Genomic DNA, 71,394 nt, shown 5'->3' on the forward strand with positions numbered 1-71,394 from the left:
CCATCAGCTTGACTTCTATACCAGGAAAAGTGTTCAAACAAATAATCAAACAGTCAGTCCTTGAGCATTTAGAAAGAACTGATCCTATCACTAAGAGCCAGCACGGGTTTCTCAAGAATAAGTCATGTCAGAGTAATCTTATCTCTTTTTTTGAGAAAGTTACTACCTTGCTGGATCAGGGGAATGCTGTAGACATAATATTGTCGAAGGCTTTCACGGTCAGAGTTCATTGGTTCTTGTAGGTTATCCGGGCTGTGTAACCGTGGTCTTGGAATTTTCTTTCCTGACGTTTCGCCAACAGCTGTGGCAGGCATCTTCAGAGTAGTAACACTGAAGGACAGTGTCTCTCAGTGTCAAGTGTGTAGGAAGAGTCAGAGAGGGGTTGGGTTTGAGCTGAGTACTGTCCTGCAGACGTAATGTGCTAATCATTGTCCTGTAAGTATCAAGATAATGTACTAATGAGAGTGTGGTATGTTAATATGGAAGCATTGTATCCTGAAATGATCTGGTAATGTGTGAAATCCAAAGCTAATCTGCATGGCTATTGTTGACTGTAGCCTTTATTAGTCTGGAGGTTTTTCAGGGCAGGAAGCCAAGCCTTATTCATTCTTAAACTCTCTTCTTTTCTGTTAAAGTTGTGCTGATGTTTATGAATTTCAATGGCTTCTCTGTGCAATCTGACAAAATAGTTTACCATGGAAAAGGAAATTGTGGGTAAACTCCCATTTCTTGATACCCTTGTCATCCGTAAAACAAACTTTAAGTTAGGTCACAAGGTCTACCGGAAACCAACTCACACAGATCGCTACTTACACAAAAACTCCAACCACCGCCCCCCCCACAAGAGCTGTAGACATAGTTTATCTAGATTTCAGTAAGGCTTTTGATAAGGTTCCACATAGTATTCTAGTTGACAAATTGGGAAAATGTGGTTTAGATCCTATTATTGTTAGGTGGATCTGTAACTGGTTGACAGATCGTACCCAAAGAGTGCTGGTTAATGGTTCCTCGTCCACTTGGAGAGAAGTGACAAGTGGAGTTCCTCAGGGATCTGTGCTGGGCCCTGTGTTGTTCAACATCTTTATAAATGATTTGGATGAAGGAATAGAGGGGATGCTTATTAAATTTGCAGATGATACTAAATTGGGAGGGGTAGCAAATACGGTAGACGACAGAGCCAATATGCAGGATGATCTTGACAGGCTGGAGAAGTGGGCTAGAACTAATAAAATGCATTTCAACAAAGACAAATGTAAAGTTCTGCATTTAGGTAGGAAAAATCAAATGCATAATTATAGGATGGGGGAGACTTGTCTGAGCAGTAGTGTGTGTGAAAAGGATCTTGGGGTCTTAGTAGACCAAACACTGAACATGAGTCAGCAGTGTGATGCAGTAGCTAAAAAGGCAAATGCAGTCTTGGGCTGCATCAACAGAAGTATAGTGTCTAGATCATGCGAAGTGATGGTATCGCAAAATATTGTCGAAGGCTTTCACGGTCAGAGTTCATTGGTTCTTGTAGGTTATCCGGGCTGTGTGGCCGTGGTCTTGGTATTTTCTTTCCTGCTGGCGAAACGTCAGGAAAGAAAATACCAAAACCACAGCCACACAGCCCGGATAACCTACAAGAACCAATGATGGTATCACTTTACTCTGGTCTGGTTAGACCTCAGCTAGAGTACTGTGTTCCGTTTTGGGCACCACAATTTAAGAAGGATGTAAACAAGCTGGAACGTGTCCAGAGAAGGGCAACAAAGATGGTGAGGGGTCTCGAGACCAAGTCCTATGAGGAAAGGTTGAAGGAGCTGGGTATGTTTAGCCTGAAGAGGAGAAGACTGAGAGGGGATATGATAACCATCTTCAAATACTTGAAGGGCTGTCATATAGAGGAGGGTGCCGAGTTGTTTTCTGTTGCCCCATAAGGTCGGACCAGAACCAACGGGTTGAAATTAAATCAAAAGAGCTTCCGTCTAGACATTAGGAAGAATTTTCTAAAAGTTAGAGCGGTTCCTCAGTGGAACAGGCTTCCTCGGGAGGTGGTAAGCTCTCCTTCCCTGGAGGTTTTTAAGAAGAGGTTAGATGGCCACCTGTCAGCCATGCTGATTCTGTGACCTTAGGCAGATGATGGGAGGGAGGGCATCTTGGCCGTCTTCTGGGCATGGAGTAGGGGTCACTGGGGCTGTGGGGGGGAGGTAGTTGTGAATTTCCTACCTTGTGCAGGGGGTTGGACTTGATGACCCTGGTGGTCCCTTCCAACTCTAGGATTCTAAAAGCCCCCCGCCCCAGCACTCAGTCAATAAAAATTCTACATACAAATACCATTGGCAACGGTCGCCAAAATAAAGCCCAGCCAATGAGAAAAAAACCGGGGGGGGGGGAAAGACATCTCTTGACATACAGGGCTTCTGATTGGTCTCCAGGAAAATGATCCCAGCTCTTGCATCGTAGAGCATTCTTTCCCCCGCCTCCTCTTCTCCGGACGGTTTCAAACGGCTCGAAGGAAAGCGATCTGTTTTCGACCAATGAAAAAGCTCTTTATAGACCGGCTCCTTTCCGTGTCCAATGGGTGCTCTTTTTTCACAGTCCGAGAACGAGCGGGAGTCAGAGGGAAAGAAGGGAGGGAGCGGAGGTAAAGAGTGCTCAATCAAAGAGAGCCTTACATTTCCTTCCACGACCGCTGGCCAATCAGGGAGGCCGGTGCATGGCGGTGAGGCCCTGGGAAGGGAGGAGGGCGAGGGCGGCCATTTTGAGCCCGGCCCGAAACGGAGGCTCGATGGCCGGGCAACCGCGACTCAACGGCGGCGACTGAGGAGGCCATGGATGTACGGAGGCTGCGCGTCAACGAGTTGAAGGAGGAGCTGGCCCGTCGCGGCCTCGACACGCGGGGGCTGAAGGCTGAGCTGGCCGAGCGGCTGCAGGCGGCGCTAGAAGCCGAGCAGGGCCGCGACGGAGCGCTGGATCCGCTGTCGGACGGACACTGTAAGCGAGAAGCCTGCGGGCCTCGGCCAGAAGCAGCCCCGACCGGGACGGGATCTGTGTTGGGACGCGGGTGGGCCTTCTGGCGCAGCTCCGGCCCGGGGACGCGGAGTTTCCGTTACTCTGTTGCCTCAGGGCAAGCGGCGGGCGTGTGGGCCTCCGGTGCAGCTCTGTAGTAGGACTTGTGAACTTTCTGGTCTAGCAGATCTGCGCGCTCTGCCGTTGGAATCCCACATAATATTGAGCAACAGCCCCATGTGGGTTCCACACATCTCACAGTGGCGGGGAGAGTGTCAGGAGAGCACTAGAGACTGTGGCAAGTTGAATGGATGCCTTTGGAGTGAGAGGAGGAGGGCCCCATTGAAGGAAAAAAAACACGACGGAATATAGTAGGGATTAATGTGTGTTTGGGAGATGGGTATGAATGGAGTAGTATAGTACCGTTAATCTGTGTTCTTGCATTTTCTATTTCAAGATGGCATCCATAGCGGGATGCATCAGGACAGCCTGCAAGGATACCACCAAACTTACGAGCACTGCAACATTAAACAGGAGAATGAGTCCAGGTTCGAGAGGAGGCCTCTCGACCACGAACATCCTGGCTTACGTTCAGGTAAGACAGAGCATTTTAAGAATTGCTCTTTCGTGTGAACAGGCTGTGGTAATGCTGTAGATCAGGAGTGTCAAACATAAGGCCTGTGGGCTAGATCCAGCCCCTTGAGCGCTCTTATCCAGCCAGCAGAGACAGCCACCCCCTCCCACTCAACATGGGTTGGCAAGGCATGACCCTGCCCAACCAAGTGGCATTTAGGTCATATCCGGCCCTCGTAACAGTTGAGTTCAACACCCCTGCTGTAGCTATTCCTGCCTTTGATCTGACCCAAATGTTCTACATTACTCCAAAGAGAGACCTTTTTATTTAAAGATGTTAACTGATTTGGGAGAAAACCAGGTACTAAATATGTAAAATTCTCCCTGCCAGTTAAATAAATAGCCCCCAAAGAAAGTGGTACACAGTTTTAAACTGCAGAACAGCTATTGAAACGATGTGCGTGCATGTGTGGAGGCCAGCCCCGTAGACTGCAGATGTTCATGTGCGCCTTCTACGGGGGTGTTACAGAGAGTCTCTGTGCAGTCATAACTTGCCACCCATACACTCCCCCTTTCAATGTGGGCACTGTTAGTGCTTCTGGGTTTTTTTAAAGCCTTTTGTTCATGTGGGAGAAAATAAGAAGCGTGCTCGAGAATACCATTTGGAGTAGGGCTGCACCTACCCCTGCTAAATACAGTGTCTAGGTAATGGAGTGCATTTTGCCCTTTTCCGGCCACATCTGAGTTTCCAGCCTATTTACTTTTGTCCCCTAAAATTTAGTGGTATTTGGGCCAGCCCTGTCTCTTTTTCCACATAGCCTGGTCTCAGGCTTAGCAGAACGTGATTAAGTTGGGGCTGTTAGCAGTGTGGCCCAGCGATGTCGATTAAATTGGTAGTCCCATTGATGGTAACCACATTTGCTTTGAACTGTATACGCGATCTCTACCAAACTCCTTCAAATACTGGATTGGAGCCAAGCTGTTTGGCAAACAAAGGCTTCAGTGGCACCTCTCAGGTTTATGTCAATGATTCCTTCTGCTCGGAAGGAAACAAGTCTGCCGTTGTGCTTTACCATGCATCTTCAGAGCGGTAGTTTTCGTGTTCAATGAAATACCGTATCTGGTGCTTAAATGCAGACATGAAGCTGGAAGTGAAGCCAGAGGAGCCGGCCTTGGGCTACAACACAGCAGCCTCGGGTTATGGGCCACCTGCCTCCAACTACAACACTTCTGGTTCTGGCTACAGTACCACTGGTGTGGGTTACAATGCCTCTGGCTTTGGCTCTTCTGACTCATCTCAGTCCTGGCAGCAGCAGCCACAGCAAGGCCGGAAGAGGCCCTTCGAAGAACAAAGGGGCCGCGGCTACTACGAACACCGAGAGGATAAAAGGTGCGTTCAGGCAAGTCTTTGGGGGACATTGGCAGCTGCCGCTTGTTCTGCCTCAACCACTTCTCCTTTACCCCCAAGTGATAGGCGGGAGGGTTTAAGAGAAATTGACAGTGGCATCTTGGAAGCACCCAAGGCAGAGAGAGGGTGGCATTTCTCAGAAATGCATTCTTAATCTCCTTGATTTAACAAGCTTTAATTTGTCGTCCATTTTTCCCAGGGAGGGACTATTGCTCAGTGGCAGAGCCTCTGCTTGGCATGTGGAAGGTCCCTGGTTCAATCCCTGGCATCTCCCAATTAAAAAGGACCAGGCAGTAGGGGATGTGAAAGACCTCTGTCTGAGAACCTGGAGAGCCAGGCTGAGTAGACAGTACTGACCTTGGTGGACCAAGGCAGCTTCACGTGTGGGTGTTCTCATTGATACAGGCCAATTACAAACTTTGAAAAGCAATTCAGTCGGACTGCAAAGATCTCTTACTACCTTGCTGGATCAGGGGAATGCTGTAAACATAGTTTACCTTGATTTCAGTAAGGCTTTTGATAAGGTTCCACATAATATTCTTGATGACAAATTGGGGAAAAGATCTGTTTACTGTTAGGTGGATCTGTAATGGGTTGACATATCTCACCCAAAGAGTGCTTGTTAATGGTTCCCCTTCCCTTTGGAGAGAAGTGACTAGTGGAGTGCCTCAGGGATCTGTCCTGGGCCCTGTGTTGTTCAACATCTTTATAAATTATTTGGATGAAGGGATAGAGGTGATGCTTATTAAATTTGCAGACGATACTAAATTGGGAGGTGTAGCAAATACGGTAGAAGACAGAGCCAGGATACCGGATGATCTTGACAGGCTGGAGAATTAATTATTAGCTAAAACTAATAAAATGCACTTCAACAAAGATAAATGTAAAGTTCTGCATTTAGGTAGGAAAAATCAAATGCATAATTATAGGATGGGGGAGACTTGTCTTAGCAGTAGTGTGTGCGAAAAGGATCTTGGGGTCTTAGTAGACCAAACACTGAACATGAGTCAGCAGTGTGTTGCGGTAGCTAAAAACGCAAATGCAATCTTGGGCTGTATCAATAGACGTATAGTGTCCAGATCACGTGAAGTGATGCTATCGCTTTACTCTGCTCTGGTTAGACCTCACCTATAGTATTGTGTTCAGCTCTGGGCACCACAATTTCAGAAAGATGTAGCCTAGCTGGAACGGGTCCAGAGAAGGGCAACAAAGATGGTGAGGGGTCTGGAGACCGTCCTATGAGGAAAGGTTGAAGGAGCTGGGTATGTTTAGGCTGAAGAGGAGAAGACTGAGAGGGGGTATGATAAGCATCTTCAAGTACTTGAAGAGCTGTCATATAGAGATGATGCCGAGTTGTTTTCTGTTGCCTCAGAAAGTCGGACCAGAACCAATGGGTTTAAATAAAATCAAAAGAGTTTCCGTTTAGACAGTAGGAAGAATTTTCTAACAGAGCAGTTCTTCAGTGGAACAGGCTTCCTCGGGAGGTGGTAAGCTCACCTTCCCTGGAGGTTTTTAAAAAGAAGTTAGATCTTTCAGCAATGCTGATTCTATGACCTTAAGCAGATGATGAGAGGGAGGGCATCTTGGCCATCTTCTGGGCATGTAGTAGGGGTCACTGGGGGCTTGGGGGGGGAGGTAGTTGTGAATTTCCTGCATTGTGCAGGGGGTTGGACTAGATGACCCTGGTGGTTCCTTCCAACTCTATGATTCTATGAAACAGTGCAGTAGGAATAGCATCGCAGAACAAGAAGTTGCAATGGGCGCAGCGCAGTTGAATTTATAAGGGAGGAGGAAAGAACTGTCAAGTCACAGTCAATTTACCTGTAGTGCTTTTAAGGCGAGAGATGAACAGCTATGGTTTGCCATTGCCTACCTCTACAAAACAACCCTGGATTTCCTCAGTGGCACTCCCAACCAAGCCCTAATCAGGGTCAACCCTGCTTATTTTCCGAGATCTGATGAGATTGGGCCAGCCTGGGCTGTCCAGGTCAGGGCTTAATTTGTAATACCTTGTAACAAATTAGGTCATCATCTTGACTAACACTTTGGCCTTAAATTCTGCGGCTCAAGTAAGTTTAGTTGAAAGTCATGGAACTTGCATAAAATCAATTCAAGGTCAGGGTGTAAATTCAGACCAAGCTTTCCTGTAAACTGCTGCTTTTGATTGTGAACAACAGCAATGAGAAGCCGCTGGCTGGTTTAATTCAGGCAAAGGGGTTGGAAGTTTATTTCCAGCAGGATACTGAGTGACTTGGGAGTTGGAGGGGGGGTCTGATTGCTGTAAGGTCGTGATAGACGCTATTCACAAGATGGCCTTGCAGGCTGCCACTTGGGCCCCCCTCAAATGGATGAATGCGTTTGCATTCTCTCTTCTAGGGGCCGATCTCCTCAGCCACCTGCCGAGGACGACGAGGAAGATTTTGACGACACGCTGGTGGCCATCGATACCTGTGAGTCTTGGGAATTGCAGCAGGCTGTCTCCTCTTGTCCAATGCCTGTTCTCTTTTTAGCTTGTGCTGAAAGGAGGCACCTGATGGGATCTCCCTTTATGCTCTTACTGTGGGTTGCTTTCAGGGCACTGCTTATACAGAGTGTGACAGGGTGGTAGTACAGAGGGAGAGGAATCCTTGGCAGATTGTTTTCAGCAGTAGTATGTCTAGCCTGCCAGAAGTTCCAAATCCTGCTCTTTGCATTTGCAAGCCAAGGTCTCTTCTGCCCCTTCAGATATCCAAAGGAAGGTGGGGGGCCCATTTTAGGTCATTTAAGTTACATGTCCCCGACGTGGAGGCCAAAGGCATCATGGTGCCCACCAAGTGTTTTTAGAAAGTGGGCAGGGCCAAGGGAGGCTTTAGCCCAGCAAGGATTCTGATTCTCCATTAGAGAATTGATTGGCTGTGCAGTTTTTTTATACCATTGCTTTAATATCAGAGGTCACCACAACACAAGGATCTTCACTGGTTGACTGAAGGTAAGCTGTGGCAGCCATTTTGTGACTGGATCTGCCTCCTCCTATCCACCATCCTATGTCAGAATTCCAGAGGTGCCCGCAGGCTCAAAAAAGTTGGGGATCCCTAATTTAAGGTAATTGATAATAGTGGGGGGGGGGCAGTGCCACAAACCACTCATGAGCTCTTACCTGCGCCCATTTTCTTCCCTGAACCTTCTGGTTCTTGAGAACTCACAGGGACCAAGGAAGTGGTACTGTTTTCTGGAGAGCCTGGCTGCTTTGCTGGCTTTATCCACATCCACACTGGGAGAGAGGATGGTTCTCAGTTTGTGAGCCTTAGCAGGACTGCCATCACAGAAATCCAGCACAAGGCTCACAAAATGCTTAACCCACAATGCAAGAAATGTCTACTTATGGTGAACTAATAGTGAATACAAAGAACAAACAAACACAATGCTGTACTGGTTCTTGTAGGTTATCCGGGCTGTGTAACCGTGGTCTTGGTATTTTCTTTCCTGACGTTTCGCCAGCAGCTGTGGCAGGCAGTAACACTGAAGGACAGTGTCTCTCAGTGTCAAGTGTGTAGGAAGAGAGGGGTTGGGTTGAGCTGAATCACTGCAAAAAGTATCAAGGTAATGTGCTAAACCTTTGATACTTTTTGCAGGACAATGATTCAGCTCAACCCAACCCCTTTCTGACTATATATTACTCTTCCTACACACTTGACACTGAGAGACACTGTCCTTCAGTGTTACTCCTCTGAAGATGCCTGCCACAGCTGCTGGCGAAACGTCAGGAAAGAAAATACCAAGACCACGGTTACACAGCCCCGATAACCTACAAGAACCAATAAACTGACCGTGAAAGCCTTCGACAATACAGTGCTGTACAACAGTAAGTCTATGAGAACACACAACTACTAGTCAAAGAGAAAATATACAAAAACAGTCCAACCATTGACCTCCAATATTAGAAATGGTGCTCTTGTGGAGCGGTCTGTTGACTATAATAAAGCTTCCGCAGTCAGGTTGTAATATCGTTCCAAACTGCAAAATGGTAACTTGAACTGCGTAAACGGCATGACTTTTCAGTGGAGCTGCTTCAAAAGTGCATCCTCTGCGGCTCTGAGCGTAGCGTGGCAAACGCAATTAGCGTAACTTGGGTCTCGGTTGTACCATATCCGCTGATCCTTTTGAGGTGCTCTTATTTATATCCCTCTGGCTTTATGTTTAGGGATTTTACAACAATAAAGTGGTACATGTATCCCAGGTATTTAAATCCACGTTTCACCCTGAGGCTTCTTCAGCCTAAAAATACAGCAAATTTAACGTAACATAACAAGTATGTTCACTAAAAATATAAAGTGCAATGCACTTACAAACACATTTGGAAACCTTTTACCACTTGTTTATATATTATTTCTCAAAATGCATTAGTATACTAAGCCATGGCTTAGTGAGCCTTGTGCTGGATTTTTTGTATTAAATCACACTTATTGCAGCATAGGGGATTACTTTCGTTTGTTTCTAATCTCAGAAATCCAGCAGATGGGTCTAGGCCAGGGGTGTTGAACTTATTTGTTACAAGTGTTGGATATTACATAAATGTCACTTGGTCAGGCCGGGCCATTCCTTGCCAGCCCAGATTGGGAACACGGGGGCGAGGGGTGTGTGGCTGCCTTGGCTGGCGAGCCTGCTGCAGGCTTGTCAGCTTAGATTGAGAGTTGGGGGGTGGCTTTCTTGGCTGACTCACAGGCCAGATAAGCGCTCTCAAGGAGTCGGAGCTGGCCCACAGGCCTTATGTTTGAGACCCCTGTTCTGGGCGATCAAGAGCCTCAACCAGCTGCTGTGTCGTCATTGATTAGCATGCTTCTGATGCTTTCTGTACCAGTCCCTATTGGAAAAAAAATATTCGCTTCTTAGTACTCTGGTAAACATTTTTTGCGTTTATCCCCTGAAGATGTGCATTGATTGAGAGTCCGTGTGGTATAGTGCTGAACTAGGACCACAGGCGGCCCGGGTTTGAATCCCCACTTCTGCCATGAAAGCTCAACTGGGTGAACTCTCTGGCCTACCTCACAGGGTTGCTGTGTAGAAAGTAAAAGAGGAAAGAATAATGTTCTAAGCCACTTTGAGTCCCAGCTGTGGGGGAGAAAAGTGGGATATTAATAAATGCAAATGCATTTATTTCCAAGCTGTGGTCAGGGCGGGTTGCAGGTATATCTGCCGCAAGCCCTCTGACTTTCTCAGACGCTCTCTTTGGTTTTGCCTTCCAGATAATTGTGATCTGCATTTCAAAGTTGCCCGGGACCGATACAGTGGCTACCCTCTGACTATAGAGGGGTTTGCTTTTTTGTGGTCAGGCGCACGAGCCACATACGGTGTATGGCGAGGGAGGGTCTGTTTCGAGATGAAGGTAAGGAATCGTGCTTCTCTACTTGAATGCTGTGGAGGGTATCAGTCTGAGATGGCTTGTTCTTAGCTAGTCTGTACGAAGAAGAAAGATTTGTCAGTATGGCACCCCGAGATGTTGGTGGTGAAGCCACATTGTAAAAATGGCTAAGGGGGCTCCTCAGTCTGAGGTCTCCTCTTGGCTTCAGTGTTGTGCGCTTTAATTTCTCACAAGTATTTACACAAAAGCATTTTTTTTCTTACAATGTGTTGAGGAGAGTTTTGTGGATACCGTGAGCCGCCAAAAAGACAAATCAGTGGGTTCTAGATCAAATCAAGCCTGGACACTCTCTAGTAGCTAAAATGACTAAACTGAGGCTATTGTACTTTGGTCATGTTATGAGAAGAAAAGACTCACTGAAAAATACAGTAGTACTAGGAAACGTTGTAGGCAGCAGGAAAAGAGGAAGACCCAACATGAGGTGGAATCCACAGCCCTCAGTTTGCAAGACCTGAGCAAGGCTGTTAACTCTAGAACGTTTTGGAGGTAATTAATTCCTAGGGTTGCCAGCTCATAACACATGCTCACACTTTATTTTGTAGTTCTGTTCACTGGAATTGCTTCAGTGTCAAGTTGAGTAGTGCAGTGTTGACACTACTTGGATTGGTGTTCAAACTTAACAGATCTCTTACTGAAGAAACTTTCCCTCTGGGGGCATTTCTGAAATTGGTCTGCATCAGCCATATTCCTAGAACTTGGAACTTTGCCTCAAGCGCTTCCTTTGCCACTTGTTAAAGGTGTTCGGAGGCATCTTTAACCCATTGAATCTCTTTAGAAATCCACCCTATCCTGGCTATATTCCTGCATTGCTGGGAGATTCTTAAAGCCAGTGGTCGAAATTAATTAGCAGGAAAATCAAGTCTGTCGGTATCCCATTTGATTATCTTTTGATGCTTGGGAAAGAGCAAGCATTTAGATTGATACGTCAGCGCCTACTAGATATAGAAATGCAGACCCTAACTTCCCTAGCTAATAGACACTGTTCCCCCATGTTTCATGGTATTACTCCGGCTTATGGAGCTGCAGCTTCCTACTTGTTTTATTTGGAGTCACCGGACATTCGCAGAGCTTTCATGCTCGCTAGACTTAACATTCTTCCCTCAGCTATCCTACAAGGAAGATACAAAGGAATCCCTTTTATTGATAGGTATTGTCTATGTAAGACTGGGGATCCTGAACACTTAACTCACGTGCTGCTGTACTGCCAGCTTTACATGAGGCCGAGGAATTCATACATTAAACCCCTACTGCCTAGTGAACAGAGTCTTTCAGATCAGCAGTCCGTGATGTACCTTTTATCTGATAGAAACCCTACCGTTACCCAACAAGTAGCTAGTTTTCTCCTGTCTGCACAAAGGATTTGCGAGCAGTTTGTACGTACTTCTAAGTAATGCCCTTTTAATGTAATCTGTTTTAACCGATTTTGTAATTCTGTTTATGGTATACTGATGTAAATGCCTAATAAAGGTAATGATGATGATGAGAAATCCACCCTTATCGTTGGAGTTGTTTAATTTCAGAGTCGCTCTCAACTGAATGTCTGTCCTTTTTGTTCCCAGATAAACGAGGAGATCTCTGTTAAGCACCTTCCTCCCACCGAGCCTGATCCTCACGTCGTGCGGATTGGTTGGTCGCTGGATTCTTGCAGCACCCAGTTAGGTAAGCGACAAAATGGGAGCAGGGCAGAGGGCATGTGCCTGTCTCTATGCTTGGTTACCACTTTCCTTGTACATATTGGGGCTGTAATGTCAAGCTAAACAAGCTGGAGTTTTAAAATATATTTATTCTCTCCTATGAGAAAAACCACATGTGAGCAGGGGTCATCTCAGAGTAGGGGAGGCCTATCCTAACACAGTGTTGCAGGTGTGATTTGGGGCAGGGTTCTATATAATTTCTTTCTGCAGCTCAGAGGGAGGAGGCTTTGAGGGCTGGGATAACACCTGTTCTCTTCAACCTGTCCCTGTGATCCTGAGATTGCTGAAGTTTCAGGGGCCTGCTGGCAATTACAGTAGCTGCTGATAGGCTCCCGAGCCCAATCCATGGTGTTGGTTTTGACTTTTAAAGCTTTACAAGGCTTGGGACCAGGGTATCTAAAGGACCGTCTTCTCCCATGTGTTGCTGCCCAGGAATTAAAATCACAGGGAAAGGTCCTTCTGACCTATCAATAAAAAAGCTCATTGGGTGGGCACATGAAAGAGGGCCTTCAGTGGCAGCCCCATGATTCTGGAACAACCTTCCTAGGAGATGCACCTGGCCGTCCCACTTTTGATCTTTAGGAATCTGAAGACATTTTTATTTAGGACTGCATCTGGTTAATTTATTAGCAGTCCTAAACTGTGATTTTAAGTTTTGGGTTTTTTCATGTATTTTATCTATATTGTAAGCCACCTCAAGCACCATATGAAAGAAAGGCAGCTAATAAATGTTTTAAATAAAATAATTTTTCATAAAAAAAAAGGAAAACAGGGACTCTAAATAGTGGGCACCTTTTCCGTCCACTGCACAATGCCACATTCAAGTCTTCAGTGCCTTCTTTTGTCTGGTTAGGTGAGGAGCTTTACTCTTATGGCTACGGAGGCACCGGGAAGAAATCCACCAACAGCAAGTTTGAAAATTACGGTGAAACCTTCACGGAGAATGATGTCATCACCTGCCTCGTGGTAAGCCTAGTTTGTGGCTTATTTTTGGAAGCAACAGTTCATTCTCTTGTCCTGAGTCGTGGTGTTCCAAGAGGTGAGGAATTTTAAACGAGTGCCTGTTAGGAAGTATTGCTGAGGCCTGTTTGGTTGGCACAGAGGTCTTTACTGCCTCTGTGACAGAGGCAGGCGCAGATCCTGTAGGTGTGGCCGGAGCTGTCATCTTATTGTCTGACCTTCCCACCTTTGGCTGACGACTTCTCCCCTGCCGTAGGACTTTGAGTGCGGAGACGATATCGAAATGTCCTTCATGAAGAACGGGAAATGGCTTGGTGTGGCGTACCGGCTGCGGAAGGAGACATTGGGTGGCCGCGCACTCTTCCCTCATGTCTTGGTGAAGAACTGCTCCATTGAGTTCAACTTTGGCCAGAGGGAGGATGCCTTCTTCCCCGTCCCGCCGGGCTTCACCTTCATCCAACATCTTCCCCTGTTGGAACGAGTCCGGGGGACAATTGGACCAAAGAGCAAAACAGAATGTGAAGTAGGTGCCTGAGGAAGGGAGGGATGGGGCTGTCTAGATAGGCCCTTTGGATAGTCTGTTCTGATAGTTGAATACTGCCTCATGCGTCAGAAAAACCAAGTAGGCTGCTTGCATGGGGGGTGGGGTATCTTCCCCCCTCAAAAATTAATATAGGGTCTTGATGTCAGACTAGGCTAAGTATGAGGTCTTGGTCTAGCGAAGGAGACGCTTGGAGGACAACAGGAGGAAATGTTGGTCATGGTTTTTGTTGCGCAGCTTCTGCTGAAGAAAGCTGATCCTGCCTGTTTTGGGTTATAAGATTTCTAAAGGAAGCTCTTTGGCTGAGCAATATCTGGACTGGTCTCAGTCATCTCTGAGGGGCTGTTGAGTTTGTTAAACCCTTAGCTGTTGAGAGAAGGAGATGGTCTCAAAATATACCAAGAATAAAGAAATGTAGCCTTGTACAGCAGCTATGTATCTTCTCCCCCCCCCAAAAAAAACCCTCCGTACTTACAGCAGTCCTCCTCCTTATCCTAAGGAGCTTTGCTATCCCCTCTCTGGAATCGGAATGGAACATGTGTGGGCCTGAGAGATCTGGCAGTCAGCAACTTCTTGGCTGGCTGGGAAGAGTTAAGCATGCCTTTGAAAAGGGGCTGAGATGTCTCACTTCAGAGTTCTGTTCCTTGCTCCAGCCTGTGATCTGTGCCATGAGGATACCCACTCTCCCCGCCCCCACCAGTGAAAAGCTGGTTTGGGGGCACTTTTTAATCCTACCTTGCCTGTGTGCCTTTCAGATCCTGATGATGGTGGGGCTGCCTGCTGCCGGGAAGACCACATGGGCTATTAAGCATGCAGCAGCCAATCCAAGCAAGAAATACAACATCCTGGGAACAAACGCTATCATGGACAAAATGAGGGTAATATTTCTCACAATCCACAGCCCCTCACTCTACATTCATTCACCTTTCACACACACATACACTGAAATAACGCTCTTCAAACCTGTAACATTTTTACTCTTTTCGGGGACCCTTTATATGTAACACTTGTAAAGACACCTCTCTGTGTGTATTCTGAGTTGATGTGTGGTACACTGCCGCCTTGCCATCCTTAGCATTTCCGACTTAGTTTTGCTGCCCCCAAAGGCTCTTGTCTTAGAAGTTGAACCCAAAGAATAGGATGGCTTAGTTATATTTGGTAGAATGACAGAGCAGTTCAGCTCGTGGGGGTGGCTCTGATGTAAAAGGGGATCCTTAACTCAAAATAAAACAATTGTTTTCTCTTAAGCATGGTTTATTTAGAAGTATAACAGCATAACAGTTTTAGTCACGTTCATAAGCGTAATAGTTTCTGATAGTTACAGTTCTTTTCTGTCTGAAGTTCCTTAAAGTGATCTAGCCTCATGTCAAGTACTGCTGGGTTTTCCAACCAGCCTGGGTGATTTAATTCCTCTGCCCCGAGCCTGGAACCTTGGAGTTTATCCCCTTCTGAGGATGCCTTAACCAAACAGTAAATAACGCCGATAAAAGCTTTGTTAAAGAGTAATATAAAAGGTATAGGTGCGAACATACTTCAAGCGAATAGGTACAGTAAAATAATGACATCTAGTTCCTGAATACTCGCATAAATGAAGATAAGCATAAGTAATTTGGATGAAGGAATAGAGGGGATGCTAATTAAATTTGCAGATGATACTAAATTGGGAGAGGTAGCAAATACAGTAGAAGACAGAGCCAAGATACATGATGGTCTTGACAGGCTGGAGAATTGGGCTAGAACTAATAAAATGCACTTCAACAAAGACAAATGTAAAGTTCTGCATTTAGGTAAGAAAAGTCAAATGCATAATTATAGGATGGGGAAGACTTGTCTGAGCAGTAGTGTGTGTGCAAAGGATCTTGTGGTCTTAGTAGACCACACACTGAACATGAGTCAGCAGTGTGACGCGGTAGCTAAAAAGGCAAATGCAATCTTGGCCTGTATCAACAGAAGTATAGGGTCCAGATCACGCGAAGTGCTGGTATCGCTTTACTCTGCTCTGGTTAGACCTCACCTAGACTGTTGTGTACAGATTTGGGCACCAGAACTGGAATGTGTCCAGAGGAGGGCAACGAAGATGGTGAGGGGTCTGGAGACCAAGTCCTATGGGGAAAGGTTGAAGGAGCTGGGTATGTTTAGCCTGCAGAGGAGAAGATAGAGGTGGTATGATAACCATCTTCAAGTACTTGAAGGGCTGTCATATAGAGGATGGTGCCAAGTTGTTTTCTGTTGCCCCAAAGATCGGACCAGAACCAATGGGTTGAAAGTAAATCATAAGAATTTCCATCTAAACATTAGGAAGAATTCTCTGACAGAACGGTTCCTCAGTGGAACAGGCTTCCTCAGGAGGTGGTAAGCTCACCTTGCCTGGAAGTTTTTAAGCAGAGGCTAGATGGCCATCTGTCAGCAATGCTGATTCTATGACAGGCAGATCATGAAAGGGAGGGTATATTTGCCATCTTCTGGGCATGGAGTAGGGGATCACTGGGCGTGTGGGGTGGGGGGAGGACTGACTGTTTGATTTGTTCGAAAACCATTCCTGGTATAGAAGTCAAGCTGATGGGTTGGTAGTTACCCAGATCCTCCTTTTTCCCTTTCTTGAAGATGGGGCCAACATTTGACCGCCTCCAATCTTCTGACACCTCACCTGTTCTCCAAGAATTCTCAAAAATAATGGACAGAGGCTCAGAAATTACATCTGCAAGTTCTTTAAGTACCCTTGGATGCAATTCATCTGGCCCTAAGGACTTTGTTTCATTTAAAGAAACTAGGTGTTTGTGCACTACCCCAATGCCAATCCTAGTGCACTACCCCAATGCCAACTCCCTTCCCTCATCATGTGTTCTGTTGATGCCATGTTGAGCACTGTTTCCCTCGCAAGAAAAGACTGAGGAAAAGTCTCTTCATCTCCTGTTATAATTTCACTTATCTTGTCCTTGTTCTTATTCTTACTCTCTGCATAGGAAAAGAACCCTTTTTTTGTTGTGTTTAGCATCTCTCGCTAGCCTAAACTAACACTCTCCCTACTAGTGCTAGTTATTTGTTTATATGCTTCTTTGGTTATAAGGCCCTCCTTCCACTTCCTAAATGAGTGCTTTTATTTCTCAAATCTTTAAAAAGCTGTTTATGGAGCCACCCTGGCCTCTTTAGGCTCCTCCCATTTTTCCTTCTCATAGGAATGGTTTGTGATTGCACCTTCAGTATTTCATTTTTAAGAAACCCACGCCCTTCTTGAACTGTCTTCTCCTTAAACAGTAGAAAAGGGCAAGAGTCCATCAGCACCTTAAAGACTAACAAAAATATTTTCTGGTAGAGTATGAGCTTTCGTGAGCCATAGCTCACTTCTTCAGATACAGCTAGACTGTGAATCCATCTGTCTTTAAGTTAGTCCGTGCTGCAGACGGACTAACACGGCTACCCACTGTGAATTGTCTTCTCAAGTATTTCTGACTATGGGATTCTACCTAGCATAAGTTTAAGCTTGTTAAAATTTGCTGTACTAAATTCCAACCTATATGTCTGATTCCAAGATTACATGGTCACTACTACCCAGGGTGCCTACTACTTTAACCTCATCAACCAGTTCTTCCCTGTTGGTGAAAATCAAATCTAAGATAGCAGATCCCCTTGTTTCCCTGTCTACTTTCTGGAATAGGAAGTTGTCAGCAAGACAAGTCAGGAATTTATTAGATCTTGCATTTTTAGCAGAGTTGGACTTCCAACAGATATCCGGGTAATTAAAATCTCTCATGACCAGCGTGTCCCGTCTCTTTGAGAACTTTGGTCTAGGAGTGCCTCATCCAAGTTTTCTGTCTAGTTTGGTGGTCGATAGCAGACCTCCACTATAATATCACTATTATTTCTTATTCCTTTTATTTTTATCCATACACTCACGACTGAACTTACATGCTCAGATTCATGTATTTCTTCACAAGTATATACATATTTGACTTATAATGCTACTCCTCCCCCTTCCTTGTCTATCCCTTTTAAACAAGTTGTACCCCTCAGTCTTAATATTCCAATTGTGAGTGACATCCCATCAAGTTTCAGAAATGCCTATTAGGTCAAAATCCCTTCCTGTATTAGGGCTTCAAGTTCTTCCTGCTTGTTTCCCATACTCTATAAATTAGTGTACAGACATTGGAATCCATGGTTTATGTGCCCCAAGGATTTTATTTCTGTAGTTAATTGGGAGTTTATGTTCCCTCGCATGCATGCTACTCCCTGCAGATCTTTATTGTTCTCATCTCGTTATTTTCATCATGCTAGTCTAAGTTCTTGTCTCACTCCCCCATAGGATGTAGTTTAAAGCCCTCCTGATCAGGTTTGCGAGGCTCTCACCAAATACATTTTTCCTAACCTCGTGAGGTGCAAACCATCTCCCGATAGAAGAGCTTCTTCTCTAAAGCATAAGCCATGGTGCATAAAATCCAAACCTACCTTGATGACACCATCTACCCATCCAGTCATTAATTTTGTAGTATTCTTCTTTCCCTTCCTAAGCCACCACCTTCGGCAGGCAGAACTGACGAAAAAACAGCCTGCGCCCCCAGGTCCTTCACCTTCTTACCCAGAGCTGCATAGTCTTTTTTAATACGTTCTAGGCTGTGTCGGGCAATATCATTTGTTCCCACATGAATGAGCAAGAAAGGGTAATAATCTGTGGGCTTGATAAGTCTTCCTGCCCTTTCTGTCACATCCTGGATGTGTGCACCTGGTAGACAGCAGACCTCTCAAGACGACAAGTCCGGTCGGCATACTTTAGACTCTACCCCTCTCAGTAGGTAATCCCCAATTACCAGAATACGCCTCTTCCTAAATTGGGGAGCGGAAGATTGAGTCCTCTTATGTGCAGGAGCCTGAGAAATTTCTGTCACGCTTTGAGGGGGGGGTAGCCTTTGTTCCAGTGGTCCAGAATCAGTATCTATGGGGACATCCTGGAACCGACTGCTGAGGATCAGAGGATCAGAATGAGTCCTGATTTTCCTGCTCCTGTGGGTCACATTCTTCCATGTACCCTCCCTCCTGTGTTGGTTGTGCCTCCATTTGTTGAGATTCTTTTATCTCCTCCTCCTGTTGCCCCCTAAAGAGTGTTTCATGCGTTCTGTCCATGAATTCCTCACCTTCCTTTATAAAATGGAGTGTGGACAAGCGTTCCTCAAGTCCCTGTATCTTCTCCTTCAGCAGAGCTACCAACGTACACTTGCTGCAAGTGTAATTATTGTTACCCTCAGGTAAGAATACAAACATGCCACAGACCTTGCATGTTACTGCCTCAGCTCCCTCACTAGCCACACTGCTGTGATCGATTGCTGAGGTTTTTCAGGTTCTTTCCTGCACTTCCCTGATTATTCCCGACAAACTGCCTCTCAAGACTTCCTGCTTAAGAAGCAAAAACACTCAACACATATAAAATGTATAACTTGTCAGATGCTTACAGAGCCCCCAGGCTAAGAACTACAGGGCAAAAGCCCTTCGGCTTGCGCCTCTGGTGAATGGAGCCTTCTTAAATACTCTCAGCCCCACCCCTCAACATCCAACAGCAGAGCAATTAACTTCAGCCACACCAGCCCTCCTGACTCAGCAACAGCTAGATAAAAGAACAAAGGAACCACTCAGAAACACCTCTCCAGCAGGCTCCAAGCACCCACTTACTCCCACCCACTCATTCTCACACACAGCAACCTCAGCTACTGCTCCCCAGCCGCTGAGGAAAAACAAAAACTTGCACTGACCTCACTAGAAGCTCCTGCTCTGTCTCTCAGCCCAGCTGCCTCAGCCCTGCCTCTGGCGAGAGTAGCCTTCTTAAACACTCTCAGCCCTACCCTTCAACAGCCAACAGCAGAGCAATTAACTTCAGCCACATTGGCCCTCCTGATTCAGCAACAGCTCGCTAGGAGCTCCTGCTCTGTTTCTCAGCCCAGCTGCCTCAGCCCTGCCTAGGTGTTGCCCAGTAGCAAACAGCCAGGAATATCCCCCCCAAGTTCTGATGTCTCCTTGGCCAAGGTAGCATTGGGCAAACATTGATTCATTTAGCCTTGTCCCTTTGCTGTATGAAAACAACCAGGACTGGCCTTGTCTACCTCACAGGGCTGTTGCGGTGATTTCTAAGACAGTATATGAAGATTGTTTCAAGCACTTAAAATGCACTGTATAAAGACCAGGGTGATTATTATCACCCAAGGCTACTGACTGGTCCGTGAAACCGAGGCTCATAGGTCCATTTTAGAGGCTTCCGTGGTTCTTTTCATTTATTTGCACTGTTGCACATAAAGAGGATTTTATTTGTGTGTGAGTTTGGTAGGGCCTTTAGTACTAAAGGAACATTTGGTGAGGGGTGCTGTCCCTTCCCCATTTCCCCACAGGCTTGAAGTGCCACAGCTTTTCTGGGTTACCTGCTGTAGTTCCAGGGTTGAGTTGAGAATGCAGAAACAAGTTTTAGAGACATCAGGCAGCCATGGGAGGAGGGACTGCACAGCCCCTTTCTTGCATGCTCCAATTCTAGTGTTTAAAATGGCTGCCGCAGCTTACATTCAATCACATAATGATCCTTGTGCTGTGAAGGCAGCTGCTACCAAAGCAACGTTTTAAAAAAAATCTTCATAGCCAATCAGGAGCCTTGCCAGGCAGAAGTCACACCCTGCCCCACCCACTTTCTTAAAACACTCAGTGGATACCAGGAAGGGTGTCAGTGGGTGTCATGGCCAGTGGGCGTTGGGGTCCCCTGGTGTAGGCCAAGGGCCTGCATTTTTCAGGCCACTGGAGACATTAATACTTGGAGCTCCCCTAACAAAGCCCATCTTCTCTCTCAGGTCATGGGACTTCGACGACAGCGCAATTATGCTGGCCGCTGGGACGTCCTTATCCAGCAAGCCACCCAGTGCCTAAACCGCCTGATTCAAATTGCAGCCCGGAAGAAGCGCAACTACATTCTCGATCAGGTACTGACCTCTTCATGCCATGGGCCCGTCCCTCTCTGGCTTTCTTCTGCACTTACAAAAGGTTCTGTGGTGTATTGGTTAGTCTTAACTGCCTGACTGCTCAGGCTGCATGAGTGTCTGTCAGGGTTCAGCAACACGTTGCGTTCCTGGTATAATGGACTTCACTCCAGACGATGCAGCGAGTTAAAGTTTTATTCAGAAAGTCAGCGAGTTCAGCAAGTCATAGAACTTAAGACTAGAATACAGGCATGGGGAAATATCGGTACATATATAGGGTAAATACAATGGGGTTGATTAGGTTTTAGAAACAAAGAAACAATACAGAAGTTAACTACCGGTAAAGACTTAAGACCACGCATACAGGAAATAAACACGTGCATTAACTGGCTGATCTTCCCGAGCTCCCGGCTTTGTTTTGCGGGACCTGGTATCAGATCAGCGATTACTCGGGCAGGTCTCCATAGAGGTGCAGATCTCGGGCAGGAGACCAGGTGCAAACGGGGGGGGGGGGGGGGAGCGGAGTGCACAACAACTCCATTTTGTCCGTGGAGGAAACCATCTTGTTTGTATCCGGGGTCGACAGAGAGCCTAGCTGACAGTGTCTTAACATCGAACGAGAGCTGCATTTCATCTTCTTCCTTTCCCCTCCAAATCCATGAGGCGGTGAAACTTGTGGTAATTCATAGTGCTTGGAAACAAGGGGGCAAGTTGTGTGTTAAAAACATGGGTGCAGGTAAGTTGTGCAGCTAAACATGGTTTTCAGGCCTGAGGATATAGGAAGAGATGAGTACTGTCGAGTACTGGAGACAGGATTGCAGCAGCAAAAAACCCACCTGCCTTGTTCTGGAGAAGGTGCCCGAAGAAGGCCATGTTAAGATCAGGTACAGTGAGGGGGAAAAGTATTTGATCCCCTGCTAAATTTGCCCATTTGCCCTCTGACGAAATGACCAGTCGATAATTTTAATGGTAGGTTTATTGTTATTCTGTCTCTCACAGCTACAACAGGAAAAACCCCAGAAACCCAGAAGACAAAAGTCAAGATTGATGTGCATTATAATGAGTGAAATAAGTATTTGATCCCCTATCAACCAGCCAGATTAGGGTTAGGGTTCTGCTGTCGACAGAAGCAATCCATCAGATTCCAAACTAGCCACCATGACCAAGACCAAAGAGCTGTCCAGGGATGTCAGGGACAAGATTGTAGACCTGCACAAGGCTGGACTGGGCTACAAGACTATTTCCAAGCAGCTTGGTGAGAAGGTGACAACCCTAACCCTAACTGTCAACCTCCCTCGGTCTGGGGCTCCATGCAAGATCTCATCTCGTGGAGTTGCAATGATCATGAGAACGGTGATGAAGCAGCCCAGAACTACACAGGGGGAACTTGTCAATGATGTCAGGGCAGCTGGGACCATAGTCACCATGAAAACAGTTGGTAACACACTACGCTATGAAGGACTGAGATCTTGCAGAGCCTGCAAGGTCCCCTTGCTCAAGACAGCACATGTACAGGCCTGTCTGCAGTTTGCCAATGCACATCTGAATGACCCAGAGGAGAACTGGGTGAAAGTGTTGTGGTCAGATGAGACCAAAATCGAGCTCTTTGGCATCAACTCGCCGTGTTTGGAGGAGGAGGAATGCTGCCTACGACCCGAAGAACACTATCCCCACCGTCAAACATGGAGGGGGACATATTATGCTTTGGGGGTGTTTTTCTTCTAAGGGGACAGGACACCTTCACCTCATTGAAGGGACGATGGACATGACCATGTATCGTCAAATCTTGGGTGAGCACCTCCTTCCCTCAGCCAGGGCATTGAAAATGGGTCGAGGATGGGTATTCCAGCATGACAATGACCCAAGACACACGGCCAAGGCAACAAAGGAGTGGCTCAAGAAGAAGCACATTAAGTTCCTGGAGTGGCCTAGCCAGACCTTAATCCCATCGAAAATCTGTGGAGGGAGCTGAAGGTTCGAGTAGCTACACATCAGCCTTGAAATCTTACTGACTTGGAGAGGATCTGCAAAGAGGAGTGGGACAAAATATCTCCTGAGATGTGTGCAAACCTGGTGGCCACCTACAAGAAACGTCTGACCTCTGTAATTGCCAACAAGGGTTTTGCCACTAAGTACTAAGTCGTCTTTTGCAAAGGGATCAAATACTTATTTCACTCATTATAATGCACATCAATCTCTGACTTTTGTCTTCTGGGTTTCTGGGGTTTTTCCTGTTGTTATTCTGTCTCTCACAGCTACAATAGACCTACCATTAAAATTATGGACTGGCCATTTCTTTCTCAGAGGGCAAACGGGCAAATTCAGCAGGGGATCAAATACTTTTTCCCCTCACTGTAAGTATACCCCCGAGCACCAGCTGTACCAACTGCAGAAGTCCAGTTGCTTTCAAACCCTGTTGCTTTCCTTTGCAAACTTCCTGAGATGTCGTTTGGTTGTTGTAAGGAACAGGTTGCTAGAACACATGGACTGATTCAGCAGGGGCAGACGTTTCAGCAAAAACGACCTGGGAGGGTACCAGAGCCACTTACTAGGCCTTATGAACTCTGGGGTTGGGTAGGCTATACTACTTCTTTTGGTGCTGTTTCTTTTGCTTCCTCCTCAAAATGCAAATTTACGTTCTCTTTCTGAACAAAGAGGAGCTTGTTCTAGGAGACCTTGTTTGAATTGCAAAAGCTTGCAGTATACTGGTGTGTGTGCTGTCTGTTTATTCCTTTTAAAAAGGACATTTGGGGTGGAGAGCCTTAAATGTAGGCTAGCTGTCAGAGATGGGCTTGGAGCCACTTAATCAGGGGTGTCAAACATACAGCCCGTGGGCCGGATCTGGCCCCTTAAGGCTGCCATCCAGCCCGTGAGCCAGCCAAGGCAGCCACACACACACCCTTTCCCGATCTGGGCTGGCAAGGCATGGCCCAGCCAGACCAAGTGACATTTATGTTATATCTGGCCCTTGTAACAAATGAGTTTGATGCCCCTGCACTAGAGGGCATGCAGCCGCCAAAGCGTGCTCTTCCTTCCATATTCATGGGCAGGTCAGGGAACCAACAGGTCTCATGTTCTCACTTCAGCTGGGCTGCCTTGCTCCATTTAAATAAATAAAATTAAACAACAATAACAAGCTGCCAGACTTCCAAGTAACAACCAGTTTTTCTGCCTCTTCTTTGTCACCATCGCTAGACAAATGTTTATGGATCTGCCCAGAGACGAAAAATGCGCCCCTTTGAAGGATTCCAGCGCAAGGCTATTGTAATTTGTCCCACAGACGAGGATTTAAAAGACCGAACAATAAAGCGCACTGATGAGGAAGGGAAGGATGTGCCCGACCATGCAGTGTTAGAAATGAAAGGTAGGATCTTCGAAGGGGAGGGGGAGTGGTCACACACATGCATATGACACGGGGGGAAACAGCGCCTGTTTGGTAAAAGTTTCAGGTGATAATTCACACTCCCTGTGACCCTTTAGCTTTCTCCCTGGCCTTTCCTCCTGCCTCCTCTGCCCCCCCGTAGTTGTGAATGATTCCCCTTCTGTTCCTCCCTCGTGTTACAAGCACACCCGCAAAATAAGCACACCGGAAAATAAGCATGCATGAGGCATTGAGATTGCATTTCCCTCTGTGAGGGAAATCGTCCCATGAAGCTGCATTACATGGCATCAAAAAAGCGTGGGTCTTCCTGGCAACTGCTGACACACAACTCCGCCAAACGTTTCAAAACCGCCAAGCTAGAAAGAGGGGCTTGCAAGCCCAATTCTGTGCTTGTTAGCTTGACTTGAAGTCCCTCTGAGTCCAGAGGGACCAGATTTCAGCCTCTGGAGAAGGGCAAGATCCGGCATGCATCTAGGCAGAACCCCTTTTCTCCTTACGTCATAGTAGCTCATTTTTGCTTCTGGAAGGCACAGCCGTTCCTTGAAACAGAGCAGGCAGAATGGGACCGGAGCCCTTCCATGCAGATCCCAGAACATGTTTCCAACAGCCAGGGCAAATCCCCAGCAATCTTTGTCTTCCCCACTGTTAGCCCTTAAGAGCTCAGGCTGCTGCTTTCGGTTCTGTGTAGAGGAGGCACTTTGATTCTGGTGTCCCGGACTTGGAACGCTTTGCCCCCTCCAAGCCTTAGTCGTTTAACCAGGTGTATTCTCCCTTGTGACAGCCCTGTGATGGGAGTTGGGCAGAGAGAGAGAGGAGGTGGCTATGCTTGCTTTGGGGGTGATGAAACCCAGGTTTGTTATGCCTAAATGCACAATGTGCTAAAGAAGACTCCCCCCCCCAATTTTAGGCATGCTGGCTCTCAACCAGGTGACTGAAAGCTAGTACAGATGGAGGTGAGGGCTGGTGGGCTGGGCTGGTGCTACTCGCATCTCTTCCAGCCCTGTAACTTGGTCATGCAAGTTGCCGGCTGATGCCATTTAAGATATTGCACTGGACAGCCTGAGACCAACAGGATGGGTCCCAACCTTTTTGAGCCTGCGGGCACTTTTGGAACTCCTGACACAGCATGGTGGGTGCAGCCACAAAATGGCTTCAGTCACAGTGACTTACTTTTAGTCTTACAGTAAAGATACTTGTAGTGGCAGGTGCTGCCAAACAAATGCTTTTTTTAAAAATCTGCACGGCCAATTAAATCTCCAGTGGCCCATCAGTAGCCTTACTGGACAAAAGCCCCACCTGGCCCTGCCCACTTTCTAAAAATGCTTGGCAGGTGTCAGGAAAGGTGTTGACAGGTACCCCTGGGCACCACATTGGGGACCCCTGCAATAGAATGTCCTCTGACAGTGGCTTGGGAGGATGGGAGCATGTGACCTTGTGTCTGTGCATTAGCCGCTGTGGTTGATGGTTCATCTCTCCTTGATCTCTCCCTCTGTTTTCTGCCTTCTCTGCTCTCACTCCCCCCCCCTTTCTGGCGCCCCAGAACAAAATTGCGCTTTCTCTGTGTTTTTTGCTGTGTCCAGGGCTGACAGGCCTATCTCTGTGTGTTCTCTCCTGTGCCCAGCCAACTTCACACTGCCTGAAGCAGGTGACTTTCTGGACTCCGTGGTCTATATTGAGCTGCAGCAGGATGAAGCGGAGACGCTGGTGAGGCAGTACAACGAGGAAGGCAAGAAGGCTGGCCCGCCACCCGAGAAGCGCTTTGACAATCGGGGCGGTGGCAGTGGCTTCCGGGGTAGGGGCGGTGGCAGCTTTCAGCGCTTTGACAACCGTGGCCCAGCAGGAGGAAATCGAGGTGGCTTCCAGAACCGTGGTGGCGGCGGCAGCAGCAGTGGAGGCAGTGTTGGAAGTGGAGGATTCAGAGGAGGAAATAGTGGCAGTGGCGGCAGCAACGGTGGCGGAGGAGGTGGTAAGCCCAGCCAAAGGAATGTATCAGTATTGAATTGTCCATGGCCTGCATTCAGGGGGAGAAAGTTCTGAGGCTAAACATTCTTGACAGTAGGGTAGGCTAGGAAAAGGCATTCTGGCTTTGGTTTTCACATGAACAGATAATCGATGCCTTGTCATGTGTCGTCAGTATTAGAAAAGCCCAAGAATCCAGCAGCACCTTAAAGACTAACAAAATTTCTGGCAAGGTATGAGCTTTCATGAGTCACAACTCACTTTTTCAGATACCACAGCTCACTTCTTCAGATACTTCTTCAAATCTGAATGATTTTGTGAGCTGTGACTCACAAAAGCTCATACCCTACCAGAAATTGTGTTAGTCTTTAAGGTGCTGTTGGACTCTTGCCCTTTTCTAGTGCTACAGACAGAGTAACAAGGCTACCCATCGTGATCTAAGGTCAGTATTGTCTACTCAGATGGACAGCCGCTCTCCTGGGTCTCAGACAAAGGTTGTTCCCATCACCTCCTGCCTGATCCTTTTAACTAGACATTTATTTATTTTATTTATTATTAAACGTATATCCCACCTCTCCCCAACAAGTCAAGCTTGAGTCTGTTTACATCAGTATAATCAACATAAAATCAGTTAAAACACACTGATACACAGTTCATCTGTGCAGACAGTTTGCTTGACCACGGTTTGTCTGTCATAACCACGATTAAGCATCATGCTGGGATACATAAGAAAAAGTTAAGGATCGATGGCAGCCCTGCATATGAAACTGTCCGGAGACGGAGCTCCCACCCCGCTCCCCGGACCTTGCAACCGGCTCCCCGCCTTCCCCCCGGCCAGCGGCCTCACCCGATGCCTGTCCCTCTTCCGTTGTAGGGACTCAGCGGAGACGGGGGCGAAGGAGGCGCGCCGACTCCCCTGCAGCAACCGGAGTGGGCCGCGGATCCGACGCCGGCGACCACAGAGCAGTGCAGAGTACTCTCACTGCAGCGCTGGCTCGGGCGGGGGAGGGATGGCCCGCCCAACTGCTGACCCCTGGGCGGGCGCGCACTTGGCCGGGAGGCCGGCAATTTTGGCGACTTCCGGGTGGAGGGTTGGGGGCGGGGCCGAGAAACCTCCTCACTGGCTGGGAGGATAAAAGGGGGAAGAGAGGGAACCGCCGGAGAGGATACGGAGGCCAGTGTCTGCTGGGGCTACAGGCTCGAAGGCACACTGGCTGATTCGGGAGGAGAGACCAGCTCTGACTCTCCTTCCGACTGGTCTGAGGCGGAAGAAGTCGTCTCAGCCCCCTCCTCCTCACAGCCAGCGACTAGGGAACCCGCGGGTGGCACGCCCCTGCGTGACAACGTGGTGGAGAATGCGGGCATAGGCGCAGTCATCCGGCTGTCCCCACCAGGCATTCCCGCACCGCCGGGTTGGCGCCCTAGCAGGCCCCTCCTCAGACCTCCCAACTTGACACTGCCTGGGGCGACACCAGCGAAAAGTTGGAACCTAGCGAACCCCCAGCAGGTGCCTCGGTGGACTTTAACCAATTCGGAAAATGGCTAACGGAGCAGCAAGGGCGGATGATGCAGGACATGTGGCGCCAACAGCAGGATGCGCAGGTGCGATTGATACAAGACATGGCCCGGCAACATCATGACTCACAGGCTGCGCTGGTAAGGGACCTGTTGCAGTCCTTAGAGGTAGGCAGGGGCACCCCCCAGACTGGGAAGACAGGGGGCGCCGGGAACGCAGAGGTGCGGATGCCGGCAATTCCCTTGGCGAAGTTAGACCCCGAAGATGAGCTGGACGGGTACCTAGAAGCCTTTGAGCGGACGGCGGAGGCTTCCGGCTGGCCCAGGGCCAGATGGTCCTTCATCTTGGGACCTTTCCTGACAGGCCCAGCCCAGGCGGCTTTGAAGGCCATGCCCCGAGATGACAGCGGACATTACGACAAACTAAAGGCTTGCCTCCTGGAGAGATACGCCATCTCAGATGAATCATACCGGCTGAAGTTTAGGTCCCTAGGGTGGAAGAAGAACGAGGCACCTCGGGCCTTCGTGAACACGCTGCGAGACGCCACCTACCGTTGGCTTCAGCCGAAGTCAGCTGAAAGCAAGGCTATCGTAGATCGGATCGTGCTAGAGCAGCTGGCACAAGTAGTACCCTCTAGGGCCAGAGATTGGCTCATTTGCAATCGACCAAAAAAATTGGAGGAAGCCATGGGACTCCTCGAGAACGTCCTATGCCTTGATCAATGGGAACCCCTGAGGGAGACAGGACGGCCAGAGGCCCGACTGAGAGGGATTGACTCAGCCAGCCGAGGGGGACGCGCCCGCCTAAGTCCCCGGATTCCCTTGGCGACAGGACCAAGACCCCGGTGGCTGCCCCCTGCTGCCGGGTCGAGGCTTTCCCCTACCTCCCCAGAAGGCAGCCGGGGGACCCAGCTAGAGGATACCCACAAGTCCGAGGCCAAAGGCATAGGCCCGTGCTTCACCTGCGGCCAGTGGGGCCACCTCCGGCGGGACTGCCCCACTATGGAGTGTGATGTCGGGCTGGAATATGCGCGGCGCCCGTGCACGCTCGACCGGAGGCCTGGGTGACTAGTATCCTTGAATGGGCAGGCCTTGTAGGCCATGATAGACAGTGGGTCATCCATGGTCCTCACCTCGTTGCTCCCGGACGACTTGCCCATGATAAGAACCGCCGCCATTGCCTGTTTCCACCGGCACATCGAGCGCTACTCAGTCGTGCGCCTCAGCCTGACGTGGCGGGGCCGGGTTTATGATATGGAGGCCGCCCGGGTGACACACCTGCCTTATCCGGTCCTCTTGGGACAGGACGTTCCTTTTTTCCAAGAGTTACTGAACCAGGTGGCGAAACCGTCCACTACGGAAGAAACCAGCATCCTGGAGGCAGCGGATGATGAACGACCAGGGCCGTCGAGAGCCCCTTCCCCGTCGGACACGACGCCGGATTCGACGCCTGCCAACCAGGGGATTGGAGAGAGACCCAGATGGATGGCAGATCCCGGCTTCCACCAAGCGCAGGAACAGGATCCCTCTATAGAGGGGCTTCGGAGATTGGTCGTGGTAAGTGATGGACAAGTAGTAGACCCAAGGAGGGCGGATAGGTGGCCCCAGATTCAGAGCGAAGGAGGCCTTTGGTATAGAGTGCTGCAGCCAGGTCCCCGGGCCCCCCGCCAATTGTTAGTGCCCTCCCAGTACAGGGCCCGGCTCTTGGAATTGAGCCACGACCATGATTGGGCGGGACATAAAGGGGTGAAAAATACCCTGGCCCGCCTACAGGCCGAGTATTTTTGGCCCGCGATATCTAGAGACGTGAAATGATTCTGTAGGTCCTGTCCACGGTGCCAATTATGGGGGAAAACAGGTCCGCCCAAAGCCCCTCCGCAAACACTCCCGATTAGTCAGACGCCATTTGATAGGATAGCCATGGATTTCGTGGGGGCCCTGCCCCGCACCCCCCGGGGCTGTTGGTTTTTATTTGTTATCATTGACTATGCCACTCGCTATCCAGAAGCCATACCGCTTCGCACCATGCAAGCCCCAGGGATGGGCCGGGCCCTGATGAGGTTCTTTACGCAGGTGGGAATTCCCAAAGAGATAGTGACCGATAGGGGAGCCCCCTTTACAGCCGCCGTCACGCGGCAGTTATGCCGAGCCCTAGGGGTACTGCAGATATTCACAGCTGTGGCCCACCCTCAAACGGATGGGCTAGTAGAAAGGCTCAATCAAACAATCAAGGCCATGCTCAGGAAGCTGGCAGGCGATCACCCCCACCAATGGGACTTGTTAATCAACCCTGTCCTGTTCGCCATACGGGAGACTCCACAGGCCTCCACAGGGTTTGCCCCGTTTGAACTGTTGTATGGGAGAAAGCCCCGCGGGATCTTACACTTTTTTAAAAAAAATTTTTTATTTATTTTATAATAGGGGGGGTACAAAAAGGAAAAAAAGGGAAGGATAAACCGTTTGATATACAAAAACAATATAACAATTTCATTTAGCAAATATACTAAATCAATCAAGTACAATTTCACATTACCAGCTAGTGCAAATCAAATGTAGTATAATATATCTTTAAAAAAAGTAATTATAAAAATATGGAAATCGTTCAAAATATCTAAGTGTTACACGTTAAAAATATAACATATAAAAGCTCGGAATTTGCTTATCAATTAATTGAAACATATTAAATAAAGCATTGCCAGTTATTCATATTCGCTCTGGTCAATATACGACGTTCGTCTGATTAACTTGACGTCATATAGGTATAAAATGATTCCCACTTTTCATCAAACTGTTCTGTAAGTTCGTTAGAGTTTGGATTTAGCAAAAAAGTCATTTTGGCCATACTGGCATAGTCCAACAGTTTTTCTTTCCTATCTTCTATTTCGGGTATTTGCATTTGCTTCCAGGTTCTTGCTAAAACCATTCTGGCTGCCGTAGTGGCGTACTTAAAAACATCATGGAACTTCAGGGGTAAATTTGGTGGCACCATACTAAGCAAGTAGTATTTAGGGTCTAGTGTAATCTTCGTTTTTATTATTATTTGTAATTCTCGATGGATCTTTTTCCAGAACGTTTGTAATTTAGGACATGTCCACCAAACATGAAAATAGGAGCCATCCGTATCTTGACATTTCCAGCAAACACCTTTTTTTCCAGGGGAGATCATCTGTGAAACCATATTTGGAGTCAAGTACTGTCAGCCCTTGGCCCACAGAACCAGAAAACACCACAAAGTCATATAGAGTCCAAACAGATGGCTTTTACTGGTCAATTAGGCATACAGTGCAAACGAATAAAATGACAGCTATGAGAGGCTCACTAGCTGGGAGATATTATAAGGCAGGAAAGGCGGGAGATTACACGTACAGGCTGAATACAGTTTCCCAGGAGCTGGGTTCCCAGGCCTAGGCATGCGACCTTGGGGGGCAGACAATACAACGCAGAGACAGAGGCAATAACGAAACCGAGATAGCAGCCTGACATTCTGCTCCCCTCAAGGCCCCCTCCCAGTTCGCAAGGGGGCTGGCCGATCTGGGTAAGCACTGTGAAAGGCGTCGACGAGGTCGGGGGCGGAGACATCCCGTGCGCGTACCCATTCGTCATAGGCAGGGGGGAAATGTTTCCAACGGACCAAATATTGCAGGTTGCCATGGTGAACACGGGAGTCAAGGATCTTGGAGACTTCGAAGTGTTCCTCCCCCCCCACCATGATGGGTTGCGCAGGAGGTGGGTCCGGATGCCACCGTGGAGAAGCAACATGGGGTTTGAGGAGGCTAATGTGGAAAACAGGATGTACACGCCTCAAGGATTTGGGGAGAGCCAGTTCCACCGTGACAGGGTTTATGACCCGGGTGATGGGGAAAGGGCCAATGTATTTAGCACTGAGCTTATGGCACGGTTGGGTGGAACGGAGATTTTTGGTGGAAAGGTAAACCAAAGTACCCACTTGCAGATCACCCCCGGGGGAGCGATGTTTGTCAGCTTGTGCTTTGTATTTACGTTTGGCTCGGTCGAGGTTGCTAACGAGCCAGGGCCAAGTGGTACGGAGGGCGTGTGCCCAGGAGGCAATGTCGGGGTTCCCCTCCCCCTCTATATCATCTGTAGGAGCGATGGGACTGAAATCTTGTCCATACACAGCAAAAAATGGGCTAAAACCTGTGGATTGATGCATGGCATTATTGTAGGCATATTCTGCTAAAGGTAACAGTTCTACCCAGTTATCCTGGTGGTAGTTAACATAACAGCGTAAATAACATTCAAGTACAGCATTGACACGTTCAGTTTGACCATCAGTTTGAGGATGGTATGCACTAGACAACCCTTGTTCCACTCCCACCAACTTGAGGAAAGCTTTCCAAAACTTAGAAACGAAACCACTGCCGCGGTCACAAATTATCTTACGCGGAAACGAATGTAAACGAAAGATATGCGTCACGAAGAGGCGGGCCAGTTTCTGAGCAGAGGGGATCCCTGCGCATGGAATCAAATGTATTTGCTTAGAAAACAAATCAGTAACAACCCACAACACAGTTTTACCCCCACTGAGAGGGAGATCAGTCATGAAGTCCATAGCAATCACTTCCCAAGGTTTGCTGGGCGTTTCAAGAGGTTGTAGCAGTCCCGGGGGTTTGCCCTGCGATCGTTTCGCAGCGGCACAAACGGGACAGCTGCGGATGAAGGAGTCAATGTCGGAACGCATTCCCCCCCACCAGAACTGTCTGCGCAATAAGTGAAGGGTTTTCAGAAACCCAAAGTGCCCAGCTGTTTTGGCTCCATGGGCTAAATGTAAAACGTCCTTTCGGAGAGCCTTGGGGACATATAATTTCGAGTCCTTGTACCAGGATCCTCCTTGTTCCAAAACACCAGGAGGTAGGGTATGAGCGGAACGTTCTAAAAGGCACTGGTCCCGAAGGACAGTTAAAAAGGACTCGGAGATGGGGATTTTGGAGGGGGCCCCCCCGTCGGCCATGGAGATCTTAGAAACAGTTATGGGGCTAGTGCTTACGTGCGGCGGCGCGCAGACTGCAGGCGGCTGGGCGGTCGGAGGGGTAGGAAGGGCGGGAACTCCGGTTCGTTGCGGTGACGGCTGGGCAGCCGGTTGAGCTGGCGGAGCTTGTACGTTGGGTAAGGTGTGCTGATGCTGGGATCGAGTTTGTACAGCCAGCATAGGTAGAGCCCCACGTTGCATAGGGGTGAACAGAGAGTTGGTGGGTCTTTCGAGTTTTACCGGATATTGTGGTAAACGGGAGAGGGCATCCGCAAGAACGTTCTGTTTCCCAGGGACGTGCTTCAGGGTGAAACGGAACTGCGCAAAGAACTCCGCCCACCGTTGTTGTTTCGCCGATAGCTTATGGGACCCCGTGAGGGCAGCTAGATTTTTGTGATCGGTCCAAACCTCAAAGGGGACTTTAGACCCTTCCAAGAATTGTCGCCATAGAGTCAGTGCATGATGAACTGCTGAGGCCTCTTTCTCCCAGATGGGCCAGTTTAATTGAGCGTGCGCAAATTTTTTTGAAAAGTAAGCGCAAGGGTGAAGAAGACCATCCGGTCCTTGCTGGAGGAGAGCCCCTCCCATGGCTACATCGGAAGCATCGACTTGCACAATGAACATTTGATTTGGGTCTGGGTGCTGTAGCACCGGCTCCGAAGTGAAGAGGCGTTTGAGGGCCAGAAAGGCGGCTTGGCATTGCTCAGTCCATAGGATTTTCGCGGAGGGCAAGGCAGCCGAGCTTACTTTTCCCTTAGTTTTCAGTAGGTCCGTAATGGGTAGAGCCACCTGGGCGAAGTTAGGGATGAATCCTCGATAGAAGTTTGCAAATCCCAGAAATTGCTGTACTTGCTTCCGGTTGGTGGGGGGAGTCCAATCGAGGACGGCTTGGACTTTGGCGGGGTCCATGCGAAGACCTTGGTGGGAGATGATGTATCCTAAAAACGTGAGTTTGCTTTGGTGAAATTCGCACTTAGCTAGTTTTGCGAAAAGTTGATGGTTACGCAGGCGTTGCAGAACTTCCCTGACCAGAGCCACATGCTCGTCCATAGTTTTCGAATAAATGAGAATGTCATCTAAGTAGACCACCACCCCACGATATAGAAGGTCATGTAGGATTTCATTGATGAGTTGCATGAAGACCCCTGGAGCCCCTTTTAATCCGAACGGCATCACAAGGAATTCATACATTCCGAAACAGCTAGAGAAGGCAGTGAGGTGCTCATCCCCTTCGCGGATACGGACTCGGTAGTAAGCTTCCACCAAGTCTAATTTAGAGAACACACGGCCTTCCTGTAATTGTCCCAAAATATCGGATATTAATGGGATAGGATAGGCATTGGTCTGGGTAACCGCATTGAGCTTTCTGAAGTCAATGCATAGGCGAAGGTCGCCCTCTTTTTTCCGGACGAAAAACGCGGGGGCCGAGTTTGGGGCATTCGAAGGGCGAATGAACCCTCTGGCGAGGTTTTTGTCCAAAAAGTCCCGGAGGACAGTGCGCTCGGAAGCGCTCATAGGGTAAATCTTACTCTTGGTTAATGTGCAGTCCTTTACCACTTCAATCGCACAGTCTGAGGCCCGGTGGGGGGGTAAGGCATCACATTCCTTAAGGTCGAAGACATCTTCAAAGTCCCGGTATACAGCGGGTAGAGTCGGTGGTGCTGGGGCAGTAGAGGTTAATGCTGGAACGGGCGGATATAGCAGAGCAAAGTTTTGCCGATGCTGGTCGCAGGTGGGACTAGCGAAGGAGATAGTGTTTGTTTCCCAATCAATACTGGGACTATGTCCTTTAATCCAGTTTATTCCCAAGACCACTTCAAATCGGATAGGGGCTATAGTGAAGTCTATTTGTTCCCAGTGGGAACCAATTCCCATTGCCACCCCTATGGTGCGGTGATCAACTGGACCCCCCTGGAAATGGCTTCCGTCCATTTGGGCAAATTGGACGGGGGCGGGTAAAGCCTCAGAGTCGGCTCTGAGTGCAGCAAAAGTGGTTTCGCTTATGAGAGTGCGACAGCAACCGGAGTCAATTAGTGCTTTGACGGGGATTTGTGGGCCACCGTTAAGTTGCTGTAAAACTGCATCCACGTAGACGGTGGAGTCCACGTCTTTAATTTTGGTAGGAGCATTCGGTTTGGTAGGATGATCCTGAGAGGTCTGTGGAGACGCTCCATTCACCACAGACCGGAGCCGTTTTTTGACAAGTCGAGGGGAGATTCCAGGTTTAGGGCTGGAGAAATCCAAGGATTTTCCTCATCCGAAGAGGGAAAATCGTCCCCCAATGGGGCACTTGTAATCCGAGACCCGGCGGGGTCGTTGGTAGTAGGCAGGGAGGCTGGGTCCCCGGCATGGAGTGCAGAGGGTGTGGGTCTTCCCGGAGCTGCGCTGCGGGTGGCCGCGGTGCCTCTGCGTGGTGGACGACCTCGGGCGCGGGTTGTCGTGCTGGGACGAAATATTTCCTGGCGGCGTGGGCAAACGGCTGCAAAGTGGCCCATTTCTCCGCAAGTAAGACAGGCACCCTTCTGAAATCGGGCTTCACGTTCCTGGGGCGGACGTGGGGGATTTCGTGGGACGAGCAGTGGTGCCTTGGGTTGAGGCTTTTGGGTGCCTTTTTCCTTGTGCTTTTGACGGACGAGAGAAATGAAGCGTCGGCGGCTTTCCACTTCCTCGGCTAATAGGATCCAGTCTTCGAGGGTATCGGGATCGCCTCGCATGTAAGACCAGTTCAGAATGTCAGGATGCAAGGCTTCCCTGAAATGATGGATCAGGGTGGTCTCGGGCCAACCTACAATTTTACTTGCCAGTCGTTGAAATTCATCGGCAAATTCTCGAACTGTAGCAGAGCCTTGTTTTAATTGTAAGAGTTCCGTTTTGGCTCTTTCCCCCAGGAAGGGGTCCTCAAACCTCCTTCTCAGGGCAGTCATGAAGTTGTTGAGGGAACGAATAGCACGAGAGCGGGTGTCAAACTGGAGGACCATCCAGTCAGCCGCTTTACCTGTCAGAAGGGAAGCTACGTAACGCACCCGGCTGTCTTCCGTGGGGAAAAGTTGTCCTTGTTCTCGCATATAACTGTCCACTTGATGCAAGAAACAAGGCAAAGTCTCGAGAGATCCGTCATACGTAGTCCTCAATTTGAGTTGCTTCCAAGGACCGGGCGCAGGTTGACCCGGTTGCACTGGTGGTCCGGGCGGAGGGACAACAGGAGCTCCAGGAGGCAAGGGTGGAGCAGGCACATTAGCGGGTGGTTGCACGGGTGGTCCGGGCGGAGGAGCAACAGGAGCTCCAGGAGGCAAGGGTGGAGCAGGCACATTAGCGGGTGGCTGTACGGGTACCCCCTGACCCGGTATCGGAACGGGCTGTCTCAGAGCTATCAGGGTTTGTTGTAATTGCCTGTTCTCCTGAAGCATACGTTCCATTACTTCCTGGAGTTGATCAACACGGTCGGAGAGCTCCCGATTCTGGGCTCTTAAGAGATGAGCCTCCTCACTTGGGCCACCAGTAAGATGAGGCTTACTGGTCCGGAAGCTTGTGGCCCATTGAGAGCTATCCCCATATAAATCCTCGTCTTCTGACTCTTCTGAGTCTCGACGTCGGTCAGCCAAACGGCGTGCGCGTTGGGTCGCGCGCGACGGGACAAACGCCGGGGAAAAGGATAGACCTGATAGCCCTAGTACATTGCCCTTAGGGCGTGTGTCCACGTTCGCCTGATTCCTAATCCTTGCTGCAGCCGCCCTGGCTGCTTCCGCAGCCTCTCTCTCTCTTGCGACCTTAGCCGCTTCGGCGGCTTGCTGATCCGCAAGAACTTTGGCGTTCTCAAGTCTCAGGGCAGTCTCTGCCGTAATGCGCGGCAAAAGTTCTGTCTCCAGGAGTGAGAGTATGGGGTCGGGTTCCCCGCCCAGCAGAGGTTGTACTCGAACCGCCAGTGCGGGTGCCTCGGCTCCGAAGGTCGAGGTCAAAACTTGAGCCAAGGTGGCTACCGGGGTGTCCTTTGTACATTCCACAAGGAGAAGAGCGGTGCTAATAGCGACTCGCTTGGCCTCAGCCTGACAGCTGGCTGCATCCGGGATCAGGGAAAAACCCTCCGGTGGGGCTCCCGCCATGGTAGAAAGAGTTTCTCGAGAAATAAGATTATCCAAAAGTCCAGTTAATATTTGTAAATCCTCAGTCGCCAATCGGGCATCGTCCAGTAATTGATCCAAGTCCTGAAGATCTAGACGAGCATCAGTATCCTCCGACGTTAACATCCAGAGACGTCCTTTAAGAGATTGCCACTGTTCCTGTACCAGTCCCCTCAAGCGGCAAACCTCTCGGGTCGTCCGGAAAAGTTCAGCGATTAAGTCTTGTAACAGAGTAGGATCCTCAGAGAAGGGCTCCAGGGTGTAGATCACCTGGAGAGCTGCACAGCTCCCATCCAAGTGGCAGGCGAACCCCCCTGGGCTCCAGCCTGGCTAGTAGAATGGTGAAGAGAAGGAGATAGCTGTCATAATGTCAGCCCTTGGCCCACAGAACCAGAAAACACCACAAAGTCATATAGAGTCCAAACAGATGGCTTTTACTGGTCAATTAGGCATACAGTGCAAACGAATAAAATGACAGCTATGAGAGGCTCACTAGCTGGGAGATATTATAAGGCAGGAAAGGCGGGAGATTACACGTACAGGCTGAATACAGTTTCCCAGGAGCTGGGTTCCCAGGCCTAGGCATGCGACCTTGGGGGGCAGACAATACAACGCAGAGACAGAGGCAATAACGAAACCGAGATAGCAGCCTGACAAGTACCATCTATAGATGTTTTATACCAATTTTCTTTCACTTCTTGGGACACAGTATATTTCAGTTCAGAGGTACAGAGTTTTTCCCATGATTCCATAGTGACCATTTCACCGAAGTTTTGCATCCACTTGATCATATTGGTTTTCACTTGTTCTTCTGTGTCATATTTCAAGAGGAGTTTGTAAATTTTTCCTAGTAAGTGGATATCATTTTTAGATATTATCAGTTCGAATTCTGTCAATTCTCGAAATGGTCGAGGATATGAACAATCTTTTTGTAAATTAGACCTCAGTTGAAAATAGGTCAGCCAGTTGAGCTTTTGGAATTTTTCTTGGAGTTTGTTTAAACTTTTAATTTCTCCTTTGGGCTCTATCATATCGTTGTAGGTAAAGTGAACGGCCGTTTTCAGTTTAACGTTGTCATAGTAAGCTTCGATTGGAGACATTATAGATGGTGGAGAAGGACTAATTCTTTTTTTGTATTTATTCCATACTTTCAACATCGCCATTTTAGTGTCACAATCTTCTAATACTTTTTTCTTTTGAATTGTTGTTGTAGACTTTATGGAATCCTTGTCCAAAAACTTTATGGAATCCTTGTCCAAAGTCCACTCGTTCTAAAATAATGTGTCTGTTTTTGGGATATTTTATCCATTCTGCAATCCAAGTTAAACAGGCAGCATGATAGTATAGTTTAAGATTAGGCAATGCCAAATCACCTCTTTTCTTTTCATCTTGCAAGACTTTAAATCTAATTCTTGGCTTTTTCGCATTCCACACAAAACGATTAATTTGTTTTTGCCAGATTTCTATTATTCTATCTGGTATATAAATCGGAAGGAATTGAAACAGAAAGTTTAGTCTTGGGAGTACATTCATCTTTATCACTGATATCCTTCCCAACCAGGAAATATTCATTTTGGACCATGAACTCAGGTCCCTTTCTATTTCTCCCCAAGTTTTTAAGTAGTTTGACCTTAAAAGTGCCCCATTTTGTGATGATATATTAACACCCAGATATTTAACTGACTCCTTCGTAATTTGACATCCGGTGATTTCTTTAATATGCTTTTCTTCATCATTTATAGTATGAAAAGTCCGAATTTTTGTCTTTGCTTTATTCAATTTGTAACCGGAATACTTTGCAAATTCCGTAATATGGTGTTGAGCAAATGGAAGAGTTTGTTCTGGATTTTGACAGATTAACACAACATCATCTGCATAGCTTTTAATTTTGTGTTCTTCGTTTCCTACTATGAGACCTTTGATATTTGGATCATTTCTTATATAATTCACGAGAACCTCCATTGACAAATCAAAAAGAAGTGGAGAGAGTGGACACCCTTGTCTAGTGCCTTTGGTGATATTAAATTCTGTTGACAGACAACCGTTTATTAAAAGACGTGCCTTTTGAGCCGAGTATATTGTATTGAAAACCGTAAGAAGAGTGTCTCCACAGTTCATTTGTTGTAATGTTTTTGAAATAAAGTGCCAGGAGACATTGTCAAAGGCTTTTTCAGCGGCTAGAAAAATCATAGCAGTTTTTAGTGATTTTGACTTAATATATTTAATTGCACTGAGGACCAATCGTACATTATCTCTCATAAGTCTCTTTGGAATAAACCCGGTTTGATCTGGATGTACCAATTTGCTAATATATTTTTGAAGTCTTTTGGTGATTATAGAAACAAAGATTTTGTAATCATTGTTCAACAAAGAAATTGGTCTATATGCCTGAGGCAGATAAGGATCGGTACCTTCTTTTGGTATCAGGGATATATGTGCTTCTTGCCAAGATGGTGAAATCTTTCCGTGTTCAATTACCTCATTGTACAAGGATAATAGGTTAGGCGTTAGTTGTTGTTCAAAAAGCTTGTAGAATTGTGGTGTAATCCCATCTGGACCTGGTGCCTTGTCTAATTTCAAATTGTTTATGGCATCAACAATTTCTTGTGTTATCTTCTGGTTAAAACTCTCTTGCTCCTCTGATGATAACTTGGGTAATTGTGCATTTGATAAATAACTTATTAGCCCCTGTTCTTGCAAGTCATCCTTCATATAAAGTTGCTTGTAGTAATCAACAAATATTTTTTCAATTTCTCCCTGTTTGTTATAGGTTGTGCCATTAACTTTTGCGCCAATTATCTTTCTTTTCTTCTCTTGTTTTCGAAGTTGATTGGCTAAGAATCGACCAGGTTTATTTGCTCTTTCAAAGAATCTTTGCTTGGCATATTTAATTCTCATTTTGATTTCTTCCGTTTCAATCACCTCAATTTGATGTTTTGTCATCTTAATGTCGCGAAGAGTGGCTTTATCTGGTTTAATTTGAATTTTTTTCCAGTGTTCTTAGTTGTTCTAGGAGATCTTTAAGTTCCTTTTGTTTGTCTTTTCTGATTTTGGAATTTAGGGCTATCATTTTTCCTCGAATGAACGCTTTACTAGCATCCCATACGACGAAGTCAGACATCCCTGGGGTCTTATTTAAAGCGAAGAACTCTTTTACGTCACGTTTACACTATTCAAGTATCTGTTTTCTCCGCAATAATTGGTCATTCAGCCGCCATCTCCTAATTCCTGGTCTTCCTCGTATCACAGTCAATTCAATTGGGTTGTGATCTGACAATATTCTGGGTGCGATCTGTATCCTGTCCACACTTGTTATCATAGATCTAGAAATCCAACACATATCAATCCTGGAATGTGATCCGTGACGGTTTGAATAAAATGTAAAGTCTTTTGTTCTTGGGTTTTTTGTTCGCCATACATCAATTAAGTTGAATTCTTTCATAAATTTAAAGACATTCTTCGGTAACTTTCCAGATGTACTGTTGTGGGATTTATCAATCATTGGATTTATGACCGCATTAAAATCTCCTAAAAGTATAATTTCTCCTTGATGGCAATCTGCAAGATACTTAAACAATATTTCGTAAAAACTTTCTTTTGCTGCGTTTGGGGCATATATGTGTACTAATGTGAAACAGATTCCATCTAGGCCATGAAGAATTAAGATTTGGTATCGTCCATCTGGGTCAGCTATGTGACTCTTAACAGTTAGAATATTCTCATTGATATAAGTGACTAGACCTCTCTTCTTCACTTGGGCCGATGCAAGAAAGGGGGTCCCAAGGTGATTCGTCTGTAGTATTTTCTCATGTTCTTTTTTACTATGTGTTTCTTGAAGACAGACAATATCTTTCTTTTGCTTCTTTAAATTATGAAAAACTCTCTTTCTTTTATTGGGAGACCGTTAATATTCAATGATACAATTTGTAAATGGCTCATGTTGGGTTGAAGATCGAATTTGCAGCGCTGCTGCTTGGTCTTGTAATCTTCCTACAACGCTGCTGCTTGGTCTAGTTTGTCTCCTTCAAAAGTTTTCTTATGTTTCTGTAGTTCTCGTTTTTCAAGAGGTTGCTTTGTGTCTTTTTGAGTCAGTTGGGAATTACTGGAACTTGCTTCCGGGGTGTCTTCCGAGTCTTTCGGGACAGAGTCTTCTGATGTTTTTAGTTCCTCGAGCAATTCTTCAGCTTGAGAATGATTATGAACTGTTTTTTTCCCTTGTGGCAGTGAAATTTCTAAAGAATATGGGATGAGCCAGCGAAACCTAATTTGTCTCTTTATCAGTTCTTGTTTTAACTCGTACTCTTTCCTTTTGGTTAAGATACTTCCTGGAAGATCAGATAAAATCTGTATTGAATTCTCTTCCCAAACCAGGGGATCATCTCTTTGTGTCCTGAGCAACAGATCTCTAGTTCTTTTATGAACAAATCTCACCAATATATCTCTAGGTTTGTTGTACTTAGTTGCATAAGATGAATTTATTCTGTAACAGTATTCCAGCAGGGTGTCGTCATCAGATTCGTAGTTTTCATGAAGTAATGTTCTGATGTCTGACTCCAAACTAGTTTTCCCGAATCGTTCAGGAATCCCACGAAATTTAATATTTTTATCTCTAAACTTCACTTCGTGTGCATCAGCTTTAACTGACAGATCTCGAATTAATTTGGATTGTTCTGAGAGTTCTGTAGTATGTTGCGTTACTGAAGTCTCTATGTCTTCTTGTTTCTGTTTGATTTTGATAATTTCTTGAGAATTAAGTTCAAGCTTTTCTTCAACTTTTGTGATACTTTGAAGCACCTTCTGCTCAGAATCTTGGATTGACTTCTGTAGAGAGGTTTTCATATCCAGTATCATCTCTTGAGTACGCAAAAAAAATCTTGACTTTCTTTGGCCATAACCAGTCTTTTTTCCTGTGGATTCTCTGATGTGGGCTTAAATTTTGCAACGTCAACCTCTTGCTCTTCTTCTTCAAAATCCTCAAACTCTTCTAAAAACTTCTTTTGTTGTTTGCCTTTCAATTTCTGAATTTTGCCGGTGTGCAAAACTAGTAAATCTTTTCCTCATAGTAATTAAAAACCTACGAAAGTATCAATTCAAATCTCATACAGTTAAAGTTGTTATCCTCTTCACCCTCCCAACCACACAATTAAAAAGAGTAAATAAAATAATAAAAAAGTATATCTAAGTATAACAGTTATTTTCTTAGTGGTGGAATCAGTAAGCTAATTAAGTTCAGATAATAATTCAGTTTATACAGTCAGTTGATATGCCTTAAAGGATAAAATTAGTTGGAATGTTTATCAAATAATGGTTTTAAAGAGTTCAAAAAATGACTGTGGAATAAAAAATTTTCAAGGATACGTTTGGTTCAGTTGATAGTTTGTTCCAAAGTTCCAAAATTCATTAATTACCACTGGGATTGCTGTTGTGCAAAGCTGGTGAATCTTTTCCTCATACTAATTAAAAACTTGAATAAATATTAATTCAAGTCTCACACACTTAGAAATGTTGTCCTCCTCACCCTCCCCAACCATGCAATATAATAAAGATTAATAAGGGAATACGTCAAAACATAACAATTATTTTCCAAATGGTAAAATCAATAAACCGAATAAATTCAATTAATAATTCAATTTTGTAAAGTCAGTTGATGTACCTTAAAAGCTAAAATTAATTGCAGTCTTTGTTTGTCAGTTAATCAATAATATTAAAATATTCTAATAATGGTTAAAAAAATTAAAAAAATTATTCACCAATATATTTAGTTCAATTAATAACTTGATCCAAAGTTCATTGATTAGTGCTGTTACTGGTGCTATAGTTTGTGATTAAAAGTTACATTAAAATAATAAAAAGCTTCTTCAGTTGATTTCTTGTTGTTATAATAGCAAACAGGGACATCAATTTTGATGTGGAGATGGGAGGGCAATGGAGGTTAAAAAAAAAAAAGGAGAGAGAAACAACTGTAATTAATCCAAATACCACTGGACGGCAGCAAAGCGTTTTTATGGCTTCCTCAGTGTGAAGAAATGAATGTAACTCTTAAGCAAATCGACTCCATTTTGTTGAGCTCTGTTTAAAGTCTAAATTGTTTATTGGAAAAGCAAAAAATAATGGTAAAAAAAATAGCAGGTGGGGGTGCGGAGCTAAATCCAGTAACAAGGCGAAGGGCTGTGGGGGGGGGTAAGAAGAAACAGAGACGAAAGGCTGATGTCTGAAGAGATTCTGGCCGGAGATCCCCTGTAACTCCACGTTATAATCAGCTGGCCAGTGCCGCCACCGCCGCTCTGGCTCCTATGGCCCGCTCTGCTCCTGTCAGTCCGCCCGCTTCCGGGTGGACCAGCAGTTCAGAGCAGCCGCACAGAGACCATGATGGATGTCGTGTCGCATGGGTAGTTTATGCTGAGATCTCTGCCGCACCCACCCTGCAAAGTTGAGCCTCAGGGAAGAGCAATTCCCCCCCCCTCTTCTCTACTCTGCTTGTTCTGCCGTCTTCGCTCACACGCAGCCCCTTTTAGCACATATTAAGAGTTTAAATTGCTTGCTTGGTAAGTTCTAAGTTTATTAAAACTTATGGGTTGTTTTTGTAAGAGTTATTAATGAGTTCTTAAAAAACGGAAGGGGGGGAAGGAAAGTTTAGACAGAGGGCCACCATGGTCTCAGTAGACTCACCCCCAGCTGCTTCCTTCGTCACCAGACGCTGTAAAACGGCATTTTGCTGGCAGTTGGACCCCTGAAAAAAAATCGGGGGGGCTTTATGGAGAATTTTTCCTGTTTGGCCCGCTCTCCCCAAGCCTGGGGGGGGCCCTCCACGGAAGCGGTTGGGAACCCGCGAAAAAGATCGCGTCTGGCAAGCTCAGTCTCCGCCGGAAGTGGGATCTTAGCTCCTGCATGTAGACTAGGGGAGCTTGGCCTGTTGGTTCGTGGTTTGAGCTTGCCCACTGGTCTGGGATCTTACACTTGATGGCAGACCAGTGGGCAGGCTCAAACCACGAACCAACAGGCCAAGCCCCCCTAGTCTACTTGCAGGAGCTACAGACTTGCAACCGCCCGGGCCTTGGCCGCGCAGCACCTCAGCCAGGCACAGTTGATGGATAAAGCCCGGTATGATGTTGGCACGAAAGCCCGCCAGTTAACGGAAGGAACCTACGTATTGGTGAAGGGCCGGGTCTTCGGCCCTGAAGAGAAAAATCCCTGGAAAGGGCCTTACCTGATACATCGAGTGGTGGGTCCCTTTACCTATGACATACAGTGTGGGAAGAACCAGCGGCAGTGTAAACGCTTGCACATTGATGATTTAAAAGAGTGGGTCGTTCGAGCCGAGGACACCAGGACCTGTCTCTTGGAAGAAGACCCCCTCGACTTGTCTGATGGAGACCTACCGTGGGGGCTGTCACAACCAGAGGAGATGCTGCCAAAGATAGCAACCACCCTCTCTCAGATGCAGCAACAATTGCTACACCTGGTACATTCCCTACCCCCGGTCTTCTCAACAACCCCTGGCCGAATTCAAGGCGTGGAACATGCAATCCGCACCCAGGAGGGCGAAGTGGCATGCGTACCCTGGAGGCCCGTGCCTCGGCAACGCTGGGAAGCAGTGGAACAAGAGGTACAGAAAATGCTACAACTAGGGGTAGTAGAACCGTCAAATAGCATCTGGGGAAGCCCAGTCGTATTGGTCCAAAACCAGACGGGAGCATACGATTCTGCGTGGACTATCAAGCCATGAACAAATTGGCCCAGTTCAACGCGTACTCCATGCCGCTAGCAGACCTCTTGATTGACCAGTTGGGCACCACCCAATTCCTATCCGCTTTAGATTTGACCAAGGGCTATTGGCAGATCCCCATGCGGCCGGAACATAAAGAAAAGACCGCTTTCGCCTCGCCCTTGGGGTTATACCAATTCACAATGATGCTCTTTGGGTTACACGGAGCCGCGGCGACCTTCCAGCGAATGGTCGACCAAGTGTTAGCCCAGTGTCAGGGATTTGCATTGGCCTACATCGATGACATTGTCATCTTTAGCGCGACCTGGGAAGAGCCCCTCCAACATTTAACGAAAGTCCTACGAGCACTACACCAAGCCGGTCTCAAGGTAAACCCAACCAAGAGTCACCCGGGGTTTCGCGAGATCCGATACTTAGGGTATATAGTGGGCCAGGGTACCCTACGACTCTTGCTGGAAAAAGTAATGTCTCTGGAACGAGCCCCAACCCCACACAACAAGAAACAACTCCGCCGATTCCTCGGCCTGGTGGGGTATTGTAGCAAGTTTATTCCACATTTCGGCAGCCGTTCTAGCCCCTTAAAGGACTGCCTGCGGAAGGTCCATCCCGACACTCTTCGCTGGACCCCCCAGGTCTCTAGGGCATTCCACGACCTGAAGGGCGCCCTGTCCCAAAATCCAGTCCTCAGGAATCCCGACTTCTCCAAGCCGTTCACGGTTCACACGGATGCCTCGGCTTCGGGACTAGGAGCGGTGCTCACCCAGGACCACGAGGGGAATGAACATCCCATGCTGTTCCTCAGTCGTAAACTCCAACCGGCCGAACGGCTCTACGCCACTATAGAAAAGGAAACATTGGCAGTTAAGTGGGCCATCGGTGCGCTCCAATATTACCTGGATGACAATCATTTCACGTTAGTAACGGATCACAAGCCTCTCCTCTGGATTCACAGGATGAAGGATCACAATCCGAGGGTCTTGCAATGGTACCTGGCCCTACTGCCATTTTCCTTTGATATCCAACATCTCCCCGGCGCGTGCACCTTCCGGCGGACTACATGTTGCACGTCTTTGAGGTTCCCAGGGAACCCCCAGTCACATCTTTTAGAGGGTGTGTGTGTCCGGAGACGGGGCTCCCACCCCGCTCCCCGGACCTTGCAGCCGGCTCCCCGCCTTCCCCCCAGACCGCGGCCTCACCCAACGCCTGTCCCTCTTCCGTTGCAGGGACTCAGTGGAAAAGGGGGCGAAGGAGGCGCGCCAACTCCCTCGCAGCAACCGGAGTGGGCCGCAGATCCGACGCCGGCGACCACGGAGCGGCGCGGAGTACTCTCGCCGCAGCGCCGGCTCGGGCGGGGGAGGGACAGCCCGCCCAACAGCTGACCCCCGGGCGGGCCCGCACTCGGACGGGCTGCGCCCTGCAGCCCGGGCCAGGGCAGAAGCTGCCGGCTGATGAGGCCGGCGATTTGGGCGACTTCCGGGTGGAGGGTTGGGGGGCCGGGGCCGAGAAACCTCCTCACTGGCTGGGAGGATAAAAGGGGGAAGAGAGGGAACCACCGGAGAGAATACAGAGGCCAGCATCTGCTGGGGCTACAGGCTCGAAGGCACACTGGCTGATTCGGGAGGAGAGACCAGCTCTGACTCTCCTTCCAACTGGTCTGAGGCGGAAGAAGTCGTCTCAGCCCCCTCCTCCTCACAGCCAGCGACTAGGGAACCCGCGTGTGGCACGCCCCTGCGTGACAGAAACAATGCTTGAAGCGGCTTTGTGTTAGCCATAGCTAAGCGTTGTTAGGTTGATGCCAAGCAGGGAATGGTTAAGGCCATCTCTTTGTGTCTCTAGCAAGGGTGACATTCATGAATGTCTCAGTGAATCAGACCGGGGCATCCCTGTGCAAAGGCAAGGAACTGAGGTTGGCACTTAGCGCTAAACGTGGTCCAGCATGACATCCACCCTGAGTCCGGCTTTGGCTGGGATAGAGGGTGGGATAAAAATCTAAATATAAATAAAATTACATCCATCCGGTGCTAGGAATGTGGTTCCCACTCTGGCAGCATGCTTCTACCCTCTACTTGCTCTGAGACTTTAGGGTGAGGCCCAGCTGATGGGGACACAAGGTTTTCCAGAGTTAAGGACAGATGGGGAAAAGCTTGGGTAGGGGGAGACAGGGAAAGCGAGGAGACAGGGATAGCTCAGTAGTGTTTGAAACATGACTTCAGTTTCCACGCTCCTAACTGTGGCTTCTTCAATGTAGGTTTCAGCAGGGGTGGCAGCTACAGCCAGAGCCGCTGGGGAAGTGGGAACCGAGAAAGCAACAACAACAACAGCAGCAGCAGCGTCAACAGCCGGGGCAACTACAACCGCAACAACCAGCAGCCCAGCAGCTACAGCCCATCTCGGAACCAGAACCCCTATAAGAGCAACAGCAGCACGGTCGCCCCTGCTCCTCCGGCGCCTGCCCCAGCCACTAATGCCCCTCCCAGTTCTTACAACCCAGGGCCACAGGTGGGTGCTGGAGTGGGGTGTCTGGGGCAAGGCCAGTTCTTTGCGGGAAATACAAAAGATGTCTGAACTGGCTTCTCTCTGTTGCTCCCTCCTTAAGCGTGTGCAATTGCTCTTTCATAACTCCCTTGTGCAAAGGACAGCTGGGCTGTGGTCCAGTATGGTGTGGTGGTTAAGAGCGGTGGTTTGGAGCGGTGGATTCTGATCTGAAGAACCGGGTTTGATTCCCCACTCTTCCACATGAGTGGCGGACTCTAATCTGGTGAACTGGGTTGGTTTCCCCACTCCTACACACGAAGCCAGCTGGGTGACCTTGGGCTACTCACCAAACTCTCAGCCTCACCTACCTCACAGGGTGTCTGCTGTGGGGAGGGGAAGGGAAGGTAATTGTAAGCTGGTTTGAGTCTTCCTTAAGTGGTAGAGAAAGTCAGCATTTAAAAAACAACTCTTCTTCATTTGCCCTGTCTGCATTTTAGAAAGCAACTCTGTATAGCAGCTCATAGGTTTATGTGGGTTTATTGTGTGTGGGGGGGTTTTAAGCCAGAAGGGGCTTGGGCTTACATGAGTCTGGCTGAGATGAAGGGCACATCTGCGCAACAAGCTTAAACCAGCTTAGTCATTCCTTCTTGGAGAAGTCTAAGGGTGTGCGTGTTGGAACTCTCTTGGCAGAACTCTCAGCACCTTCACCAAAATCTTTGCAAGGGGAAGTTACAGCAGCTGTTAAAAAACAGGTACTCCTTCCTGGAAGAGGAGGTGGTGGTTGTTTTAGTGGGGCTTTTAGGAAAGGAGATGGAGAGCCTTCTTTCTGCAGACAGTTTGAAGATCCTTCGATGTGGCTGGGGAGGAGGGATAGCTGTGTCCCATATGTTAAAAAATATGTGTGAGGTGTAGCTGCAGCACATTTGTGGCTCAAGCATGAGCAGGCGGTGCCGCGGTCGTTGCAAGGCAAAAGTGACTATTCCATAATGCCTGTGGGGACCAAGAGGTTTTAATTCATCCCAGATATTAGACTAGTGGATCTTTTTGGTCCCAAGCAGTCCCTAGCCTAGTAGTGTTCATAGGGCATACATAGCTTCTCCCTCTTTTTCTTTTTGAAACACTTAGACTATATAGCTTAGAAAGAAGGCAGTTAAACGGAGATATGAAAAGAGGTCTATAGAATTATGCATGGTATGGAGAGAGTGGACAGGGAGAAGCTTTTCACCCTCTCTCATAATACCAGAGTGCGGGGTCATCTGCTAAAGCTGGAGGGTGAGAGATTCAAAATTGGTAAAAGGAAGTATTTCTTCACACAGCACATAGTTAAATTGTGGAACTCCATGCCCCAGATGTGGTGATGACTGCCAACTTGGAAGGCTTTAAGAGGGGAGTGGACATGTTCATGGAGGAGAGGGCTATCCATGGCTACTAGTCAAAATAAATACTAGTCATGATGCATACCTATTCTCTAGGGTCAGAGGAGCATGCCTATTATAGTAGGTGCTGGGGAACACAGGCAGGATAATGCTGCTGCAGTCATCTTGTTTGTGGGCTTCCTAGAGGCACCTGGTTGGCCACCATGTGAACAGACGGCTAGACTTGATGGGCCTTGGTCTGATCCAGCATGGTTTTTCTTATGTTCTTTTAAAATTAAGTTTTTAAAAAATCTGGGTGTGGAATTCATTTTTCCCTTCTTCACTCTCTTCCCTCCCCAGCAAAGCTACACCCAGCCCTACAACCCGCCATCCAGCTACAACCAAGGTGGTTATGCTCCGAGTTACAACTATGGGAGTTACAGTGGTTACAGCCAAAGCTACAGCCAGCCCCCACCTCCTCCTCCGGCCCAGCCGACCTACAATCAGCCCAACTACAACCAGTACCAACAGGTAGGCAGGCAGAAAGTGACCAGCCCAGATCGAACAAGGAATGCTTTGTAGAAGGTCTGGGGGAATGTTAATCTTCACTCAACACGTAGTTCACTTATGGAACTCCCTGCCCCAGGATGTGGTGATGGCTGCCAACTTGGAAGGCTTTAAGAGGGGAGTGGACATGTTCATGGAGCATAGGGCTATCTATGGCTGCTAATCAAAATGAATACTAGTCATGATGCATACCTATTCTCTCCAGGAGGAGCATGCCTATTATGTAAGGTGCATTGGAACACAGGCAGGATGCTGCTGCTGAGGTCGTCTTGTTTGTGGGCTTCCTGGAGGCACCTGGTTGACCACTGTGTGAACAGACTGCTGGACTTGATGAGCCTTGGTCTGATCCAGCATGGCTTTTCTTATATTTGCCTGTTTACTGGGGTAGTTATTTGTGGCTGTCGCAGGCCACAAAAGTAATGGGATTGTGTTGTTTTCCTTGAGGGACAAGGGTTGGGCTGGGAAGAACTGGCTTTAAATACCTGCTTAGCTATAAAATTCATTGGGTGGTAGTGTTGTTAGCTTTCAAAAGAACTGCTTGCAGACACAAGTCAGAGGTGGTTTTGGAGGGGGAGAACTTGGCAGCACTTCGTGTCTGTCGTAGTTTTCCAGTTACCCATTACGTTAAATCGGGCCCCAATATGGTGCCTATGGGGGCCATGGTGCACCCTAACACCTTTTCTGGTGCCTGCAAGGTGCTTTTAGAAAGTAGGTGGGACCAAATGGGGCTTTTGCCCAATGAGGCTTCTGCTTGGCCACTGGAGACTTGATTGGATGTGCAAGTTTTCAAAAATGTTGATTTGGCCACAGTTGCCACACAGCACAAGGATTTTAACTATGATTGAAGGTAAGCTGCAGCAGCCATTTTGTGGCTGGCTGTGCCTCCTGAAGTGTCTGCGCCCATACGCAGACACCAAAGGTGTCTACAGGCTCAAAAAGGTTGGGAACCTGTCAGAATCAGGCGTTTACCTGTAGCATCCCATAAGCAAACCCACTCAGGCCGGTGTTCCTGAAGCAGTATACTTTATTAGGAGCAAAAAGGTAAATATAAGAACTGACTGTATAGAAACAGAGGAAGGCTGCTAATAACCACAATAGGGAAAGCTCTAGCTTAAAAGCACTTTAGCTACTAGAGGAAAACACAATGAGGTAAACCTGAGATAAGAATTCTCATGAAGCGTAGACCAAACAATTAGGCACCTGCAGAAAGGGAAGTATACACAGTAGTTACAGGCATGTGAACCAAGGTTGCTTGACACGGAGCCAGAGCCAGGCCTGAACCAGCAATGGTCTGACAGAGTCATGTCAAGGGATCAGGCCTGAACCAGCAAAGGCCAGTCAGGACCCCTATCTTAAACCCTGATTAAAGGTGTGTATGAATGTGCTGATGAATTGGTAGTTGGGGGGGGGGAGTGTTGAAGCTCGTTGGTTGATGCTTACATCCACAATTCTGAATCCTTTGCTTCCCCTGCAGTATGCCCAGCAGTGGAACCAGTACTATCAAAACCAGAGCCAGTGGCCCCCGTACTATGGCAGCTACGACTATGGAAGCTACACGGGCACCTCGCAGGGTGGCTCTAGTGCCCAGTGATGGCCATCTGGTCCTTGGAGAGAGCAGCTCGCTGCGTCACATATGACATTTCGGACTGTCTTGGGACACTGGAGGGAAGTTCTTTTGGCCCTTGTCTCCTCTCTGTAGTTCTTGAGGGTAGCTGTGTTTTGACCTGTACAGCTAAAGGCATGCTTCCTTCCCTTCGCTCCATCCCCCATGAGGAAGTTACCTTTCTTTCTTTCTTTCTTTCTTTCTTTCTTTCTTTCTTTCTTTCTTTCTTTCTTTCTTTCTTTCTTTCTTTCTTTCTTTCTTTCTTTCTTTCTTTCTTTCTTTCTTTCTTTCTTTCTTTCTTTCTTTCTTTCTCCTTGATGAAGACAATTCCCCTCCCATTTTTACAATTTCTCTCAATTTAAGAGAAGCTAGAATTCCAACCTTCACAATCTTAGGCCAAGGTCTGCCCTGGTTTCAAGGTTTCTACAGTAGCCAGGGGCCAACTGTGGATAGGTGGTCCCTCTTAAGGTTCGTCACCTCCTTCTCTTTCCATCCTGCCCTGCACAACTCTGCTAGCGATCATAAATTCCAGGCACTTTTGGAAACTTCCTGCAGTTTGGTGTCCACCCATCTTTGAGGTGTTTTTATCTGTCTTTTTTCCCCCAATAACAGACTGGGGAGGGTGAAGAGATGGCTGTCTTATGGTAATTATGACATTTTTTTAGATTTTTCTGTAACTTTTTACCGTGGGTTAGCAGCTGTTAATAGTTTCTTCGAGGTAACAGTTCCTTTTTGCTCAATTCAGGGCGAAGAGAAAACAAACAAGGGGGAATAATCTTAAATGTGTAACTTTTTATACAATGTCTAAGTTTCTGTAACTTTGCACATGCTTTGTGTTGAGTTGAAAGTAATGGCTTTTTGTATTTGGAGAAAAAAAAAGACTGAATATTGAACTTTAAGCTCATTTGTTGTCCTGAGTTCATCCTTTATCATTTTTTGAGAAAACACACATCTTCACCTAGAATGTTTCTGTTCACTCAGTTTCCGCACATGGGGCTGCTGTCCTGAACGGAGTAGGATATTTATTCAAATGATGTCAGTCTTCACTATGCTTGCAGAGGCTCTGCAGGATCTCAGGTCAAGGCATTTCATGTCACCTGCCACCCGAGTCTTTTGACGGGAAACACCAAGCAAAAGCAGATGCTCTTAATCTGAGCAATATCCTCTCACTTCTCACTTGTTGAATCAAATAATTATTTAGAAACTGGGCTCTTTCTGGCTGGTGCTGAAGTTCTTAGAATTGTCCCTGTCTGTATGTGAACACCTGGGAAAACTCTGTTCTCACTCTGAGTCCCAGGGCATCTTGGAACAGACGGGTGATTCCCCTTTCCAGTGCTAGGTAGGCAGGAAGTAAATAAACTTTTGACCCCACTTCCTGTTACTTGGCCGGAATCGCCCTGCTGCTTCCAGTTTTTCTCCTGCCTAGATAGGAGTAGGCAGCTCTACAGGTTGCTCCTGCAACCTTGCTACCACGAGGAAGGCAAACCAGGGCAGCAACCCCCCCTTCCTCCACTCATCAAGGACCCTTCTAGACTCTCCTCCCCCTACCCTCTACGTTCAGCAAGGGAGGAATGGCGGCATTGGAGCCAGCGATCGACGCGTACCTCGATCCGAAAGACCACGTCATGTATCTTACAGCGGCGCGGCAGGCAGCAGATTGGCCCCACAACCCTCCAGCTCCTGCAGGCGTAGTTGAGCACGAGGCTGCCCCGAAGACAAAAAAGAAGAAGAAAGACCGGGCTCTTTCAAGGCTGGAAAAAGAAAAAGCAACGCGACCCCGATGGCACAAACTGGGCAGAGGTCTGTTCGGTCCACGTGGGCAACGAGGACCGCCCCGACGACCGCGCACCATCGGGAGAGGTCAGCTCGGCCCGCAAGGGGAACGAGGACCCCAGGAAAACTCTAGCGCGCAGAAGCCGCTCAGAGCCAGCCGGAGCCACCTAGACCATCGTGGCTTCCTGGGACCAGCTGAGACCAGCGGCAGACAACCCCACAGCAACCTGGTGAGCTCCAAAGCCCCAGGGAACCAGGTCCAATGGCGGTGGGAGGGGGGGCCTCTCCAATACCCGGGGGACTTTCTGGAATTAATGAGGAGGGCCCTGAGGGAGGAGTTCCCTTTCCTGCAGGGCTCTGGCATGGACTCGCCATGCACTAGGACGCCCCTGCCCCAGCGCAGCTACTCCCCTGAGCCATAAAGCCACCGCAGCAGAAGCCCTAGGGACTCCCTGCAGCCCCAGTCCTCCACAGCCGCCAGGAAGACACGGCCCCCACAACAACCCAGCCTTAGGGGGTCCTCTCCAGCCTCAACCAGAACCTATGAGGAGATGGAGGAGGGAGAATTCTCCTCAGATGAAGAGGAGTTCCAGGCCCCACCAGAGCAGCAGATCAGGCTCTTTGAGACGGAGGACTACCAAAGCCTCCTAAGGCCATAATGGCCCTTGATCTTATAGACACCACCTGCGAGACCGGGGAAGAAACCAAACCCAATTCCAGACCTAAAGGGCCCCAGGAGTTCTTCCCCAGAGCACAATCGGTCAACAAGGTGACCCCATTTCCTGAATTCTTTGAGATGCTGGTCAAGAGTGAGTGGGAAAAGCCCACCAAGTTGCGGCAGCTCCCAAACAACGTGAGGAAGCTCCACACACGATGGAGATGCTGAGGCCACCCCCCCGGTCGATGCCCCCATAGCTGCGCTTCGGTCCCTGGGCTTGATTTCAGAGGATGGCATGGGCTCACTCATAGGGTCGCCATGAGTCGGAAGCGACTTGACGGCACTTACACACACACACACATAACAGGAAGTGGGGTCAAAAGTGTATTTACTTCCTGAATACCTAGCACCGGAAAGGGGAATCACCCGTCTGTTCCAAGATGCCCTTGTGACTTCAGAGTAGAAGGAACCTTCTTGGTAAGTACCCAAGGTCCCATTCTCTCCTCATATGCTAGCCCAGGGGTGTCGAACGTATTTGTTATGAGGGTCATAAATGTCATTTCATCGGGCCGGGCCATGGGTACCATAAAATTTAATTCCAGGTACCAGAGATACAAACTTTATAGAAGGCAAAGGCAATTAATACATTTTTTTTAAGTAGACTTAAAATACAAACATGCTTAACACAATAACAGTATTTTCTTTTATTTAACAGTCTTTGATCATTGATCCCTCGGTACTGGGGGCGGGGCTGCCTCGGCTGGTGAGCCCTCAGCAGGCTCGCCAGCCCAGATCAGGAACGGGGGGGGGGGGTGTTGGCTGCCTTGTCTGGCAAACCCAGAGTGGGGGCGGGGGGGGCTGGTTCGCGGGACACATAAGCTCTCAAGAGGCTGTATCCAGCCTCTGAGCCTTGTGCTAGCCCTTTATCATCAACATACATCACATTTTTATCATGCTCTTCTGTGGACTTTAAGGCAGTACATTTCAGGTTCCCTTCCTCTGTCCTCATGATACAGTAAGTAGGCAACTAGCCCAACGTCACCTAGGAGAGTTCAGGGCTGGCCAGAGTCTTACACCTGGGTCTCCCTCACTCCGTGGTTTGAAGAGAGCCACATATGCAATTACCATCAACCAAAATAACCACACTTCCATCCCTAGAATGAGGCCTGGCCTCAGGGAAGCTTGTCACCTGTTCTTCTGCCATCAGTTGTTCCCTGGTGGCAGTCACCTATCAACCCCACTTGGCTTAGGCTTTTGTCTATTTTTCTGAAACAAGTGGAAAGTGCCACATAGAAAGAGCCACAGGTGGCTCCTGAGTTCAGTATCTCTGCCCTGGACTGTCACTTTTAACTACACTGCCCAGGGATACTTTTTCCAGTTGTACATTCTGCATTTTCCTGCTGGTGAAATCCCTTGTGAAATACAACACACTTCTTGTTTGAAGGTTCTGTAGCTCTGAGAAGCCTGGTGCAGTTCTTCTTGGGACAAGGTGGGTGAGAACCAATTCCTTCTATAAAAGGCTAATTCCATGCTGGCCATAATTAGACAAGGAATAGAGAATAAAACTGCTACCTTGTACAAATCTATGGTGAGACCACACTTGGAGTACTGTGTACAGTTCTGGTCACCACACCTGAAAAAGGATATTTCAAAGCTTGAGAAGGAACAGAAAAGAGCAACCAAAACGATCAAGGGACTAGAGCAACTGCTGTATGAGGAGCGGTTAAAACACTTAGGGCTGTTTAGCTTGGAAAGAAGGCGGTTAAGGGGAGACATGATAGAGGTCCATAAAATTATGCATGGAATGAAGAGAGTGAATAGGGAGAAGCTTTTCTCCCTCTCTAACGTGGGGTCATCTGCTGAAGCTGGAGGGTGAGAGATTCAAAACAAAAGGAAGCATCTCTTCACACAACACATAGTTAAATAGTGAAACTCCCTGCCCCAGGATGTGATGGCTGCCAACTTGGAAGTCTTTAAGAGGGAAGTGGACATGTTCATGGAGCATAGGGGTATTCATGGCTACTAGTAAAAATGAATACTAGTCATGATGCATACCTATTCTCTCCAGGATCAAAGGAGCATGCCTATTATATTAGGTGTATTGGAACACAGGCAGGTGTCAGGCTGTTATCTCGGTTTAGATGTTTCCTCTCGTTCCTTTGCTGAACCGTCCAGACTTCAAGGACGGCTTCACATACCAAAGCCTGGGAACGCCACTCCTGGGAAATAATGCTCTGTTTATGCTTTGTAATCTCCCGCTGTTTCTCTGCCTTATATTTCCTACTAACGAGCAAGACAACTCATAGCTGTCATCTTATCCTCAATGCACTGTATTGCCTATTTGACCAGTAAAAGCCATCTGCTTGGAATCTAATTGTCTCTGTGGTGATTTCTGGTTCTTTGGGTCAAGAGCTCACAGCAGGATAATGCTGCTGCAGTTCTCTTGTTTATGGGCTTTCTAGAGGCACCTGGTTGGCCACTGTGTGAACAGACTGCTGGACTTGATGGACCTTGGTCTGATCCAGCATGACCTTTCTTTTTCTTTCTTTTTTTCAATATTTTATGGATGGGTTTTGGGGTATAGAAATAAAAAGGGAAGTTGAAAGGGAAACGAAAAAATAATTAAGTTTCAGTATCCAAATTCAGTTCATGAAAATTTTACAGTATACAAAAATCAAATTAATCTATTATGCACCCAGTCAAATAATAGCTCATCTAGTAATCATTACTTATTACTACACAAATATTTACACTGATACATATAAATTTTTGTATCTTATTAAGCCTTCTTGCCCTACTAAATACAATTAATTTATTTTAATCTTCATGCATATTTATCCTTTACTCCAAAAATCATCTAATGGTTGCTTATTTATCAAACAGGTCAGTTTAGACATCGTAGCAAATTCAAATAGTTTGTGGATCCATTCAGTCTGTTGGAATCTTAAGAGTTCTTCCAATAGGAGGCATACAAAATTCTCGCGGCTGTGGTGGCATATTGAAAAAATTCTCACAGGATTGGGTCTATTTGCAGGGGAACAATTCCCAATAACATGGTTTTGAGGTCTAGTTCAAAGTGCACTTGCAATATGTTTTGAATCGCTTTGTGTAGTCTTCTAAAATTGCTGGCTCTTTTTACATATCCTCCATTGATGAAAGAAGGTTCCTTCAGTATCTGAGCATTTCCAGCAATTAACATGATTAGCTTTGAACATTTTTTGGAGATCCTTTAGAGATAGATACCATCTGTAGAACATTTTATACCAGTTTTCTCTGATCACTTGCAAAGAAGAGAACTTGATTCCTGTCGTCCACATGCGCTCCCAAGTCTCATTGGAATCATTTCACCGAAGTTTTGCATCCATTTAATCATGCACACTTTTACTTGTTTAGATGCAGTTTCTGAGGCTAATAGTAGTTGTTATATTTTGGAGAGCAAATGTTCTTGTGATTTAGTTATTGCTAGTTCAAAATCAGTCAATTTTCTCATATTTCAATGTGGTAGCAATTGGCTTTTAAGCTATGGATCGCGCTATGATAGGTAAGCCAGGAAATCTTCCGGTAGTGACTTTATGTTACCATTTTTGAGAACCAGATCTTGATAAATGAGAAAGTAATTATTTTTCCTTGTTGAAAAATCTAAGTAAGCTTCTATTGGCGACATAATCTTTGGAGAAGATGGGCTAAGAGTCCTTTTTAGAGAGTTCCATGTCTTCAACAACTGCTCTCTTAAATTAGTGTCGTACGTTTTCATTTCTTTACTCATTGTTTCTTCTTTACTCCATAGTAAAGAATGGAATCCTCAATTAATTCCTGCTTTTTTGAAGTCTATTCCATCTCTCCAGATCCTTTTCTATTCTGTTCCACAGCATTTTATAGTTCAATTCATACAACTTTTCTCCTTCCATCGGGATAAAGATCCCTAAATATTTAACGCTGGGGAGCATTGCATTATTTTGATCATCTCTTGTTTTTTATCCTCTGGAACATTATAAAAGGTCATCTTGGTTTTCTGTTTGTTGAGTCTATAGCCTGAAAAGTAACTATATTGATCAATTTGATGTTTAATTGCTTGAAGCGAGTTTGTCATTCCTTGAGATATCAATGCAACATCATCTGCATAGTTCCTGATCTTATATTCTTGATCCTCTATTTTTAGTCCTTTAATGATACGGTCAAGCCTTATTTTGTTCACAAGAACAAAATAGTGGTGACAGGGGCACCCTCGTCTCATCCCGTTTTCAATTTGAAACAAGTCAGAGAGATCCATTAATTAAAAGTCTAGTTGATTACATGGAATATAATTGCTGTTAAGAATTGTTGTCCAGGTCTCAGGTGGGATAAAACTTGAATTTAAAAGTTCCAGGAAACATTATCTGCATCTAAGTATGAAATCACATGTGCCTGTTTTGTAGATCTCAAATGATTAATGATTCCCAGGATCACTCTGACGTCTTTTAGCTGCCTCTTGGGTATAAAGCCTGTTTGGTCTGGATGGAGTATTCTTGAGATAGATTTTTTGAGCCTTTCTGTCAGAATGGAAGTAAATATCTTATAATCTACATTTAAGAGTGATATTGGTCTATATAGATGAGGATGACTGATTTCTTGATTTTCCTTTGGAATTAAAGCGATATGAGCATGTTCCCAGGAAGGTGGCATTTTGCCATCTGATAGAATTTCATTAAATACTTTTTGCAGCTGGGGAGTTAGAAGCAGCTCAAAAATCTTATAGTAGTTCACTGTCAGTCCATCTGGGCCTGGAGCTTTGTCTGGTTTTAAACGTCTGAATGCATCTGTTACTTCCTGAACAGAAATCATCTGGTTGAGTATTTGCTGGTCTTCTTCAGAAAATCCTTTTAGTTTAGCTGATTTCAAATATTCTTCCATCCCTAATTGAGGCAAGTCATTTTTCTTATACAGCTCAGAGTAGAATTATTTAAACGCTTGTATATCTAGAGGTACCTGGTTGGCCACTGTGTGAACAGACTGCTGGACTGGATGGACCTTGGTCTGATCCAGCATGGCCTTTCTTATGTTCTTATCCTCTCCCGTGTGGAAAAGTGAGCAAGGACATGTGTGCGATGCATTTCATCTGCTCCCATATTTACAATAATTTAAAACTGCAGAGTGTGCAAAACGTGCCAGGCCTGTGTATCCTTTCTTTCCCTGACTTAGCCCAGAAGGAAGTGAAGCGGGTCAGTGCCTTTCGAGTGACTATGCTCTTAGAACTGACCCCTTCCTGAGAAGTGGTATGTTACCTTATTCAGCTAGTCACCTACTAAGCAGGACTCAACTACTTTGCTCACTTAAAAAAGCAAGTCTTTTTATTGATGTACTTCCAGTAAATATGTGTATCTGCAAGTTACAAAGTCTTAATGTTCAGTAACAATGTATGGTTACAATGTATACTGTAAAGCAAGCAAGGTCTACATACTATTCAGTTTTAAAATCCAACACTTAAAATATAACTGATTTAGTTCAAAGTATCTAATTCACACTCTAGAATAATATATTTGTAAAGCCATACATACCAACAGCCTCTTTTTGAGACCCTCTGAGAGAGGTCTGAAGTACTAGCTGTGAGGGTCTGTATGCCTTTGTGTCTTTGTATACTGTCTGTCCATAATTCCCCCCCCTTTCCACCTGAACTCGTAAAAGCAGTTCTGACCATTTGGCCTTCGGGCGCCATATCTGTCAGGCCCTGGCTGGTATGTCTCACGAGTGCCTCCCCTGCTGTGTTGCCCAGCTATGCTTTGATTCACTCCCTCTTGCCAATTCCGGCCTTGGAAAGTAGATAACCCTAACTAGCTCCCTGGGGACGATTGATGTCTCCATCGCACCAATATATCTTGTAGCTTCCCATAACAATAGGTGTGACCTTTTGCTACCCTGTAGGGGATATAATCATGTAGTAAAGCAAACCGGCTTACTTGCAACTTTCTATCCGTGTGTGGACTGTATCTATTGTGACTTCCAATAAAGAAACCTTGTTTCAACATTGCTGAATGAACAAGTGATTTTTGGGAATTGCACAGAGAGACCAGGAACCCTCACATTAAGTTGCAAGTCCACACCACGTTGCCCAGCTCCTGTACCGCCTCTGCACAGTTATGGCTGGCAACGGGGACTCCAACGACAAGCCGGAGGAAGGCGACCAGAAGAACGGCGCTGTCCCCACAGAGCCAACCGTACCCCCGCCGGACCGAAAATCGCCGGGGAAGACACCAAGTGCTCCCGACAACCGACCCGACTTGGGAACTAAGCCCAAGAAGACCCGCTTGGAAAGCTGGTTGGAAACCCCCAAGCATTGGTCGCTACCGAAGGGCGACCAGCAGTCAAGGCGGACTGTACTACACGGGGTGGGATTCGAGGACGATCCCGCTCGGAAGGAAGCCGTACTCTTTCATCAAATGGAGGAAGAACGGCAGCGCTGGCAGTCGGAACGCCAGGAATTATTGGACAGAATGGACCTTTACTTCTGAGGATTCCCGGGTCCAGTACGTCGCTTCCCTCCTTCAAGGGGAAGCGGCCGCCTGGATGGTCCAGCAGTATGAACTACGCTCCCCGGTTTTGCGAAGCCTTGACGACTTCATGGTTGCCCTTCGACATCGCTTCAAAGACCCGCATTTGGGTGAGCGAGCGAAGGTGGCTTTACAGCAGCTGCGCCAAGGGACTAAAACTGTTACGCAGTATGCAAGCGAATTTCAACCGCTGTCGAGTCGAGTTATGGACTGGAGCGAGAACACCCGAGTACAGTTTTCCGCGAAGGTTTGAACCCGGAGTTGCAACACTGGGCCTTCATGCAGGGCAACCCGTCCGACGTGGAGGGCTGGATCCGACACGCAGCCGACATTGAAAACCGTAAGCAACTACTCCTGTCCCGGCAACGAACCAGACGAGAGATCAAACCCCGTGGAGACAGGCCCGGAGGGCCAAAAGACTCTCGTGCTCCCTCCGGGAGCGGACCTTCCATGGCCGAACACCGTAGACGTTTCGAAAGCGGGGCCTGTCTCGTTTGCGGGGGGAAAGGTCACTTTGCTTCCCAATGCCCGTCTCGAATTGGGCGTCCGGCACCGACTCGTCCGACCACCATCGAACCGGAGAAACCCTCTCTCGAAGGACAACCCCGCCACCGGAGCGGCGCGCCTCCTCCGAGCCGACGCAGCGCACCCTCAGCCCTGCACGCCCGCACCGGAGTTGTTGCCTCGGATACTGCCGACCCATCGGGGTCACGGAGTACAATAGAGACTTTTGACTCATCGGAGTCACGGATTACCAGTCTCACCACCACTTCTTCCAGCGAGGAAGAGGACTGGGACCTGCCGGCAAAAAACGCCGCCGGTCTGCTGTAAGAGGGGCTCCTCAGCAGACCGCACCGAACGTTGTGCAAGGAGCTCCGCTGATGGTAAGCGCCCAAGAAGAGAATGTTTATGTAAAAGTTAAACTCTCACTACCCAAGGGGGGTCCCATTTTAGAATTCACCGCCCTAGTGGACTCGGGTTGCGCCCGTACTATGATAAGTGAAGACGCAGCCAAACTGTTGAAAGTTAGGCGGAAACGATTGCCCGAACCCATCCGTTTTTCCCAGATGGACGGCACTGACTTTAAACGGGGACCCGTAACCCACCGCACCGCGGCGGTTATCATGTCTGTAGGGGAGCATTGGGAGCGCCTTTATTTTACCATTGCACCCATTGTAGCACCTGTAGTTTTGGGAATGAACTGGTTGCTGGGGCACAATCCCTCCATAGACTGGGTTAAGCGAACGCTCACTTTCCCGCACCACCCGTGCGAGTTCCACGACCAAGAAAGGGTGCTCAGCAATCCTGCAGCCGCCCTCGTCGGAGCCCCCCTTCCCGAGACTACTTTGCCCCAGCTCCCCAGTGAGTACTCTCAGTTCACCGATGTGTTTGATGTGCGGGAATGCGACGAATTACCCCCCCCACCGAGAAACGGACTGTGCTATTGAAATAGTGGGGGATAGCAAACTGTCCAAAGGAAAGGTGTACCCCATGAGCCCGAATGAAAAGGCTGTGTTGCGCGAGTATTTGGACACCAATTTGGCGCGGGGCTTCATCCGCCCGTCCAAGGCTCCTTACTCGGCTCCCGCATTCTTTGTCAAGAAAAAGACGGGGGATTTAAGACTCTGTGTTGATTTCCGTAGACTGAATGCGGTCACTCAGTCTAACGCATACCCCCTCCCTCTCATTCCAGACCTTCTCGTGCAATTGAAGGAGGGCCGAATCTTCACCAAATTGGATTTGGTGGAGGCTTACCACCGAGTACGCATACGAGAAGGGGACGAACCAAAGACTGCATTTTCTTGTTGTTTTGGAATGTTTGAGTATTTAGTGATGCCGTTCGGACTTTCGGGGGCTCCGAGTGTGTTTATGCAACTAATTAATGAAGTCCTACATGATTTATTGTTTCGAGGGGTGGTGGTATTTCTAGACGACATCCTCATTTATTCTGAAACCATGGAAGAGCATGTCCAACTGGTGTGCGAAGTGCTGCAGCGGCTGCGCGAGCACAAACTGTTTGCTAAAGTTTCCAAATGTGATTTCCACCAACCCTCCATCACCTTCCTGGGCTACGTAATTTCCCATCAAGGCTTGGAAATGGACCCCGAAAAGGTTCGGGCAGTAATGGACTGGGAACCCCCCACCACGCGTAGACATTTGCAACAATTTTTAGGCTTTGCCAACTTTTACCGGAACTTTATTCCTAATTTTGCCCAGGTAGCACTCCCCCTCACCTCGCTCCTGCGCACTAAGGGAAAGGGAGCAAACGCCGCTCTACCTTCAGCTAGATTGCAATGGACTTCAGACTGCCAGCAGGCTTTCGATACACTCAAGCTACTTTTCTCGTCCGAGCCCGTTCTTGCCCACCCCGATTGTAATAAGCCCTTTGTAGTCCAAGTAGATGCCTCTGATGTTGCCATGGGGGGGGGCTCTCTTACAACGGGACGAAAACGACCAATTGAAACCGTGTGCCTACTTCTCTAAAAAGTTTTCCCAGTCTGAAATCAACTGGGCCATTTGGGAGAAAGAGGCTGCTGCGGTCAAACATGCCCTCACCATTTGAAGACATTTTCTGGAAGGGGCCGAATTCCCCTTTGAGGTTCGTACCGATCACAAGAACCTTGAGGCTCTAAAGGGGGCTAGAAAGCTCAATGCGAAACAGATTCGTTGGGCTCAATTCTTTGCCAAGTTTCGCTTCATTCTAAAGCATGTACCAGGCAAAGACAATGCGTTGGCGGATGCTCTCTCTAGACTTCCCCAGTACCGCAATGACTTTGATCGGCCGGTAGACTCCTTATTCACTCCTGAGCAGAGAGGGGAAGCTACAGGACTCGCAGTGACCACCCGCTCCCAGACCCAGCGCCAGCAAATTACCCCCCCCAAAGGGTTACCAGAAGCCTTCCTGCAAAAGATCCGGGACGCTTCTCGGAAGGAAGCAGAGCAGCAGGTTCTCCCCACGCAGCTCACCCAACCGGACTCCCTAGGGGCACAGGGGGGTAAAATTTATGTTCCTGAGACACTCCGGAGAGAGGTCCTGGGAATGGTTCACGGAGCCAAACTTGCGGGGCATTTTGGGTATGTTAAAACTTTACATTTGTTACAGCGGCAATTTTGGTGGCCCGGTATGAGAACGGATGTGGAGATGTATGTACGCAGCTGTCCCACTTGCACCACTGCCAAAAGACGGATGGGGAAAACTCCCGGACTCTTGAAGCCGCTAGAAACCCCAACCATGCCCTGGGAAGTGATTGCTATGGACTTTATTACTGACTTACCCCCCAGTCGGGGAAAAACTGTGTTATGGGTGATAACCGACTTGTTTTCCAAGCAGGTCCACTTTGTTCCTTGTGCGGGATTACCTTCAGCCCAAAAGCTGGCCAGACTGTTTATTAATCACATGGTAAAACACCATTTGATCCCGAGGAAGGTCCTCTCCGACAGGGGGGCTCAATTTGTGGTCAAATTCTGGAGAGCCTTCTTAAAATTAATGGGGGTGGAGGAACAGGGACTCTCTTCAGCTTATCATCCCCAAACGGATGGTCAAACCGAACGTGTCAATGCTGTGGTTGAGTGCTATTTGAGATGTTATGTCAACTACCACCAGGACGATTGGGTGGACCTATTGCCTTTTGCAGAATACGCATACAATAATGCTCCACATTCTTCCACAGGTTTCAGCCCTTTTCGTGTGGTCTATGGGAAAGACTTTGGACCCTTAGGTGCTCCTAACATCACCCCCGAAATCGAGGGGGTGCAGGAGGTTCAAGAATGGGTACAGGTAGTGCAAAACACTTGGCCCTGGTTGCAGAAAAATCTAGAAAGGGCCAAACGCAAATACAAGGAACAAGCCGATAAACATCGGTCTCCGGGGTGGGAACTCAAGGTGGGGGAACAGGTATATCTCTCCACCAAGAACCTACGATCCCTTCGACCTTGTAAAAAACTGAGTGACAAGTACGTAGGTCCTTTCCCTATCACCCGGGTGATCAATGAGGTCACCGTAGAGTTGGAACTCCCTAAGTCTCTTCGTGGGGTACATCCTGTGTTTCACATCAGCCTTTTGAAACCATACATTTCTGCCCCTCAGTTCCATCCCCTCCCCAAGCCTGAGGTCCCTACGGTAGTGGGGGGGGGAAACGCACTTGGAAGTCTCCAAAGTGTTGGATTCCAAAATGAAAAAGGGAAAGCTGTTCTATTTTGTCCGTTGGAAACATCTGGGCTCGGCCCAGGATGAGTGGGTGGAAGCTCCCCATGTAGCCGCCCCTCGGTCCGAGAATTTCACTCAGCTTATCCTGATCGGCCTCGTCCGCCCGGACTCGGGGGAGGGGGGCCTTAAGGGGGGCAGAATGTGAGGGTCTGTATGCCTTTGTGTCTTTGTATACTGTCTGTCCATAATTCCCCCCCCTTTCCACCTGAACTCGTAAAAGCAGTTCTGACCATTTGGCCTTCGGGTGCCATATCTGTCAGGCCCTGGCTGGTATGTCTCACGAGTGCCTCCCCTGCTGTGTTGCCCAGCTATGCTTTGATTCACTCCCTCTTGCCAATTCCGGCCTTGGAAAGTAGATAACCCTAACTAGCTCCCTGGGGACGATTGATGTCTCCATCGCACCAATATATCTTGTAGCTTCCCATAATAGGTGTGACCTTTTGCTACTCTGTAGGGGATATAATCATGTAGTAAAGCAAACCGGCTTACTTGCAACTTTCTATCCGTGTGTGGACTGTATCTATTGTGACTTCCAATAAAGAAACCTTGTTTCAACATTGCTGAATGAACAAGTGATTTTTGGGAATTGCACAGAGAGACCAGGAACCCTCACACTAGCCTTTCTGTGCCTGTATTTATACTGTTTCAGTCACCTTATGGATGTGAAACCGTTTCTCAAGGTATGTGAAACCGTTTCTCAATGTAAGTGAAACTGTCCTTCAATCAAGAAACGGTTTTACTGCACATGCTCAGTAGCCTCCTATTCCATTACCTTATTTGGACTTCCTCTTTCAGGAGACTATTTTGCTAAACTTTAAACAATCAGTTTTAAGCTTTATCATCACTCTATATATTCAGTTTTAGTATCATTCTCATCTACAGAAAAATACATTTCATTTGAACCCATTCATTAAGTTCTAGGATCTAGCATTCATGTTTAAATCATAATATACAATTATAGTTTACATTACAACATTATCAGTATCACATGAGTAGATAGCATATCTGCATGTGAAGTCATTGGGATCTGACATTCGGTTTCTGCTTTTCAATAGCTATATAGAACATGAGAAACCGTTTCTTATTCCAGCAGTTATATAGGACATGGGAAACCGTTTCTCATCTGGGAAGGTCTTTGGTTATAATAGAATAGAATGTTGCTGAAAAATTACTGAAGCCTCTGATAGAGTAATAAAAGCAGAAGCCTCCTGCATAGAATATTCTTCTTCCTTTTAAAAGGAAATTAAACCTCTTTATATATCTTTTGCAGTTTGTATGTGTAGTTGTGTTATATTCTGAATAATTCTGCATATGTACAACATTAATATCATGTTCATGTGCTCTAATATGTCAAAGCCTGTAACAGAAGTTGTTTGTCAGTATATTAAATTGGTCAAGTATACTTGATTGGTCAAGTATAGCTTTGAGGCTGGGGACAATAAGAGAAACTTTGACATGACCTGGGCAAAGCAGCCATTGGTGTAACTAGCCTTGGAGCCTAAACCCTTCTGTATTCAAAATGGCATTGAGTACCAGGGGAGTGCTTAAAGATGTGGAAGATGCTTCCTTGCCACATCAGGGTTCTGAGTATCATACATCACCCAGTGGAACATATTAGAGCAGGGGTGTCAAACATACATCCTGTGGGCCAGATCCGGCCACTTGAGAGTTCTTATCCGGCCTGAGAGGCAGCCACTCCCCACTCCCCATCTGGGCTGGTGAGCCCAATGCGGGCGTGCCAGCCGGGGCCGCCAAACCCCATTCCTGAAGTGTCAATTATCAAAGACTGTTAAATAAAAGAAAACACTAAGAATGTTCTTGTTTTAAGCAAGTTTGTATTTTAGTAAAAAAAAGTAGAAAATATCATTAATTGGCTTTGCCTGTGTCTTCTATAAAGTTTGTATCTCTGGTCCCTGCACATGGCCTGGCCCGACCAAGTGACATTTATGGCATATCCAGCCCTCGTAAAAAATGAGCTTGACACCCCTGTATTAGAGCTTGGTGGCACCAGACATAACAAGTTTACTGTGCCATGCATTTCCACATGCTGGAGCCTATTTTGTGAGATGCATGAAGAGTTGGCAGACATACGTGTGTGCCGGTATTATTTTCAGCATTTGTACACAGCTCGGTGCTGTTGCGGTGGCTTACACAGAAGATGATTAAGCACACTGGCATAAAAGTGTACCATTAGAAGAATACAGGCTAGTGTAAGCTCCTGACCCTTCGAACCAGAAAGAATCCAAGCAGATGGCGTTTACTGGTCAAAAAGGCAATACAGTGCATACAGGGAACTATGGCAGCTATGAGAGTCTCACTAGCTGAACGATAATATAAGGCAGTAAATGGCGGGAGATTATACAACAACAGCATACACAGACAGAGTCAACTTTCCCAGGAGCAGTATTCCCAGGCCTTGGTATGTGTGGTCGGCCTTGAGGCTAGACAGTACAGTACCGACACAGAAACAATACTGAAACCGAGATAGCAGCCTGACATCCTGCTCCCCTCAAGGCCCCCTCCCAGTCTGTAAGGGGGATGGTCTGTCCGGGTAGGCAGTGTGAAAGGCATCGATTAGTTTGGGGGCGGAGACATCTCGTGCGCGAACCCATTCGTCGTAGGCAGGGGGGAAGTGTTTCCAACGGACCAAATACTGTAGGTTTCCATGGTGAACACGAGAGTCAAGGATTTTGGAGACCTCGAAGTGCTCTTCCCCCCCCCACCATAATGGGCTGTTCGGGGGGCGGATCGGGATGCCATTGTGGAGAGGCTGTATGGGGCTTCAGGAGGCTAATGTGGAAAACGGGATGCACACGCCTCAGGGTTTTCGGGAGAGCTAGTTCCACTGTGACAGGATTAATGACCCGTGTGATCGGGAACGGGCCAATGAATTTAGCATTGAGTTTAAGGCACGGACGGGTGGAACGTAGGTTTTTGGTGGAAAGATAGACCAATTTACCCACTCGCAGTTCGCCCCCGGGGGAACGATGTTTATCAGCTTGTGCTTTGTATTTGCGCTTGGCTCGGTCGAGATTGTTAACAAGCCAAGGCCAAGTGGTACGGAGGGTGTGTGCCCAGGAAGCAACGTCAGGATCTCCCTCCCCCTCCACATTATTTCTGGGAGTAACAGGACCAAAATCTTGTCCATACACTGCATAGAATGGGCTAAAACCTGTAGATTGATGTACAGCGTTATTGTAGGCATATTCTGCAAAAGGTAACATTTCTACCCAGTTATCTTGGTGGTAGTTTACATAACAGCGTAAATAACATTCAAGGACAGCATTTACACGTTCAGTTTGACCATCGGTTTGAGGATGGTATGCAGTAGACAATCCTTGTTCAATCCCTACCAACTTGAGAAATGCTTTCCAAAACTTGGAAACAAAGCCACTGCCGCGGTCACAGATTATTTTGCGCGGAAACGAATGTAATTTGAAGATATGTGTCACGAAGAGGCGGGCCATTTTTTGAGCAGAGGGGATCCCTGCGCAAGGAACTAAATGGATTTGCTTGGAAAACAAATCAGTAACAACCCATAATACAGTTTTTCCCCCGCTGAGAGGGAGATCAGTCATAAAGTCCATAGCAATCACTTCCCATGGTCTGTTGGGTGTTTCTAGAGGTTGCAGTAGCCCCGGGGGTTTGCCTTGTGATCGTTTCACTGTGGCGCAAACAGGGCAGCTGCGAATAAAAGAGTCAACATCGGAACGCATTCCCCCCCCACCAAAATTGTCTGCGCAATAAGTGGAGAGTTTTTAGGAATCCAAAGTGTCCAGCTGTTTTTACTCCATGAGCTAAGTGTAAAACGTCTTTTCGAAGTGCCTTGGGTACATACAATTTAGAGTCTTTGTACCATGAGCCTCCCTGTTCCATTACCCCAGGGGGTAGGGTGTGAGTGGAGCGTTCAGAAAGACAGTGGTCCCGAAGGGTATTTAAAAAGGATTCGGAGATGGGAACCTTGGTGGGAACCCCCCCCCCCCGGCTATAGTAGTCTTAGGACCAGCTATGGGGGTAGTGCTTACGTGCGGTGGCGCGCAGATTGTAGGCGGTAGGGCAGCCGGTGGGGTTGGAGGAGTGCAATCGTCGGTTCGTTGTTGTTGCGAGGGCGGTTGGGTAGCCGCTCGGGTTGGAGGTGCTGGAGAATTGGATCTGGGATGCTGTTGCTGAGAGCGAGTTTGCACGGCCAGTACAGGAAGGGCTCCCCTTTGCGTAGGGGTGAACAGAGAGTCAGTTGGTCTCTCGAGTTTTACCGGATATTGTGGCAACCGGGAGAGGGCATCTGCGAGAACGTTTTGCTTCCCAGGAACATGCTTTAGGACGAAACGAAACTGAGCGAAGAATTCAGCCCAACGTTGTTGTTTTGCTGATAGTTTATGGGACCCCGTGAGGGCAGCTAGATTCTTGTGATCGGTCCAAACCTCGAAGGGGATATTGGACCCCTCTAAGAATTGTCTCCATAGAGTCAGGGCATGGTGAACGGCCGCTGCCTCTTTCTCCCAAATGGGCCAGTTTAATTGTGCGTGCGCAAATTTCCTCGAAAAGTAAGCGCACGGGTGAAGAAGGCCATCCGGACCTTTCTGGAGGAGGGCCCCTCCCATAGCTACATCGGAGGCATCGACTTGCACAATAAACATTTGGTTTGGGTCCGGGTACTGTAGTACGGGTTCGGATGTGAAGAGGCGTTTGAGAGCCACAAACGCGGCTTGGCATTGATCAGTCCACAGGATTTTTGCGGAGGGTAAGGTAGCTGTGTTTGCTTTCCCTTTGGTTTTTAGTAGATCAGTAATGGGTAGGGCCACTTGGGCGAAGTTAGGAATGAACCCTCGATAAAAGTTCGCAAATCCCAAAAACTGTTGCACTTGCTTGCGGTTGGTGGGGGGAGTCCAATCGAGAACGGCTTGGACTTTGACAGGGTCCATGCGAAGACCTTGGTGGGAGATTATGTATCCTAAAAATGTGAGTTGGCTTTGATGAAACTCGCATTTAGCCAGTTTTGCAAAGAGTTGGTGGTCGCGCAGGCGCTGCAGAACTTCTCGGACTAGAGTTACATGCTCTTCCATGGTTTTTGAATAAATAAGAATGTCGTCTAAGTAAACCACCACCCCGCGATACAGCAAGTCATGAAGGATTTCGTTGATGAGTTGCATAAAGACCCCCGGGGCCCCTTTAAATCCGAACGGCATCACGAGGAATTCATACATACCGAAACAGCTAGAGAAGGCAGTGAGGTGCTCATCTCCTTCGCGGATGCGGACTCGGTAGTAGGCTTCTACCAAGTCTAACTTGGAGAATACCCGGCCCTCCTGTAACTGTCCCAAAATATCAGATATTAATGGGATAGGATAGGCATTGGTTTGGGTAACCGCATTGAGTTTCCTGAAGTCAATGCATAAACTAAGGTCGCCCTCCTTTTTTCGGACAAAAAACGCGGGGGCCGAGTTCGGGGCATTCGATGGGCGAATGAACCCTCTGGCGAGGTTTTTGTCAAGGAAGTCCCGGAGAACAGTGCGCTCGGAAGCGCTCATAGGGTAAATTTTACTTTTGGTTAATGTGCAGACCTTGACCACCTCAATTGTACAGTCCGAGGCCCGGTGGGGGGGTAAGGTATCACATTCTTTAAGGTCGAAGACATCCGCAAAGTCTCGATATACGTTAGGTAGGACTGGAAGTGCTGGGGCATCGGAGGCCAATGCTGGGACGGGCGGATATAACAGCGCAAAGTTCTGTCGGTGCTGATTGCACATGGGGCTGGCGAAGGAGATAGTGTTTGTTTCCCAGTTAATACTGGGACTATGTCCTTTAATCCAGTTAATGCCCAAGACCACTTCAAAACGGATAGGGGCTATAGTGAAGTCTATTTGCTCCCAGTGGGAGCCAATTCCCATTGCCACCCCTATGGTGCGGTGATCAACTGGACCCCCCTGGAAATGGCTCCCGTCCATTTGGGCAAATTGGACAGGGGCGGGTAAAGCCTCAGATTCGGCTCTGAGTGAAGCAAAAGTGGCTTCGCTTATGAGAGTGCGACAGCAACCAGAGTCGATTAGTGCTTTGACGGGTAGTTGTGGGCCACCATTAAGGTGTTGTAAAACTGCATCCACGTAGACGGTGGAGTCCACTTCTTTGATTTTGGTAGGAGCATTCGGTTTAGCAGGAGGATCCTGAGAGGTCTGTGGAGACGCTCCATTCACCACAGACCGGAGCCGTTTTTTGACAAGTCGAGGGGAGATTCCAGGTTTAAGGCTGGGGAATTCCAAGGATTTTCCTCATCCGAAGAGGGAAAGTTGTCCCCCAATGGGGCACTTGTAATCCGAGACCCGGCGGGGTCGTTGGTAGTAGGCAGGGAGGCTGGGTCTCCGGCATGGAGTGCAGAGGGTGTGGGTCTTCCCGGAGCTGCGCTGCGGGTGGCCGCGGTGCCTCTGCGTGGTGGACGACCTCTGGCGTGGGTTGTTGTGCTGGGACGAAATAATTCATGGCGGTGCGGGCAAACAGCTGCAAAGTGGCCCATTTCTCCGCAAGTAAGACAGGCACCTCTCTGAAATCGGGCTTCACGTTCCTGGGGCGGACGTGGAGGATTTCGTGGGATGGGCGGTGGTGCCTTGGATTGAGGCTTTTGGGTGCCTTTTTCCTTGTGCTTTTGACGGACTAGAGAAATAAAGCGTCGGCGGCTTTCCACTTCCTCGGCCAATAGAATCCAGTCTTCAAGGGTATCGGGATCGCCCCGCATGTATGACCAGTTCAGAACGTCAGGGTGCAAGGCTTCCCTGAAATGATGAATTAGGGTGGTCTCGGGCCAACCTACAATTTTACTTGCCAGTCGTTGAAATTCATCGGCAAATTCTCGAACTGTAGCAGAGCCTTGTTTTAGTTGTAAGAGTTCCGTTTTGGCTCTTTCCCCCAGGAAGGGGTCTTCAAACCTCCTTCTCAGAGCAGTCATGAAGTTGTTGAGGGAACGAATAGCCCGAGAGCGGGTGTCAAACTGGAGGACCATCCAGTCAGCTGCTTTACCTGTCAGAAGGGAAGCTACATAACGCACCCGGCTATCTTCCGTGGGGAAAAGTTGTCCTTGCATATAACTGTCCACTTGATGCAAGAAACAAGGCAAAGTCTCAAGAGATCCGTCGTACGTAGTCCTCAATTTAAGTTGCTTCCAAGGGCCGGGCGCAGGTTGGCCCAGTTGCACAGCTGGTCCGGGCGGAGGAACAACGGGAGCTCCGGGAGGCAAGGGTGGAGCAGGCACATTAGCGGGTGGTTGGGGTGGCTGGATGGGCACCCCCTGACCCGGTATCGGAACGGGCTGTGCCTGGGCTATCAGGGTTTGTTGTAATTGCCTGTTATCCTGAAGCATACGTTCCATTAGTTCTTGGAGTTGATCAACACGGTCGGAGAGCTCCCGATTCTGGGCTCGTAAGAGGTGAACCTCCTCACTTGGGCCACCAGTAAGATGAGGTTTACTGGTCCGGAAGCTCGTGGCCCATTGAGAGCTATCTCCATAAAGATCTTCGTCTTCAGACTCTCCTGAGTCTCGACGTCGGTCAGCCAAACGGCGTGCGCGTTGGGTCGCGCGCGACGGGACGAACGCCGGGGAAAAAGACAGACCTGATAGCCCTTGTACAGTGTCCTTGGGGCGCGTATCCATTTTCGCCCGATCCCTAACCCTTGCTGCTGCCGCCTTGGCTGCTTCAGCAGCCTCTCTCTCTCTTGCGACCTTAGCCGCTTCGGCGGCATCCTTATCCGCAAGAACTTTGGCGTTCTCAAGTCTTAGGGCAGCCTCCGCCGTAATGCGCGGTAAAAGTTCTGTTTCCAGGAGTGAGAGTATGGGGTCGGGTTCCCCGCCCAGCAAGGGTTGTATTCGGACCGCCAGTGCGGGTGCATCGGCTCCAAAAGTCGAGGTCAAAGCTTGAGCCAAGGTGGCTACCGGGGTGTCCTTTGTACATTCCACAAGGAGAAGAGCAGTGCGAATAGCGACTCGCTTGGCTTCAGCCTGACAGCTGGCCGCATCCGGGATCAGGGAAAAACCCTCCGGCGGGGCTCCTGCC

The 71,394-nt window shown here is 47.8% G+C and overlaps 1 protein-coding gene across 1 annotated transcript; it reads left to right on the plus strand.

The window, feature by feature from the left end:
• The first annotated feature begins 2,799 nt into the window (after positions 1–2,799).
• On the plus strand, positions 2,800–50,215 carry HNRNPUL1 (heterogeneous nuclear ribonucleoprotein U like 1). Its single transcript, XM_056846076.1, has 16 exons — positions 2,800–2,976; positions 3,449–3,586; positions 4,702–4,954; positions 7,349–7,422; positions 10,195–10,334; positions 11,930–12,029; positions 12,918–13,030; positions 13,281–13,547; positions 14,321–14,443; positions 20,381–20,509; positions 23,702–23,870; positions 25,510–25,854; positions 42,597–42,602; positions 46,442–46,692; positions 48,384–48,554; positions 50,065–50,215. Exons 1-16 carry the CDS (start codon positions 2,814–2,816, stop codon positions 50,179–50,181), a joined length of 2,559 nt encoding a protein of 852 aa, XP_056702054.1. The 5' UTR covers positions 2,800–2,813; the 3' UTR covers positions 50,182–50,215.
• The last annotated feature ends 21,179 nt before the right edge of the window (positions 50,216–71,394 follow it).

Source organism: Euleptes europaea, chromosome 3, assembly GCF_029931775.1.
Source record: "Euleptes europaea isolate rEulEur1 chromosome 3, rEulEur1.hap1, whole genome shotgun sequence".
In the NCBI taxonomy this organism is placed as follows: domain Eukaryota; kingdom Metazoa; phylum Chordata; class Lepidosauria; order Squamata; family Sphaerodactylidae; genus Euleptes; species Euleptes europaea.

What these genes read in the sequence shown, in the direction of transcription:
- HNRNPUL1 (XM_056846076.1), top strand. Translation starts at nt 2,814, where the DNA reads ATGGATGTACGGAGGCTGCGCGTCAACGAGTTGAAGGAGGAGCTGGCC. An exon ending in GAACACCGAGAGGATAAAAG is followed by an intron (nt 4,955 to 7,348) that starts GTGCGTTCAGGC and finishes TCTCTCTTCTAG; the next exon opens with GGGCCGATCTCCTCAGCCAC. An exon ending in ACTACAACCAGTACCAACAG is followed by an intron (nt 48,555 to 50,064) that starts GTAGGCAGGCAG and finishes CTTCCCCTGCAG; the next exon opens with TATGCCCAGCAGTGGAACCA.